This window comes from Tachyglossus aculeatus, unplaced genomic scaffold (assembly GCF_015852505.1).
Source record: "Tachyglossus aculeatus isolate mTacAcu1 unplaced genomic scaffold, mTacAcu1.pri scaffold_155_arrow_ctg1, whole genome shotgun sequence".
NCBI lineage: Eukaryota > Metazoa > Chordata > Mammalia > Monotremata > Tachyglossidae > Tachyglossus > Tachyglossus aculeatus.
The window spans coordinates 72,034-144,122 of NW_024044878.1; the positions used below are offsets into that span (position 1 = coordinate 72,034).

General features: G+C 46.4%; 1 pseudogene; it reads right to left on the reverse strand.

The window, feature by feature from the left end:
• Positions 1 to 19,629: 19,629 nt before the first annotated feature.
• On the reverse strand, positions 19,630 to 22,360 carry LOC119923203 (annotated as a pseudogene).
• Between the last annotated feature and the right edge of the window lie 49,729 nt (positions 22,361 to 72,089).

The following is a 72,089-nucleotide window of genomic DNA, read 5'->3' on the forward strand; positions in this document are numbered from 1 at the left end:
TTCTCTGAAAGCTCACGGTTCCTTTGGCAGCGAGGATCTCTCTGGATCCCACCTCTTTCTTTATTCCTCGCTCTTTTGACTGTCTGCTTCTTCTCGTCTGTCTGCTACTGTCTGGTTGAGGTAATCATATCCAGTTGCCCTGATCCTTGCAGCCTAGAGGGGCCTCTTGGAAACAGGGCAAGAAATGTGGGCCACTACCTGCCTTTACCTCCCTCCAGCCTCCCCTTTCTCTGACTCCTCCTTCTCACAAATCTACATCTCCAGCCAATCTCTCTCTCTCTCTCTCTCTCTCTCTCTCTCTCTCTCTCTCTCTCTCTCTCTCTCTCTCTCTCCAGTGTCGTATTCCCTCCTGTCTTAAAGACATCTCTTCTTGGATGTTCTACCATCACCTCAAACCCGACATGTATAAAACAGAACTCTTTTTCTTCCCACCCAAACTCTGTCCTTCGCCTGACTTTCACATCACTGTAGACGGCACCACCATCCTTCCTGTCTCATTAGCCTGTAACCTTTGCGTTAGCCTTGACTCCTCTCTTTCACTCAATCCACACATTCAATACATTACTAAATCCTTTCAGTTCGACCTTCACAACATCGATAAAATCCGCCCTTTCCTCTCCATCCAAACTGCTGCCATATTAGTCCAAGCACTTATTCTATCCCGTCTTGACTACTGTATCAGCCTCCTTGATGACCTCCCTGCTTCCTCTTCCCACTCCGGTCCACACTTCTCTCTGCCACCCGGATCATTTTTCTACACAAACGTCCAGTCGGTGTTTCCCCACTCCTAAAGAACCATCAGTGGTTGCCCATCCACCGCTACATCAAACAGAATCTCCTTACCATCAGCTTTAAAGCACTCACTCATCTTGCCCTCTCCTACCTCCCCTCATTACTTTCCTTCTACAACCAAGCCCGCACCCTTTGCTTCTCTAATGCTGTCCTTCTCACTGTACCTTCTCATCGTCAATCTCTCACCCACGCCCTGCCTCTGACCTAGAATGCCCTCCTTCTTCATACCTGACAGGCCATTATTCTCCCCACTTTTAAAGCCTTATTGAAGGTATATCTCCTCTAAGAGGCCCTCCTTTCCTCTTCTTCCACTCCCTTCTGCATTGCCCTGACTTACTCCCTTTATTCATTTTCCCTCCCAGTCCCGCAGCATTTATATACATATCTGTAATTTTATTCATTTATATTGTCTGTTTCCTCCTCTAGACTGTAAACTCGTTGTGGGCAGGAAATGTGTCTCATATTGTTATACTGTACTTTCCCAAATGCTTAGTACGGTGATCCACACACAGTAAGTGCTTAATAAATACGATCGACTGACTGTCTCTTCCTCTTCTCATTACGACTTTTCTCCTTTACCTCCTCTACCCCTTTCATTCTCCTTCTACAGCTCTTACTCTTCTTTCTTCTCCTTTTACTTCTCGTTCTTCTCTTCCCCTTCCCCTTCTTCCTCTTTCTCCCTTCTTTTGTATTCCTTATCCCCCTTCCCTCTTCTCCTTCCTCCTCCTACGCCTGGTTATACAACATCTTCTTCTTCACTTCTCTGGTGTCCTTTCCTATCGGGCGGTGGTTATATCCAATCCATGAATTATCTTGGGTAATGGATGAATCAATTACAGTATTAACAAAGCGCACCCTGTGTGCTAAGCACCAACTGAAGTGCTGAGTTCATCATCATCATCAATCGTATTTCTTGAGCGCTTACTGTGTGCAGAGCACTGTACTAAGCGCTTGGGAAGTACAAGTTGGCAACATATAGAGACAGTCCCTACCCAACAGTGGGCTCACAGTCTAAAAGGGGGAGACAGAGAACAAAACCAAACATACTAACAACAAAATAAAATAAATAGAATAGATATGTACAAGTAAAATAAATAAATAGATAAATAGAGTAATAAATATGTACAAGCATATATACATATATACAGGTGCTGTGGGGAAGGGAAGTAGGTAACGGGGGGATGGAGAGGGGGACGAGGGGGAGAGTTAGATTCAAGATGGTCACATCAGACCCAATTTCTATCCCTCAGGGGTATTTAAAGTCTATCTTATCCTCATTTATAGAGGAGGAAGCTGAGGCTCAGAGTGGTGAAGTGTTTGCCCAGGGTTAGCCAATAAACCAGAGGGAGAGTTGAGACTAGAAGCCAGGCGGGACTCCCAATCCCGTGCTCTTTTCATTAGGCTGTTCTGCCTCCTTCTGAAGAGTGAAGACAGTCCATCACAGACGAGAACTGAAGGCTGACCTGACTGGGCAACTCCGCTAACAGGGGGCCCGGTTCTCCAGGGTGGGGGTAAGGTCTACCCAGGAGCCACCCCTAACGCCCGTTCGGGGAGATGTCAGTGACTTACGTTCACCTGATTTACCCAGACCAGTGGCCTCCTTTGTTGGACTGAAAGACATAAAAGAGGCTGGGTAGTTTAGGGGTCAGAACACAGGACTGGCTTCTCATTCTAGATCCGTCCTTTGCCTGCTTTGTGACCTTGGAGAAATCCCTTCGCCTCTCTGGGCCTCTGTTTTCTCCTCTGTAAAGTGCGGATGAGATTTGAGTCCAGTGTGGGACAGGGAATGTATCTGCTATGAATGCCATTCATCTACCCAAGTGCTCAGTAAGTGCCATAACAACAACACCAACAACTACAACTAGCGCAACAACAATGATAATAATAAATAATATTGATAATTCATGTCCAGTGTCGCCCCTAATAAGAAGAAAAATGCCTGTGGGGGTTCCAGAGCCGAAGAAGTCACACGAGTCAGCTCAAACGAGCTCCACATATGCTTTGGAGATGAAGAGAATGAAATCAGGCAGAGCAGAGATGAGAGAAGGCACAGGCTTACTTTCCCGTGATCGGGTTCGTGATGACGACCCTCAGAAGGTGAACTCGGGAGGCCTCGCTCTGTCCCCCTTGAAACAGGCCTGCTGGTACTGCCCCAGAGGACGGGAGAGGAGGGACAAGGGAGCACTTTCCAACCTCGGCACATCCAGGCCTTCTCCCTCTGACCACCCGCTCCGTCCATGTGGCTCGTCATTAAGTAGACCCTCTCTTGAGGGGTCTGCCCAAGGCCAAAAGAAGGTCAGCTCCCCACCCTTTGTCCCCACGGCACTTCCGAGACCAGATCCGATTCAGAACCCAGAGTGACAGGGCTCATCTCAGGTGACCTTACCACGGTCCTGACCCTCGGGGAGTGGGAAAGACTCTTAGAGATCACAGAGAGGAGGCCCCTCCCTCCTCTAGCACCGGAGCAAGGAGGAGCAATAGCGCCTAGCACTGCACTAAACACTGGGAAAATAACCAAGGAAGAATTAAACCCGGTTCCTGGAAACTTTCCTATCTAATCATAATTAAGCAGAAGGATGGCGATGGAACCATAAAGGCAATCATAAATAAGACAAGAGCAACAGGGGACGGTGGCCAGAAGAGAAGTTTCAAAGCTACTCGTGGCCCGGATTCCAACAGCCACGGCAACAGACCCGGTTCTCCGTGCGGGGAGGCGGGTGACTCAGAAGGCTGTCATGGCAGGAGCCAGCCAGGTTTTTATCCACACTGTTTGTGATCAGCTCCCGGTACCGGGGCCCGGAGTTACAGCAGGGCCGTGGGGAGCAGCGCTCAGGAGCACTAATGAGTCTACACCGTTATCCTCGGTGGTGTCCAGCGGAGACTGGGGCCCGTGGAGAACGGGACCGGGGGGACCTCGGAGGGCAGGTTCGGGGGCTCAGCACTTAGAGATGAAACAGGGACTGCAGGGACCCAGTCTGGAGACCTTGGCTGAGTTCTTCTCCAGGAAGGGGCAGCGACTCCATCTTTAGCCTTGGGGAGGGGAGAGGTTCATCCACCAGCCTGGTGCTGCCCCACCCTACATCAGGACCTTCTGTCTGGGCCCCGCTCTCTGACTCCATCAACACTGGTCCACCCCAGCGACTGCCCTCGGGGATTCAGAGCGACCAGTTCTTTCCCAAGCCCTTCTAGGAGGAAAACACATAATCCCAATCCATCAACAGCACATACGGTGTCCAGACCTCTGTGCTAAACGCTGAGAAAATAAAAATAAAAAAATAGAGGCAGAATACATGGCCTCTCCTCAAGGAGTTTACAATCTAAGAGGGAGAGAGAAACAAAATGAATTACGAATAAAATAGGAAGATATATTTATGGGAAAGTAAGGGCTTAAATAGACGATCACATACTGCAGTAGTATTAGCCATGAGGGCCTCCTGGGAGCAGTGAGCTGTACTATTTCTTATACAACCAACCGGTCAGTGGTATTTACCTGGTGGTTATTGAAAGGTGCTAAATTCTTGAGAGAATACAATACAGTCAATATACATGTCCCCTGTCCTCAAGAATATTTCAATCTAACGAGGAAGGAAGGTATGAGAAGACGAATCATTGTCGGCTAGTGGAAAGAGCACAGGCCTGGAAGTTACAGGAACCAGGTTCTGATCCCTGCTCTGCTACTTGTCATCTGTGTAACCTTGGGCATGTCACTTAACGAATCTCTGCCTCACTTTCCTTAGCTATTCAATGGGGATTTGATACCTATTCTACCTCCAATTTAGACTGTGATCTTAGTGTGGAACAGAGACTGCGTCTGACCTGATGGTTTTGTACGTACTTCAGTACCTAGCACAGTGTCTGGCATCCAGTAAACGATTAGCAAATGCAACAACAATAATGATAATAACAAACGCAATAATAATTTACCACTAGAGTGGTCAGTTTAAATAATTGAATGGACATTTGAATAAAGATGAATATGCAAGTGCTGAAGATAGGTTTAAATAAAGTCATATATGCTAGAGATGGCTCATCTTAAAATACTGAGAGAGTACCTGAGGGAGACTAAATTGATCTGATCAGATGTGTTATGGATAATTGGATTGAATAAGGGCTGAGGTAGTAATTAGGAAGATGAGACCTGGGTAAAAGAAAAATAAGTGGGGAAGGACTCCTGGAGGAAGAGGGATTTTAGAAGGGCTGTAAAGTGAACAGTGGTCTGTCAGGTATGAAATGGGAGGTTGTTCAAGGTAGGAGGAAGGGCATGGAGCCGGGGTCAGCGATGGGAGAGTTCAGAATGAGGCACGGATATTAGGTTAATTTGGAAGGCGCGAAGAGTGAAAACGGGTGTGGTGGAAGAAGAGAATGCATAAGCATAAGAGCAGGAATACTGAGAGATAGCCTTGAAATTCATGGTCAGGAGTTTCTGCTTGATGTAGACAGGAATGGTCAACAGTCGGAAGGATTTGAGCAACGGAGAGACCTGGTACTCCCTCCTTTCCCATGTCAGACAAACCACAGCTCTTCCCACACTGACCACCCTCCTAAATTCTCATCTCCTCCAACATGCTTTCTCCAATTAATTTCTCACTCCCCAGAGCCATATCATTCCTTCAGCCAATTCCAGCACATATGGATTTATTTATTCCCTCCTGACTACTCATGTATATATGTTGGATTACATATATATGTTCGAATAACATCCTCCCTGTCTCACAAGCCCATAACTTTGGTATTATCCTCGACACATCTCCTTCATTCAGTACACGGTGCAATGTACTGTATTAACCACTTGGAAACTTCATTGGACGTGCTAGATCCAATTGATTTCTTCCCTGATTTCTCATTCCACCAACTGTCACTTTATTATACCCAAGTCACCTAAGAATCTGTTTAAACATACTCACATCTTTATTCTCTATTACCTCTTCCTACCTGTAATCAATTGTAGTGTCTGCCTTTCCTGCTAGGTTACAAACTTCTTGAGGGCAGGAATTGTGTCTACCAATTCTGCTGTCCTCTTCCAAGAGCTCAGTGCAGAGTTTAACATCCAGTTGGTGATCAACCAAACTATTGGTTGATTGATTGGTCGAGACATGTTTGTTGCCAACAAGGAGCTCCCACCTCACCGAGGAAGAGAGACTGGAAAGCTAATGGTGGAGATGCAGGCAGGTCAGACTGGTTGCTCAGGTAGAACTCTAGGAAATGGGTATTTTGTCCCCATTTTACAGATTACAAATGAGGATGGAGTTTGGAGCCTTGGTAGTCTAGTTTTTCTAGCCAGTGTTTGATCAAATTATTCAAACAGCAGGATTGAGGTGATTCCAATAAAAGCTTAAAATGTTTGATGTTTTATTACAGAACCTTCGGTGTGGCCTATCCTCTTGGATCTGCACCCTTTAAGCATGTAATCATCACACACCCTCAGCATCACTGCACAAAGGTACATATCAGTAATTTATTTCTTTATATTAATGTTATATTAGAGAAGCAGCGTGGCCTAGTAGAAAGAGCACGACCTTGGGCGTCAGAGGACGTGGGTTCTAATCCAGACTTTGCCACTTGTCGCTATGCGACCTTTGGCAAGCAGCTTAACTTCTCTGTGCCTCAGTTACCTAATCTGTAAAACAGATATTAAGACTGTGTGCCCCATGGGGGACAAACCTGTACATATCTATTCTATTTATTTTATTTTGTTAATATGTTTGGTTTTGTTCTCTGTCTCCCCCTTCTAGACTGTGAGCCCACTGTTGGGTAGGGACTGTCTCTATATGTTGCCAATTGTACTTCCCAAGCGCTTAGTACAGTGCTCTGCACACAGTAGGCGCTCAATAAATACGATTGATTGATTAATTGACTGATTGATTGATTATCTTGTTATCTATCCAGCGCTTAGAACACATCGCTTAGAATAGTGCTTGGAACATAGTAAGTGCTTATCAAATACAATTATTACTATTAATGTCTGTCTCCCCCGCTGGATTGTAAATTCCTTGTAGGCCGGGAACGTGTTTACCATCTCGTTGTATTGTACTCTCCCAAGCGCTTAACTCAGTAAGCACACAGTAAGTGCTCAATAAATGCCATCAGTTGATTGACTGGAATACTGTGGCCCCCGTGTTGCTTGACTTCTCCTTCTCACCCCGCCTCATCACACTTCCCAGAGGAAAACGCAATTCGGGGCACCTACTGCTTTGCAGGATGTAGATGAAGTGGTTGAATTGAACATCCCTGCCCCTTTGGTCAGGTCCACCCTTTCTTGGGTGGAAAGTCTTATGGACATAAATATGCAGCTGATGTATGTGATGGAGACCACTACAATTATGGGAGAAGATGGAAAAGGCCTTTCTTCACATCTGGGCAGAGGATGGATGGAGCAGGCTAACAGTAGGGGAGACCATTTAGACCCCTGCGACAGGAGATGGACTTCTCTACCTTCTGCAGGAGGAAGAGGGAGTTTTATTCTCCTTGGTTCCCAGTGGGCACATGGGGACCAATTGTGAAACTAATGAAAGTATCTCCAGGGATGAGGCGGGAGAAACTACTGAATGGTAGATGCTTTGGTGGCTCTAACTGAACGTTTAATACTCGGACTGGAGACATATCCGGAGGGATGGGGTGCAGCCACAGCCATTCTGAACGATTAATCCCTAGTCCAGGTAACTAAGAGGAGAGTAAGCAAGATGCAACAATGGGGATCTCCCTTCTCCCTTCTGCTAGGTCCAGAGGTGGCGAAATATTGGGCTAGGTTTCTCTGGGCTCAGTGTTCCCTGCACCTCTCCCTGAAACTCAGCTCCCTTGTAGAACCTCCACTCTCGTATCGAGATGCTCCCGTCCAGACCAAATAGGATGTCAGGTCTAGCAATTATTTACTCAACTGGCAAATAAACCATTCAATGGTATTTATTAAGCACCGACTGCTCAAAGATCTCATGGTATTTATTGAGAGCCTAGAGAATGCAGACCAATCCACCCATCAATCAGATGACATTTATTGAGCACATACTGAGTGCAAAGCAATCTTTCAATCAATTTGTTTGCATTTATTGAGGGCATACCGAGGGCTAAGAAATTCATCAATCAATCAAATGGAATCTAGTGACTGCCCACTGACTGAATTCTAGGCACTGTATTAAGTGATTGGGAGAGCACAACTAAAGAAAGACACCGAGTTCCTGCTATCCAGGCATTTCCAATCAAATAGGTGAGACAGAGAGAAATGATTTCCAAAGAGTGGGAGTCAAAGTAAGAATAATGATCAGGAAGGAAGCAGAACAAATAAGACAGATTGGAATGCTGTTTCTTATGGTTTTTTGGTAAGTGCTTACTATGTGCCAGACACTGTAGTAAGCGCTGGGGTACATACAAATTAATTATGTTGGACACAGTCCCTATTCCACATGGGGCTCAAAGTTTTAATCTCCATTTTACAGATGAGGTAACTGAGATACAGAGATGAGAAGTGACTTGCCCAAGGTCACACAGCATACAAGTGGCAGAGCCGGGATTAAACCCAGGTCCTTCTGATTCTGAGGCTTCTGCCCTATCGACTAGGCCACACTGGTTTTCTAATGACTGCTCAAATGCCTGACCAAATAAGCATATATCACTATAATTAAATCTAATGTTTACCCATGAATACGTGCTGAAATTAGAGGAAGTGGGAATGAGATGGGGAGAGCAAGAGGGTAGAAGTGTAAGAGCAATAGGATAGTAGCGAGAGGTGGTGAGCCTTTGGATTCCCCCCCGCCGATGACCAGTGACATCAAGTGACATCAAAGATCAAGGTGGAAGCATTCACTTAGCTAGGGCACGGAAGGAGACTTAGAAACACACACACACATACACACACGCACACGCACACACACTGCACCTGTGATACTCGAACAGCTTCGGCACCTCCCTGCAGAGCAAACCTCGGAACATCTCTATCATGTGGAGGGAAAAAGCAAAATTCCCTTCTAAATGGATGAGGACAGAAGGGCTGGGGTTCCAGAGGGAACCTGGCCAAGGGAAGGATTTACAGGAGGGCGGGTGTGGGGGCTCACAGAGGGCTAGAGAACGGCCGGGTCCTGTTTGTCGTGCAGCAGATGAGGCTAATGTACAGGCACCGAATCTCTGTGGTCGACCCTTTGCGATTCCCGCAGATTTTCCTGTGGTATTTTATCGCAGATGAGCCCTCACTCCCTGGAGGAAAACCCCACTGGGTGCACCAGGGCCCTGAAGACCTGCTTGACCTACTCGTTCCGCAGAGTGTAGATGAAGAGGTTCAGCATGGGGGCTACGGAAATTATGAGCACCGCCACCCCCTTGGTCAGTTCCACCCTGTCCTTGGCGGACAGTTTGATGTACATGAAGATGCCAAATGCCAACTGCCAAATGTCATGGAGACCACGACCATGTGTGAGGAGCAGGTGGAAAAGGCCTTTCTCCTCTGCTGAGCTGAGGGCAGTCTCAGGATGGCGCAGATCATGGCTATGTAGGACGTGGTCACCAGAGCCAGGGTGACCAGGAGCGTCCTCAAGGCCAGAAGCAAAGCCATTAGCTCCACGAACCGGGTATCCGAGCAGGAGAGCTGTAGCATGGGAGAAGAATCACAGATGAAGTGGTTGATGATATTGGAGGAGCAGAAATCATGATGGAGGAGAACTGGAGGAAAGACGACCAGGAACCCAGCCAGACAGTAGCAGAGGCCCAGCAGAGCTCAGAAAACCCGGCTGATGGCTGTCGTGTAGGGCAGGGGCTGGCAGAGGTCGACGTAGCTGTCGTTGGACATGCGGCCAGGAGGAAGAACTCCTTCATCCCCAGAACGTTGATGAAGAACAGCTGAGTGAAGCATTTGGAAAAGAAAATGGTTCTGTCTCCGGTGACGTTGGTGACCAGGAATCTGGGAATGCTGGCAGATGTGAAGGCGACCTCCAGCAAGGAGAAACTGCGCAGGAGGAAGTACATGGGGGTGCGGAGGCAGGAGTCCCGAAAGGTGAGGGTGACGATGGTCAGATTCCCGGTGACGCTTAATGCATAGGTGAGGAAGAGGATAGAGAAGAGAGTAGCCTGCAGGTGGGGGTCATCGGTGAGCCCCACGAGGATGAACTCTGTCACCCCGGTGCCGTTTTCCGGGGTTGCTTGTTCTCGTTGACTGGACCTGTTGATGCAGCAGAAGGGAGAGGGGAAGTGAGGGCTGGCACAGAAGCAGCCTGTGATCCAGGTGGAGAGACCAGGAGCAGTGAACCCCTGCTCTCTCCCTTCCTTCATTCAGTCGTTCATTCATTCAATCGTATTTGTGAGGGCTTATTGTGTGCAGAACACTGTACTAAGCTCTTGGGAGAGTACAATATAACAATAACTGACATACTCCCTGCCCTTCATCAGGTTACTGTCATTCACCAACACTAGCTGCAATGTACAAGTGCTGTGTCTCCCCCGTTCTAGACTGTGAGCTCGTTGTTGGGTAGGGATTGTCTCTATTTGTGGCCGAATTTCTCAGCGTTTAGTACAGTGTTCTGCACACGGTAAGCGCTCAATACATACGATTGAATGAGTGAAGTGTCCAAAGAAGAGTAGGCGGCAGTGTCTTTGAACTATCTACCCCATCAGCCTCTTTTCTTATCTTAATGTCCTTAATTTCAATCTCTCCTTTACCAACACTTTTCTCTGAATTAATCCCTCTCCCCTACAATCTCCCCCGCTAGACTGTTAACTCCGTGAGGACAGGGACTTTTTATGGTATTTCTTAAACACTTACCATGACTCAGGCACTGTGACAAGCGCTGGGTAGATACAAGGTAATCAGGTTGGATACAGTCCATGTCCCAGTGGAGCTCATAGTCTTAATCCCCATTCTACAGATGATGTACCTGAGTACAAGACTTGCCCAAGGTCACACAACAAAAAAGTGGCCGGGCCATGATTGGACCCAGATCCTTCTGACTCCGAGGTCCGGACTCTCCTAACTTTGCTTTACTCTCCCAAGAGCTCTGAATCGTGCTCTGCACCAATCAGGTAGGTGTTTAGTCAATTCTATGGCTTGATTGATTGACTACCTAAGAGTGGGTTCTAAATTAGTGCTATTGATTAATTAATTTACAGTTTGGCTGATGAGTGCACCGACAGAACATTCAGATCTATTACCTGCAGAACGGCAGATGGAGGAAAGGGAAAATCTTTCTTGTGTCAAGAAATGACCACACAATTTTCCCACTCTCTCCGACGGGTTTCTCGGGACTTTGACTCGGCATGCAGAGACAGAAGAGAATTTTGTGTTTCAGTCTAGTTCTACCTCTTGAACATACGGAAGCAGCCTCTACCTCACCCAACTAAAATCTCAGCGTGATGGTGATGGAGGGTCGTGGGGAATCCCAGAGGAACACCCCGCCGGTTTTCCCCAGAACTCATCCAGGACCCTGCCGGCTTTTGCCTTTGGGGCCATATCAACGCTGTCGGGATCATCAGGGTGGATCATGGTTTGTCCGGATGAAGGAGTCCTACTCACTGAGCAGGGAGGTGAGAGACTCTGAAGGCCGAGAGTCAGGCTGGCTTTATCCGCTCTGTTCGCGATGGGCTCTGGGGAAAAGGGGGCGAGGAGCCACAGCTGAGCTGCGCGAAGCCGCGGGGAGCACTAATGAATCTATGCCGTTAACCACGATGGCAGACAACAGAGACTGGTGCCCTTGGGAAACAGAACGGAGAGCAGAAACAGGTGCTCAGAGCATGGAGGCGAGGCGAGGGCTGCTGGAACTCAGCCTGGAGAACCCTGGCTAGTTTGTTCCCCTAGGAAGGGCGGAGACACTGGGTTTATCCTGGGGTACGGGGTGGGGAGGGGCGCGCTTCGGAGAGCCCAAATTAGCCCCAGAAAAGTTTCCAGAAAAAGATGCATGTTTTCCCTCCTTTCCCTCTCCTTCCATTTGCTCCAATGTTAAGAAGTGGTAGAAAGCTCCAGAGGGACGGTCTGATTTGGGTCAGAATTTTGGACTACAGTTAGCCCTTCCTTTCTACGACACAATCTAGAGGATCACGAGAACATCCTCATCTCGCTATCTAGAATAACATTGGATATTTCTGTCCCTCTGATTCCACAAAATCCAGTGCTGGATCTAGAAGCAGGGGACGTGGGAACTGTCCAAGGTGCTGCGATATATGGCTTGAGAGTCAGGTTACACAGATGTCCACCTCTATCGAACGATCGTTTTTATTGAGCACTTACTGCGAGCAGAACACTGTACTAAGGGCTTGGGAGAGTACAACACAACAATATAACAGAAACATTCCTTGCCCACAACGGGCTTACAGATGGACATTAATATAAATAAATTCCAGGTATATACGTATGTGCTGTGCTGTGGTGCTTAGTGGGGCGTGGTGTATAAAAAGAGCAAGTCGGGGTGACTCAGAAGGGACGGGGGAAAAGAGGAAATGAGAGTTTAGTCAGGGAAATCCCCTTGAAGCAGATGTGCCTTCAATAAGGCTTTGAAGGTGGGAAAAGTAATTTTCTTTCGATTATGAAAGCGGATGGCGTTCCAGGCCAGAGGCAGGACGTGGACGAGAGGTCAGCGGCTAGATAAGGCGAGTTCAAAGTACAATGAGTACGTTGGCATTAGAGGAACAAAGTGCGTGGGCTGGGCTGTAGTACGAGAGTAATGACATGAGACATACATTCTTTTCTTTCCCTTCCTCACTCCCTACTGATTTTTTCATGGCCTCTAGGTGACTGGAGAAAGAGATATTCATCGCTGCCCAGGATCATTCATTACATAGGATCATCTATGATCACTTCCAACAGCCCTCAAGTTTGAAGACAGGAAGGAGATATTAAATATATGTACAGAAATGACATTTCTTTTTTTCGAAGTTGAGTTCACTTTTCCTGTTAATGATATCACCATACTCTTCGCACAGCAGTTACTCTTTCCCGTTACAGAAACGAAGAAGGCAGCACTGTTCTGTTAACATCATGTGAGATTATCACTTGGCACTGATCAAGATTAACTTCTTCCCTCCAACGTAGACTGTAAGCCCCATGTGGGACAGGGACCTGATAAACTTGTATCTGCCCCAGGGCTTAGAACAGTGCTTTTTTATTTATTTATGACTCTCTCCCCCTTCAATCAATCAATCAATCAATCAATCGTATTTATTGAGCGCTTACTGTGTGCAGAGCACTGTACTAAGCGCTTGACTTAAGACTGTAAGCTCGTAAGCTTACTTCAGACTGTAAGCTCGTATTGGGCAGGGAATGTGTCTGTTTATTCTTGTATTGTACTCCCTCAAGCGCTTAGTACAGTGCTCTGCGTACAGTAAGTGTTCTATAACTATGATTAACTGACTGACTGACTACTTCACACATAGTAAGTCCTTATCAAATGCCAGAAGAAACGAGATAGATTACATTCCACGGGACCTAGAGGTTACTTAACCCCATTTTACCTTTTTGTGGGATCCATTATGGTGAAGGTGGGGATTGAAAAATGGCTTGGAGGAGAAGGAGTTATCTTGTCTGCCGTAGGTGGAAAAGACAGTCGATTATCTAGGTTTTTGTCCCAGCTCTGTCACTGGTCTTTTGATCACCTCGGGCAAGTCATTCAAATACGAGTCACAGTCACACTCACAAAACTTACAGGTACACGACTAAAAAAGAAATGCACAAGGTAGTGAAAGTGGCTAATGGGACATCCCAACCAGGAAAGGGAGCTATCAATCAAGGAAGGCTTCCTGAAGGAAGTAACATTTGGCTTTGAAGCAAGTTTCTGATGTGTTCTGGCTAAGGGAAGAGGGCAGAGTGCTTCCTGGAGCGCGAAGGGAGTAGGATATGGAATATTGCAGGATCGCCAGCGAGGTCCGTTTGGAAGGTTTGCTTGGGAGGAGGAAAGGCCTCCTTCTGGGTAGGAGGCTTGGGAGAAGAGATTAGATTGGTATCGGGAAGATTGCAGGATGACAGTCCAAAAGCCAACAGAGAGGATCTCTCATTTCATGTGAGTAGAAATTGGTTGGTAAAACACCTGTGACAAATTCTCAGCCCACGAGGAGGCTCCACTCTAATGGGCGATATAGAAATAGAATATATTTAAAAATGGAGTGATCAGAACAAGTTACTGAGTGCTTAGGGAGATTCCGCGCTCAACCACTTGCCTGCTGTGTGACCTTGGACAAGTCACGCCACTTCTCTGTGCCTCGGTTCCCTCATCTGTAAAATGAGGAGTAAGACTGTGAGCCCCATGTGGGACAGGGACTGTGTCCAACCTGACTATCTTGTATCTACCCCAGCGCTTAGAACTATGTCTGGCACATAGTAAGCGCTTAACAAATACAATAATAATTAATTAATATTCATTCATTTATTCATTCTATTACTTCTGTTATTACGTATACTGCTCCTATCACTACTATATCTACTATGACTACTTCTATTAGTGTTATTACTTCTGCTACCACTACTGCTGCTTTGCTATTATTACTTTTTTTGCAGCTACAATTATCAATCGATCAAACAGTCAATGACATTTACTGAACGCTTCCTTTTCATGCATTCATTCAATCGTACTTATTGAGCGCTTACTGTATGCAGAGCACTGTACTAAGCTCTTGGGAAGTACAAGTTGGCAACATATAGAGACGGTTCCTACCCAACAGCGGGCTCACAGTCTAGAAGGGGGAGACAGACAACAAAACAAAACATATTAACAAAATAAAACAAATAGAATAAATATGTACAAGTCAAATAAATAAATAAATAGAGTAATAAATATGTACAAACATATATATATATATATATATATATATACATATATATACAGGTGCTGTGCGGAGGGGAAGGAGGTAAGGCGGGGGAATGGGGAGGGGGAGGAGGGAGAGAGGAAGGAGGGGGCTCAGTTTGGGAAGGCCTCCTGGAGGAGGTGACCTCTCAGTAGGGCTTTGAAGGAAGGAAGAGGGCTAGCTTGGCGGATGTGTGGAGGGAGGGCATTCCGGGCCAGGGGGAGGACGTGGGCCGGGGGTCGATGGTGGGACAGGCGAGAACGAGGCACGGTGAGGAGATTAGCGGCAGAGGAGCGGAGGGTGCGGGGTGGACTGTAGAAGGAGAGAAGGGAGGTGAGGTAGGAGGGGGCGAGGTGATGGAGAGCCTTGAAGGCGAGAGTGAGGGGTTTTTGCCTGATACGTTGGTTGATTGGTAGCCACTGGAGATTTTTGAGGAGGGGAGTAACATGCCCAGAGCGTTTCTGCACAAAAACGATCCGGGCAGCGGCGTGAACTATGGATTGATGTGGGGAGAGACAGGAGGATGGGAGATTGGAGAGGAGGCTGATGTAGTAATCCAGTCGGGACAGGATGAGAGATTGAACGAGCAGGGTAGCGGTTTGGATGGAGAGGAAAGGGAGGATCCTGGCGATGTTGCGGAGGTGAGACTGGCAGGTTTTAGTGACGGATTGGATGTGAGGGGTGAACGAGAGAGCGGAGTCGAGGGTGACACCACGGTTGCGGGCTTGTGAGACGGGAAGGATGGTAGTGCCGTCAACAGTGATGGGAAAGTCAGGGAGAGGGCAGGGTTTGGGAGGGAAGATAAGGAATTCAGTCTTGTAAATGTTGAGCTTTAGATGGCGGAAAGATATCCAGATGGAGATGTCCTGTAGGCAGGAGGAGATACGAGCCTGGAGGGAGGGATAGAGAGCAGGGTCAGGGATGTAGATTTGGGTGTCATCAGAGTAGAGATGATAGTTGAAGCCGTGGGAGCGAATGAGGTCACCAAGGGATTGAGTGTAGATAGAGAACAGAAGGAGACCAAGAACTGACCCTTGAGGAACTCCTACAGTAAGGGAATGGGAAGGGGAGGAGTAGCCCGCAAAAGAGACTGAGAATGAACGGCCGGAAAGATAAGAGGAGAACCAGGAGAGGACAGAGTCTGTGAAGCCAAGGTTGGGTAGCGTGTTGAGGAGCAGGGGGTGGTCCACAGTGTCAAAGGCAGCTGAGAGGTTGAGAAGGATTAGAGGATACAGTAGGAGCCGTTGGATTGGGCAAGAAGTTGGTCATGCCTTTGAGAGGGTAGTTTCCGTGGAATGTAGGGGACGGAAGCCAGATTGGAGAGGGTCGTGGAGAGAGTTGGCATTGAGGAATTCGAGGCAGCGCGTTTAGACGACTCGTTCAAGGAGTTTGGAAAGGAATGATAGGAGGGAGATAGGGTGATAACTAGAAGGTGAGGTGGGGTCAAGAGAGCAAAGCACTGTACAATGCACTTGGGAGAGTACAACACAGTAGAGTAGGTTGTCATGAGTCTTGCCTACAAGTAGTTTACAGTTTAAAGAGGGAGAGAGACGTTAAGATCAATTACAGATGGTTATGTATCAAAGTGCTTATGATGTTAGGATCCAAGTCTGTAGGTGACACAGAAGTGAGGGCTAAGTCAGGGAAGGGTTTTTGGAGGAGATATGATTTAGTAGGGCTTTGAAGGCACAACTCCTCCAAGAGGCCTTCCCTGGCTAAGCCCTCCTTTCCTCTTCTCCCAGTCCTTTCCAATTCGCCCTGACTTGCTCCCTTTACCCACCCCTATCGAAGACCTACAGCATTCATGGAAAGATCAAATATTTATTTATTTATATCGAAGTTTGCCTCCCCCTCTAGACTGTAAACTCTTTGTGGGCAGGGAATGTGTCTGTTTGTTTTTGTATTGTACTCTCTCAAGACTTAATACAGTGCTCTGCACACAGTAAACTCTCATTAAATTCGATTGAATGAATGAATGAATGAATGAATGAATGAAGTGGGGGTTGTGGTGGCCTGTCAGATATGAAGGGGGAGGGAATTCCAAGCCAGAAGGAGGATGTAGGTAAGAGGTCTCTGGTGAGAAAGAAGGGATTGAGGTACAATGCGTAGGCTGGTATTAAAGAAGCTAAGTGTGTGGATTTGGTTGCAGTAGGAGATGAGTGAAGTAAGGTAGCAGGGGGAGAGATGATTAAGTGCCTTAAAGCCTATAGTTAGGTTTTTCTATTTGATTCACAGATAGATGGCCAACAGTTGGAGGTTTTTAAGGAGAGGGGAGATATGGACTGAGCCTTTTTTAAAATAAAAATGATCCGGGCAGCAGAGTGAAGTATGGACTGAAGATGGGAGAGACAGAGAATCACTATTACTACTGCTACTATTTATTTATTTATTTATTTATTTATTTATTTATTTATTTATTTATTTGTTCGTTTAATCGTATTTATTGAGCGCTTACTGAGCACAGAGAACTATACTAAGCGCTTGGGAAAGTACAATACAATAATAAAGAGTGACAATTCCTACCCAAAGTGAGCTCACAGTCTGAGGTGCGGGAATAATAATAATAATAATAATAATAATAATAATAATAATAATAATAATGGCATTTATTAAGCGCTTACTATCTGCAAAGCACTGTTCTAAGCGCTGGGGAGGTTACAAGGTGAAGGGGAAGACAAACAGCAATACAAATAACTGACATCAATACAAAAAATAAAATTACAGATATATATATATATACGTGCTGTGGGGCTGGGAGAGGGGGGAAGAGCCAAGGGAACAGGTCATGGCGACGTAGAAGGGAATGGAGGATGAGGAAAAGTGGGACTTAGTCTGGGAAGGCCTCTTGTAGAAGATGTGTCTTCAGTAAGATTTTGAAGAGGTTGGGGGAGAGTAACTTTCTGGCGGATTTGAGGAGGGAGGGCGTTCCAAGCCAGAGGCAGGATGTGGACTAGGGCTCGGCGGCTAGACAGGCGAGATCAAGGCACAGTGATTAGGTTAGCACTGGAGGAGCGAGGTGTGTGGGCTGGATTGTGGACAAAGAGAAGCGAGATGAGGTAGGAGGGGGCAAGGTGATGGAGTGCTTTAATGCCAATGGAGAGGAATTTTTGTTTGATACGGAGGTGGATTAGCAACCAGTGGAGGGTTTTTTTGAGGAGAAGGGTGACGTGTCCAGAACGTTTTGGTAGAAAAATGATCCGGGCAGCAGAGTAAAGTATGGACCAGAGTGGGGAGAGATAGGAGGCTGGAGGTCAGCATGGAGAGACTGATGCAGTAATCCAGACGGGATAGGATGAGTGATTGTATTAGCGTGGTAGCAGTATGGATGTTGAGGAAAGGGCGGGCTTTAGCGATGTTGTGAAGGTGGGACCTCAGGATTTCGCGACGGATTGAATTTGTGGGTTGACTGAGAGAGAGGAGTCAAGGATAACACCAAGGTAATGGGCTTGTGAGACAGGAAAGATGGTGGTGCTGTCTACAGTGATGGGAAAGTACTACTACTACTACTACTACTACTACTACTACTACTACTACTACTACTACTATTACTATCCTGAACCACATGAGCGACACTCACTCCCTTGGTGACCTCATTCACTCCCACGGCTTCAACTATCATCTCTACGCTGATGACACCCAGATCTGCATCTCTGCCCCTGCTCTCTCCCCCTCTCTCCAGGCTCGCATCTCCTCCTGCCTTCAGGACATCTCCATCTGGATGTCTGCCCGCCACCTAAAACTCAACATGTCCAAGACTGAACTCCTTGTCTTCCCTCCCAAACCTTGCCCTCTCCCTGACTTTCCCATCTCTGTTGACGGCACTACCATCCTTCCCGTCTCACAAGCCCGCAACCTTGGTGTCATCCTCGACTCCGCTCTCTCATTCACCCCTCACATCCAAGCCGTCACCAAAACCTGCCGGTCTCAGCTCCGCAACATTGCCAAGATCCGCCCTTTCCTCTCCATCCAAGCCGCTACCCTGCTCGTTCAAGCTCTCATCCTCTCCTGTCTGGACAACTGCATCAGCCTTCTCTCTGATCTCCCATCCTCGTGTCTCTCCCCACTTCAATCCATACTTCATGCTGCTGCCCAGATTGTCTTTGTCCAGAAACGCTCTGGGCATGTTACTCCCCTCCTCAAAAATCTCCAGTGACTACGAATCAATCGTGAGGCAGAAACTCCTCACCCTGGGCTTCAAGGCTCTCCGTCACCTCGCCCCCTCCTACCTCACCTCCCTTCTCTCCTTCTACAGTCCACCCCGCACCCTCCGCTCCTCTGCCGCTAATCTCCTCACCGTGCCTCGTTCTCGCCTGTCCCGCCCACGTCATCCCCCGGGCCTGGAATGCCCCCCCTCTGCCCATCCGCCAAGCTAGCTCTCTTCCTCCCTTCAAGGCCCTACTGAGAGTTCACCTCCTCCAGGAAGCCTTTCCAGACTGAGCCCCTTCCTTCCTCTCCCCCTCGTCCCCCTCTCCGTCCCCCATCTTACCTCCTTCCCTTCCCCAAAGCACCTGCATATATGTATATATGTTTGCACATATTTATTACTCTATTTATTTATTTATTTATTTGACTTGTACATATCTATTCTATTTATTTTATTTTGTTAGTATGTTTGGTTTTGTTCTCTGTCTCCCCCGTCTAGACTGTGAGCCCACTCTTGGGTAGGGACTGTCTCTATATGTTGCCAACTTGTACTTCCCAAGCGCTTAGTACAGTGCTCTGCACACAGTAAGCGCTCAATAAATGCGATTGATTGCTTGATTGATTGACAGACACTCTGTCCAACCCGATTTGCTTGTATCCACCCCAGCGCTTAGTATAGTACCTGACACATAGTAAGCACTTAACAAATACCACAATTATTATTCTACTACTCATACGATCACAACTAGTTCTAAAGTTGTTGCCGAAAGGGATGGGGCAGGTCTAGTGGACAAAGTGGTGAGCCGATCAAACTTGGGAGTGGAAACAGAAAAAGATGATGAGGAAAGAGCACCTGAGGGGGAGGTGTAAGTCCATCCTCACCAAGGAAAGCTTTGGCCATTTAATTTCGTTTTCTGTTACAGAATCACAAAGAAGTATCAAAGTCTCTTATTTTTTCTTAAAGAAAATCACCTTCTTGGGTACGTCCTTGGTGGCCTGCTTCACCTGCTGGTTTCGTAGGGTGTAGATAAAGGGTTCAGCATGGGGGCCACCGAGGTATTTAGCACCGCCACTCTCTTGTTGAAGTCTAAACCTTCCTTGGGGGATAGCTTGATGTACATGAATATACAGCTGCCATAAGCGAGGGAGATGACGATCATGTTAGAGGAGCACTGAAGTGGAGAGAGACACGAGGATGGGAGATCAGAGAGAAGGCTAGTGCAGTAGTCCAGACGGGATAGGATGAGAGCTTGAATTAGCAGGGTAGCGGTTTGGATGGAGAGGAAAGGGCGGATCTTGGCAATGTTGCGGAGCTGAGACCGGCAGGTTTTGGTGACGGCTTGGATGTGAGGGGTGAATGAGAGAGCGGAGTCGAGGATGACACCAAGGTTGCGGGCTTGGGAGACGGGAAGGATGGTAGTGCCGTCAACAGAGATGGGAAAGTCAGGGAGAGGACAAGGTTTGGAAGGGAAGACAAGGAGCTCAGTCTTCGACATGTTGAGCTTTAGGTGGCGGGCGGACATCCAGATGGAGATGTCCTGAAGGCAGGAGGAGATGCGAGCCTGGAGGGAGGGGGAGAGAGCAGGGGCAGAGATGTAGATCTGGGTGTCATCAGCGTAGAGATGATAGTTGAAGCCGTGGGAGCGAATGAGGTCACCAAGGGAGTGAGTGTAGATTGAGAACAGAAGGGGACCAAGCACTGAACCTTGGGGAACCCCCACAGTAAGAGGATGGGAGGGGGAGGAGGAGCCTGCAAAAGAGACTGAGAAAGAACGACCAGAGAGATAAGAGGAGAACCAGGAGAGGACGGAGTCTGTGAAGCCAAGGTCAGATAACGTGTTGAGGAGAAGGGGGTGGTCCACAGTGTCAAAGGCAGCTGAGAGGTCGAGGAGGATTAGGACAGAGTATGAGCCGTTGGATATGGCAAGCAGGAGGTCATTGGTGACCTTTGAGAGGGCAGTTTCCGTGGAATGAAGGGGACGGAAGCCAGACTGGAGGGGGTCGAGGAGAGAGTTGTTGTTGAGGAATTCTAGGCAGCGCATGTAGACAACTCGTTCAAGGAGTTTGGAAAGGAATGGTAGGAGGGATATGGGACGATAACTAGAAGGTGAGGTGGGGTCATGAGAGGGTTTTTTTAGGATGGGAGAGACATGGGCATGTTTGAAGGCAGAGTGGAAAAGGCTTTTTTTCTTTTCTGGGTGGAGGGCAGTCTCAGGATTGTGTAGATGATGGCCGTGTAGGACACTGCGACTTGTGCCAGAGTGACCAGGAGTGTCCCAGCTGCAAATATAAAATTCATCTTCTCTAATAATTGCGTGTCAGTGCACGAGATTTCCGGCACGGGGGCAGTGTCACAGGTGAAATGGTTGATGACGTTTGAGTCACAGTGTTCCAGCTGGAGACCCAGGATTAGGCCCGGAAAGATGAACAGGTAGCCGACCAGCCAGGAGCAGAGGACCAGCAGGGTGCAGACTCTCCAGTTCATGATGGTCAAGTAGAGCAGCGGCTGGCAAATGGCGACATAGCGGTCATAGGGCATGGCGGCCAGGAGGGAAAACTTCGTCGCCCCTAGGAAGATGAAGAAGAACAACTGAATGGCACAAACATTATAGGAAAGGATCCTGTCCCCGGTCGAAATACCCACCAGCAGTTTGGGAATGGAGACCGACGTAAATGAAATTTCTAGGAAGGAGAAATTCTGGAGGAAAAATTACATTGGCGTGCGGAGTCCAGTAGGGTGAGAGTGAGGATCAATCATTCAATCGTATTTATTGAGCGCTTACTGTGTGCAGAGCACTGTACTAAGCGCTTGGGAACTACAAGTTGGAAACATATAGAGACAGTCCCTACCCAACAGTGGGCTCACAGTCTAGAAGGGGGAGACAGAGAACAAAACCAAACATATTAACAAAATGAAATAAATAGAATAGATATGTTCAAGTAAAATAAATAAATAAATAAATAGAGTAATAAATATGTACAAACATATATACATATATACAGGTGCTGTGGGGAAGGGAAGGAGGTAAGATGGGGGAGATGGAGAGGGGGACGAGGAGCAGAGGAAGGAAGGGGCTCAGTCTGGGAAGGCCTCCTGGAGGAGGTGAACTCTCAGTAGGGCCTGGAAGGGAGGAAGAGAGCTAGCTTGGCGGATGGGCAGAGGGAGGACATTCCAGGCCCGGGGGATTACGTGGGCCGGGGGTCGACGGCAGGACAGGCGAGAACGAGGCACGGTGAGGAGATTAGTGGCAGAGGAGCGGAGGGTGCGGGGTGGGCTGTAGAAGGAGAGAAGGGAGGTGAGGTAGGAGGGGGCGAGGTGACGGAGAGCCTTGAAGCCCAGGGTGAGGAGTTTCTGCCTGATGCGCAGATTGATTGGTAGTCACTGGAGATTTTTGAGGAGGGGAGTAACATGCCCAGAGCGTTTCTGGACAAAGACAATCTGGGCAGCAGCATGAAGTATGGATTGAAGTGGGGGGAGACACGAGGATGGGAGATCAGAGAGAAGGCTGATGTAGTAGTCCAGACGGGATAGGATGAGAGCTTGAACGAGGATGGTCAGGTTCCCAGTGATGTTCAACAGGTAACTGAGTAGCAGGAATAAAAAGATGACCATCTTCTAGTCTGGAGTGTCTGTCAGCCCTAGAAGGATGAACTCGGTCACTGAGAACTGATTTCTCATCGCTGACTCTGGATTTCCTCCGGGGTCACAACTGAGGATGAGAGAGGAAGCAGACGTGAAGTTGGTCAGGGAAGTTTTCTGTTTATTGTTTTATTATTCTCTTCCAAGCGCTTAGTACAGCGCTCTGCAAAAGGAAAACACTCAATAAATACGATTAAATGAGGAGAGAGGCTAAAAAGGGAAACTCAAAGAAACCAGTTGGAATGCTTCTCCTTCTCTCATTGGACCGAATCATTACCATCACTCTGGCTGTCTTTATTAAACCAATCCTCATCAGCGTTTATTGGGCACCTCTTCTGTACACAACACTCTCATAGGCTCCTAGGAAGTAAAATCAATCAGTCGGTGGTATTTATTGAGTGTTTACTGCATACAGAGCACAACAATAGACTACAGACCCCGCCTGTGGGGAGTTTACAACTAATGGGAGAGATCAGCAATAAAAATTAGCTATCGAGGAATTCACCGGGATTTTTGAACCCAGGTTCAGGGAAGTCATCAGTCACGTCAGCCATCTCCAGGCAGAGCTGGGGCTAGAAGTCCAGGTATCCAAGAGCTGAGAACCATGAAATGGATCCCTAGCAGGGCTCCAGGCGAGGATATGCCCGGTGAAAAGGAAAAATTTGTCAGAGGCAACAGATCACCTGAGGCACGGGCCAATCCCAAATCCTCAGAGATCGATCCAGCCAGCAAAAATACTAATCCAGCTGATTCCTTTCCAACTGTCGCTATCTCCTTCCCTGACCAAATCAGAAATGTCAGATGTGGGACAGGAAAAAACAGCAGAGATCAGATTTCGGGAGGACCAAGGTACTTAAGGAGGAACGTGTACTTACTTTTCTGACACTCTCGATGGTTTTGGGCAGAGTTTTCCCACTGAATATCCGGTTTGTTCGTTTGAAAATCCGAATCGACCTTCTCCCTATTCTCAAGAAGAATTGCATACCATTTAGGCAGCCCAAATCTCTCCCTATTTTTGTGGTGCCCTGCCAGGCATGACCGAATTTCCCTTATCCTCGTCCTTCTGCTGCTACTACTTCCATCGGTTTGCAGAGGGGAGAGGAGTTGGGGTCCTGGGCGACACCCTTCCTGCCAGCCTACTAGCGGGGTTGGAGAAACGTATGTTCTAGAGGGAAGGAAAGACAGGATAGCTGAGACTGGAGAAAGCAAGCTGCTTCCTACAGTCACAGAAAGGAGATTTGACATTATTCATCTCTCCCCCAGCCCTTATTTTACAGGGACAAAATTCAGCCCCTTTATGAGTTCTTCTCAATGTAGATGGGAGGGCTCTTTAGATAACAAAGGAGACATTCCCTGGAGATGCTTATATCAAGGAGCTAATGAACTCGGTTCTCAATCCCCCCGAGCAAAGAATTTTAATTTGCTAGGATAAGCGTCGAAGGAGGAGTGATGGGGATCTTGAAGGGTTCTTTCCTGGAAATGGGGCAGGCTTCTCTCATCACCTAGTGGTCCCTGGTGCCTGGGCTACCCGCGGGGCAAAAGTGGCCGTTGTACCTCTAGCTGTACTGGGGCGCTCCTGTAGCAGCTGCTGCTGTTGCTCTTTTTTCTTCTCCTGCTGTTCTCAATAGAGTGGAAAATGTCCCTCCGGCCCTTAGTCCTACTTCATTCATTCAATCGTATTTCATTCGATCATATTTAATGAATACAGAGCACTGCACTAAGCGCTTGGAAGAGTACAATATACCAATAAACAGATATATTCCCTGCCCACAGCGAGCTTACAGTCTGGAGGGGGAGAAAGACATTAAAATAAATAAATGAAATTACAGATATGTACATATCTGCTGTGGGGCTGGGACGGAAGCAATGAATAAAGGAAGCAAGTCAGGGTGATGCAGAAGGAAGTGGGAGAAGAGGAAATGAGGGTTTAGTCAGGGAAGGCCAGCGTGTGACATACTCAGCGATGCCTGACCATATCTGGAAAGCACAGGGGTGTCTGCAGATGACGAGATCTTGGACAGCTGTAATTCATCTAACAACATATATGGAATTTGTTTATTTATTTATTTGTTTATTTATTTATTTATTTATTTATTTATTTATTTATTTATATTAATGTCTTTCACCCCTTCTAGACTGTAACCTCGTTGTGCTCAGGGAATGTGCCTGTTGTATTGTTATATTGTACTCTCCCAAACGCTTAGGACATGCTCTGCACACAGGAAGTGCTCAATAAATATGGTTGACTGGAGATGTTCTCTTCCGTGACTGCCAAGTGGCAAAATCCTCTCCCTGCCAGCTCTCTGACAATACGGGCTGCAGGACAATAGGGCCAGGGGCCGAGGAGGGGGGAGGGGGCGTGAGACTGTGAAGGTTCAGTGCATTGCAATCACCACTGTGGCACACAGTAGCTGCTCAATTGTCCGTGATCTATAGCAGGAACTGTATTCCCTACTAGATTGTTATTATTATTTTTTATTAATCAGAATAATAATTGTTATTGTATTTGTTGAGCGATTACTATGTGCCTGGCACTGTACTAAATTCTAGGGTGGATATAAGCAAATTGGGTTCAACAGTCCCTGCCCCAAGTGGGGCTCGCAGTCTCAATCTTCATTTTCCAGATGAGGGAACTGAGGCCCAGAGAAGTGAAGTGACTTGCCCAAGGTCACACAGCAAATAGATGGTGGAGCTGGGATTAAAACACATGACCCTCTGACTCCCAAGCCTGTGCCCTATTCCTTACATCATGCTGCTTCCAAGAAAATGAGATCGTTGAGGGCAGGGAACGTTTTCATACTCATCACCCCCACTTATATCAACACCTCTATACTCAGTGGATTCCCGCTACCTGACATTTATTAGATTGTAAGCTCTTTGAGAACATGGATCATCTTCCCTAGCATGGTGTAGTTTAGAAAGCACAGACCTGGGAGTCAGAAGGTCATGGGTTCTAATTACGACTCTGCCACTTGTCTGCTGTATGGCCTTGGATAAATTAATTCACTGCTCTGTGCCTCAGTCCCCTCATCTGTAAAATGGGGATTAAGGCTGTAAACCCTATGCAGGACAGAGACTGTGATCGACTTGATTTGCTTGTATCCACTCCAGCGTTTAGTACAGTGCCTAGCACATAGAGCTTAACAAATACCACAATCATCATCATCATTATTACTAACTCTACTATTCTATTCCAAGTGCTTAGTACTTAAACATAGGAAGTATTTAAGAAATACCATTGATTGCTTGACTACTAATTCTTGAATAGTCTCTCAACTGTTTAGGAGTGCTCAATAAATAATAATAATTGTAAGACTGTGAGCTCCTTAAGGGCAAGTATCATGTCTTCTAAATCTACTGTATTCTCCCCAAAACTAATTCAGAGCCCTGCATACAGTAAGTACACAGTCAATTCTATTGGCTGACATTACTTTATGGAACTGTTACTCTGATTCTGGGGATGTAGGAATGTTTTTGCCTCACTGTCACACTTGGGTGTGAGAGCAGGGCTGAGATCACTGCTCTCACCCTCAAAGTGTGGAAATTGAAGTACTGGAGGCAAACGTGCTACAAGCACTTGGTAGGTACTAGCACTTGGTAGGTGCTTAATCAATCAATACTATTGACTGGAAAATATGGACATTCATTCATTCATTCAATCGTATTTATTGAGCGCTTACTGTGTGCAGGGCATTGTACTACGCGCTTGTGGCAGCCAGGAGGAAGAACTCGGTCTTCTCCGGCAGGATAAAGAAGAACAGCTGTGTTACACAACTATTGTAAGAAATGGTCCTGTCCCCAGTGAAGTTTGTGGCTAGGAATCTAGGAATGCAGGAGGACATGAAGATCTCCAGGAAGGAGAAAATGTACAGGAAGAAGTATATGGGAGGGCAGAGACAGGAGTCAAGAAGAGAGAGGGTGACGATTGTCAGGTTTCTGGTGAAGTTCAAAACATAGGTAAAGAGGAGAAAGGGGGCCGATCAGAATACATTACTGAGGGTCATGATCTGCTCTAAAATAATTCATTCATTCATTTAATCAATTCAATCAATCAATTGAGCGTTTACTGTGTGCAGAGAACTGTACTAAGCGCCTTGGAAGTACAAGTTGGCAACATGTAGAGACGGTCCCCACCCAACAACGGGCTCACAGTCTAGAAGGGGGAGACAGACAACAAAACAAAACGTGTATACTGGTGTCAAAATCGTCAGAACGAATAGAATTAATGCTATATGCACATCATTAACAAAATAAATAGAATAGTAAATATGTACAAGTAAAATAAGTAGAGCAATATATATATATATATATATATATATATATATATATATATATATATATACAAGTGCTGTTGGGCGGGGAAGAAGGTAGGGCGGGGGGATGGGAAGGAGGAGAGGAAAAAGGGGGTTCAGTCTGGAAAGGCCTCCTGGAGGAGGTGAGCTCTCAGTAGGGCTTTGAAGGGAGGAGGAGAGCTAGCTCGGCGGATGTGTGGAGGGAGGCCATTCCAGGCCAGGGGAAGGACGTGGGCTGGGGGTCGATGGTGGGACAGATGAGAAGGAGGCACAGTGAGGAGGTTAGCGGCAAAGGAACGGAGGGTGTGGGCTGGGCTGTAGATGGAGAGAAGGGAGTTGAGGTAGGAGGGGGCGAGGTGCTGGAGAGCCTTGAAGCCGAGAGTGAGGAGGTTTTGCTTGATTCATAGGTAAAGGATGAACTATGGCTCCTCATGACTATTTCCCAACTTCTACTTGAGTTGCAAATCGAAATTCAAATAAATTCTGCCTCAACCAACAAAACGACCCAAGAACTTTGCAGAGACTGTGACCGACCCGATTTGCTTGTATCCACAAGAGGCAGAGATATCTATGAAGGTGATGAAAATGTTTCATAAGCCCTCTTTTCAGTACAAATGGCTACTGAAATATAACACCTCTCCCTGCTCCTCTGGAAGATGGACCAACCAACCAATCAATCAATCAATTTATTGAGCACTACATTGTGTAGAGCGCTGTGCTTGGAAGGAGTTAATAAAATGAGCAGATATGATCCCTGCCCTTATGGAGCTTAGTGTGGGAGAACAAACATTGTCATCAATTCGACAAGAGGAAGAAGAAAAGAGGATTTGTTCCTGAGTTACAATTAATAGAGTGTATGAGTTATCGATAGAGAAGCAGCCTAGCTCAATGGATAGAGCATGAGCCTGGGAGTCAGAAGGTCATAGGTTCTAGTCCCGGCTCTGCCACCTATCTTCTGTGTGACCTTGGGCAAGTCACTCAGCTTCTCTGTGCCTCAATTACCTTATCTGTAAAATGGGGAGTGAGGCTGTGAGCCCCATATGAACAGGGACTGTGTCCAACCCAATTTGCGTCTATCCACCACAGTGGTTAGTGCACTGCCTGGCACCTTGTAAGTGATTAACAAATACCGTAATTATTATCATTACTATTGCTATTATTATTATTACCGATAGTGAGTACCCAAATGCTTAAATGGGACGGAAGTGCTGAAGTGGCAGTCATGGGGGATATAAAGTGGGGATATCAGTGATCAATCAGGAAAGACTCCCTGGAGGAGATGTGATATCCACAGGGTTTGGATGATGGGGAGAGTAGTAGTGTGCCAGATGTCGAAAGGGAGAGTTCCAGGTAGAACGAAGGGTGTTGGCAGCGGGAGAGATGAGGACAAAGGTGAAAGCTGTAAAAATCACAATCTTTGTCCTACACGAACAGGGATATGCAGATGGTTAAACACAAGGTTCCCAACTGTGGTTTCTCAGTAGATCTGTGCTGTATTCTCTCAGGAGAGCCTTATCCCGACAAAGGAATCCCCCAGGGCCTGAAGCTCCCCACCCTGAGTTTACAACAGAAAATACGAATTAGGATTGGTGGAAACTCTTGGTCTCGGGGTAGCTGTGGGGCTCACTCAAGTATAGCTCTAGTCTCCAAGCTCCTAGGAACCTCGTCCCAACACCACCCCCACAGAGACTTATGTTCCAACAGAACTAATCATTCTCTTAGTGCCTCATTAGTCACTTCTCAAAGTTTATGTCTCAGGAGAGGACTCAATTTGCCTACCTCTGACAGAACAATGGAATGTTGAACTGTTCCCGAGTGGGTTTGATCACTCCAGAGGGATTGCTTTCGAGAAGCAGCAAGGCCCAGATCAGAGTGCGAGCTTCAGGGTCAGAGAACCTGGGTTTTATTCCTTTGTCGGCTGGCTGACCTTGGACAAGTCACTTAACTTCTTTGTGCCTTAGTTCTTCGTCTGCAAAATGGGTATTCTATACCTGTTCTTCCCCCTATTTAGACTGCGAGCCCCATACCCTGATTACCTTGTGTCTACCCCTGCACTTAGTACAGTATTTGGCACATAGTAACAGCTTAACAACAATAATAATGATGATGATGGTATTCGTTAAACACTTACTATGTGTCAGGCACTGTACTAAGCGGCGGAGTGGATACAAGCAAATCGAGTTGGACACCGTCCCTGTCCCACGTGGGGCTCACAGTCTCAACCCCCATTTTACAAATGAGGTAACTGAGGCCCAGAGAAGTGAAGTGACTTGCCCAAGGCCAAACAGCAAGCAGGTAGTGTATCGAGGATTCGAACCCATGTCCTTCTGACTCTTAGGCCCGTGCTGTATCCACTATGCCATGCTGCTTCTCAAGACCAACTACCTAATAATCAAATACCAAATAACAAATGCCACTATTGTTATTATTATTGTTGTTGTTGTTATTAATAATATTTCACTGTTAGAGAGTTGTAAATAATTTGATGCCCGGTCACTCAGAACTCTTTTACATCCATTCTTCCCTCAGGGTAGCAGCAATTAGCAACTAGCCAATCAATGGAAAGTACTGAACACTTACTGTGTGTGTACAAAGAGCTAGGAGAGTACAATAGAGGCAGAATACACTTGGAGGAGTACAATAGAGGTAGAAGACATGATTCCCACCCTCAAATGGATTACAGTCTATCAACGTATTGACTGAGTGTTTATTACGTTTGTACCACTCTACTGAATGCTTGGGAGCATAAAATTAAAAAAAAAACACCACAATCTGTGCCCACAAAGAGCTTACAGTCTAGCAGGGGAGAGAGGCACTAAAATAATTTATAAATGAAGAAAGTGCTCTTATAGTAGAGTAAATAATATGGTATGTACTAAAGTGTAACGAGAAGAGCTGAGTGCAAAAAGGCTGAAAAAGAGAGTAGGGATGATGTGACCTAGGAAAAAGAAAATTAATTGGGATAGGCATCCTGGAATTTAAATAATAATAATAGTAGTATTTGTTAAGCACTTACTATGCACCAGACACTGTACCAAACACAGGGGTGGATACAAGCAAATCAGGTTATACACAGTCCCTGTACCAGGTGGGGCTTACAGTCTTAATCCCCATTTTACAAAGGAGGTAACTGAGGCACAGAGAAGTGAAGTGACTAGCCCAAGATCCAAGAGCAGACAGGTGGCAGAGCTGGGATTAGAACCCAGCTCCTTCTGACTCTCATGCCCATGCTCTATCCACAAGGCAATACTGCTTCTCTCAAAAGGCTTGCAATATGGAGAGAGCTGTGGACCGGTGGATTTGAAGTGGGAGGGGGTTCCGGGCAGGAGGAAGGTTCATGGTACAGAGACTGGAGACAAGAGATTTGGGAACATATCACATGAGAAGGTGTGCTTGTGAGGGAAAGGAGAGTGACAGCTGAAGTGTAGTAGGAGAATGGAGTGGATATATAATAATAATGAAAATAATAGTATCTATGGCATTCATTAAGCACTTATATGTCAAGTACTATTTTAAGCACTAGGGTGCAGGAAAATGAATCAGATCGGACACGGTAGCTGTCCCACATAGGGTTCACAGCCTAAGTATTGAACTCCTATTTTTCAGACGAAGAAACTGAAACACAGAGAAGTTAAGTGGTTAGTCCAAGGTTTCACAGCAACAAGTGGCAGAGCTGGGTTTAGAACACAGGTTCTCTGACTCCCAGGCACATGTTCTTTCCACTATTCCAGGCTCTGACAAGGGTGTGTGTGTGTGTGTGTTTGTGTGTGTGTGTGTGTGTGTGTGTGTGTGTGTGTGTGTGTGTGCCTATGCATATGTATGTATGAAGAGCAAAGACCATGTTAATTTGGCAACAGAAGTAATAATAACACTAGTATGATGAAAATGGTATTGGTTGAGTGTTTTCTAAGTACCAGGCGTTGTACTAAGCACTGGGATAGGTACAGGATAATCAGGTTGGACATAGCACAGGTCCCACATGGAGCTCACAGTCTTACTTCCCATTTTACAGAAGAGGTAACTGAGGTCCAGAGAAGTGAAGTGACTTACCCAAGGTTTCACAGGAGACAAGTGGTGGAGCCGGGATTAGAACCCAGGTCTTTTTGAGTCCCAGGACTGTGCCCTATACACCGGACCATACTGTTTCAGTGCTACTGCTATTACTACTACTACTATTATTATTATTGATAATATGATAACAATAATAATAATAATAATATTTGTTAAGCACCTACTATGTGTGAAGCACTGTTCTAAGCACTGGGGGATGCAAGGTGATTAGGTTATCCCACGTGGGGCTCACAGTCTTAATCCCCATTTTCCAGGTGAGGTAACTGTGGCACAGAGAAGTTAAGTGACTTGCCCCAAGTCACACAGCAAGCAGGTGGCAGAGCTGGGATTAGAACCCATGACCTCAAACTCCCAAACCCGGGCTCTTTCCACTGAGCCACGCTGTACTACTACTACTACAGCTACTGCTGCTGCTACTACTACTAGATAGCTCTTATTATCATTACTGCTAATAGTATAGCTACTATTATTGCTAGTAATACTAGTAACTGTTCTATTAGTAGGTATTATAATAGTAGTCTAGTCGCCTGTTGGCAAGCCTGTGCTCCAAGCTACCATTGCCTGCAATGAATGCCAGTTGCCGGGGCAGCTCAGAGTCAATTACTGAGGCCTGGGAGAAAGAGCAAGGCCACCTGATAGAAGAAAGGGACAATGGACCCGGTGTTCCAGCAAGTATATGAGTTCCTGGGGTAGGGAGTGAAGGGGAAGCTAGCCAGAAAAATCGAAAGTAGCAGTAGAAATTAGTAGAGTTCAGACCTGAAAAAGCTATACAGAATATATCAGGTAGCCACCAAAACTTTAGGCAAACAGAAGGGCGTGGACTTCCTATATTAGCACTTCCAGGTATAAGAGCTAATGAAGACCCACATCATTATCGTTATTAGTAGTAATAATAATATTCTTCATTCAATCGTATTTATTGAGTGCTTACTGTGTGCAGAGCACTGTACTAGGCGCTTGGGAAGTACAAGTTGGCAACATATAGAGACGGTCCCTACCCAACAGTGGGCTCACAGTCTATAATAATAATAATGATAGCATTTGTTAAGTTTTTACTATGTTCCAGGCACTTTACTAAGCACTGCGGTGAGATGCAGAATGGCATAGTGGATACAGCACGGGTCTGGGAGTCAAAAGGTAATGGGTTCTAACTCCAGCTCTGTCATTTGTTTGCTGTGTGAAGTCACTTTACTTCTCTGGGCCTTCGTTACCTCATCAAACTGTGAGCCCGTTTTCTAGACCATGAGGCCGTTGTTGGGTGAGGACCGTCTCTATATGTTGCTGATTTGTACTTCCCAAGTGCTTAATACAGTGATCTGCACACAGTAATCGCTCAATAAATGCAATTGAATGAATTAACGAATCTGTAAAATGGGGATTGAGACTGTGAGCCCCATGTCAGGTGGGGACAGTGTCCAAACCAATATGCCTTTCTCCACTCCGGCACTTGGTAAAGTGCCTGGCACATAGTAAGTGCTTAACAAATATGCCCATTTCACAAATGAGATAATTGAGACCCAGAGAAGTGAAGTGACTTGCCCAAAATCATAAAGCGATGAGTGGCAGAGTCAGGATGAGAACCCAGCTCCTTCTGACTCCCAGGCCCATGCTTTATACACGAGGAAACGCTGTAGTTATCAAGATAATACTACTAGCAGTATTCAATATACTGCTATCATAATACTTGTCTAAGGACTTCTTCCTTATCCCTAAACCTGTCTCTAACCAGAAGACAACATTAATCAATCAATGATAATTATTCAGCATTTACCGTGCAGAACATTGTACTAAAGCAGTTGGGAGAGTACAATGCAAAATCGTTGGCAGAGAACTTCCTTGCTTACATTCAAACAATTGTCAATCAGTGGTATTTACTGTGTGCTTACTGTATGCAGAGCACTGAACTAAGTGTCTGGGAGAATACAATGGAGTTAGTAGACACGTTCCCTACCCACATATATCAGTCGATAGTATTTATTGAGTGTTTACTTTGTGCAGAGCACTGTACTCAGCGCTTGGGAGAGGACAATGCAACAGAATTGGTAGATGTTTTCCCTACCCACAGTGAGCTCTCAGTCTAGAGACCAGCTTAACTTATTTCTATCCCTCACCCAATGCTCAAACCTGTCCCTTTTTCTTACTTTACAATTTGCAAATCAGTAAGATACCTAAGATACCTAGAGTATTTTATAAACACTATGATAAGAATAGATATATTAATTTATTATATAGATCATCATCAATCGTATTTATTGAGCGCTTACTATGTGCAGAGCACTGTACTAAGCGCTTGGAAAGTACAAATTGGCAACATATAGAGACAGTCCCTACCCAACAGTGGGCTCACAGTCTAAAAGGGGGAGACAGAGAACAAAACCAAACATACTAACAAAGTAAAATAGAATAGATATGTACAAATAAATTAAATAAATAAATAGAGTAAAAAAATATGTACAAACATATATACAAATATACAGGTGCTGTGGGGAAGGGAGGGAGGTAAGATGGGGGGATGGAGAGGGGGACGAGGGGGAGAGGAAGGAAGGGGCTCAGTCTGGGAAGGCCTCCTGGAGGAGGTGAGCTCTCAGCAGGGCCTTGAAGGGAGGAAGAGAGCTAGCTTGGCGGATGGGCAGAGGGAGGGCATTCCAGGCCCGGGGGATGACGTGGGCCGGGGGTCGATGGCGGGACAGGCAAGAGCGAGGTACGGTGAGGGGATCAGCGGTGGAGGAGCGGAGGGTGTGGACTGGGCTGTAGAAGGAGAGAAGGGAGGTGAGGTAGGAGGGGGCGAGGTGATGGAGAGCCTTGAAGCCCAGGGTGAGGAGTTTCTGCCTGATGCGCAGATTGATTGGTAGCCACTGGAGATTTTTGAGGAGGGGAGTGATATGCCCAGAGCGTTTCTGGACAAAGATAATCCGGGCAGCAGCATGAAGTATGGATTGAAGTGGAGAGAGACACGAGGATGGGAGATCAGAGAGAAGGCTGATGCAGTAGTCCAGACGGGATAGGATGAGAGCTTGAATGAGCAGGGTAGCGGTATGGATGGAGAGGAAAGGGCGGATCTTGGCAATGTTGTGGAGCTGAGACCGGCAGGTTTTGGTGACGGCTTGGATGTGAGGGGTGAATGAGAGAGCGGAGTCGAGGATGACACCAAGGTTGCGGACTTGTGAGACGGGAAGGATGGTAGTGCCGTCAACAGAGATGGGAAAGTCAGGGAGAGGGCAAGGTTTGGGAGGGAAGACAAGGAGTTCAGTCTTCGACATGTTGAGCTTTAGGTGGCGGGCGGACATCCAAATGGAGATGTCCTGAAGGCAGGAGGAGATGCGAGCCTGGAGAGAGGGGGAGAGAGCAGGGGCAGAGATGTCGATCTGGGTGTCATCAGCCTAGAGATGATAGTTGAAGCCGTGGGAGCGAATGAGGTCACCAAGGGAGTGCGTATAGATCGAGAACAGAAGGGGACCAAGCACTGAACCTTGGGGAACCCCCACAGTGAGAGAATGGGAGGGGGAGGAGGAGCCTGCAAAAGAGACTGAGAAAGAACGACCGGAGAGGTAAGAGGAGAACCAGGAGAGGACAGAGTCTGTGAAGCCAAGGTCAGATAGCGTGTTGAGAAGAAGGGGGTGGTCCACAGTGTCGAAGGCAGCTGAGAGGTCGAGGAGGATTAGAACACAGTAGGAGCCGTTGGATTTGGCAAGCAGAAGGTCATTGGTGACCTTTGAGAGGGCAGTTTCCGTGGAATGTAGGGGACGGAAGCCAGACTGGAGGGGGTCGAAGAGAGAGTTGTTATTGAGGAATTCTAGGCAGCGAGTGTAGACAACTCGTTCAAGGAGTTTGGAAAGGAATGGCAGGAGGGATATGGGACGATAACTAGATAATATAATAACAGTAATTGTGGTATTTGTGGTATATTTGAATGAAAGCACATACTATATGTCAAGCCTTATAGTAAGTACTGGGGTACATACACGATAATCAGGTCCCTTTTAGGGCCAGCAGTCTCAGTAGGAGGGAGAACTGATATTGAATCCTCATTTCGCTCCTACTGTATGCCAAGCACTGGGATAGGTACATTGGACACAGTGTCTGGTCTGCCTGAGGCTTACAGTCTAAGAGAGAGGGAGAGTAAAAATGAAATCCTTGCCTTCGAGGAGTTTCCAATATAATGGATTGTTTGATCCCTGCCCACAGTGAATGAAAGAAACCAAGGTTCCAGGCAACTTATGAGTTAAAACACAGGGACTAATAACAATACTATTACTATGGACCAAGCACTGGTCTAAGCTCCGGGCTATATGCTAATTTATCGGGTTGGACACAGTTTCTGTGTCCACACTCACACACTCTTATTCCCCATTTTGCAAATAAGTTAACTGAGGTTCAGAGAAGTGAAGCGACGTTCCCAAGGTCACACAGCAGACACATGGCAGAGCCGAGATTAGAAGCTAGGTCCTTCTGACTTCCAGGCCCGTGCTCTATCCACTAGGTCATGGTGCTTTCTGAAAGCAATGATATTTGAATGAAAGCTACAGATTGATTGATCAATCAATGATATCTGTTGAGCACTTACCGGATACTAGGCACTGTACTAAGCACTTAGCAGATGAGGAAACTGGAGCACAGAAAGATTAAGTGGCTTTCCTGAGACCACACCGCAGGCCAGTGGCGGAGATGGAGGGGTTACTCTGTACTAATCACTTGGGAGAGTATAATATAATAAACATAGTTCCTCCCAAAGCGAAAGTACAGTCTAGACGGGGAGACAGACATTAATGTATCAATAAATATATTACAGATATGTGCATATGTGTTCTGGGACTGGGCAGGTGAAAAAGGTAGCAAATCAGGGTGACACAGAAAGGGGTGGGAAAAGAGGAGATGAGGGCCTAGCTGAGGAAGGCCTCTTGGAGGAGATGTGCCTTACATGTAGCAGTGCATTCTATGTGGAGTTTAAGATAAACAGTGAGGGTGAGAATTGACTACCTCAGTGATTAAGCAACTGGCTAGGTTGTCATGACTGAGAATGTGAGATAGGGAAGAATTCTATGGAACAGGAACATAATAATAATATGAAGAATAATAATGGTATTTGTTAAGCGCTTACTATGTGCCAAGCAATGTTCTAAGTGCTGGGGTAAATATAAGGGAATCAGTTGTTCCATGTAGGGCTCACAGTCTTCATCTCAATTTTACAGATGAGGTAACTAAGGCACAGAGAAGTGAAGTGGCTTGCCCAAGACCATACAGCAGACCAGTGAAGGAGGCGGGATTAGAACCCACATCCTTTGACTCCCAAGCCCTTTCTCTTGTCACTAAACCGTGGTCTCCCGACAGCTGATTGGATGTGCATGTCTGACTCCAGCCTTGATCATGAAAGTCAGGTACAAATAACCCAGAGAGAGAGCTGGAAGGCTGTACCTACCTGCACTTGGATGTTCTTAAACCCACCAAAATTCTCATGGCAACGAAGAAGTTAATGCTGTGTGACCATGAACTAGTCATTTCACTTCTCGGTGCCTAAATGAACTCATCTGTAAAATGGGGATTAAGAGTGTGAACGCTTAGTGAGATAAGGACTGTGTCTAACCAGATTCAGTTGTATCTATCCCAGCGCTTAGAACACTGTTTGGCACATAGTAAGAGCTTACCAAGGACCATAAAAATGATAATAATAGTAATAATAATAATAACAATAACAAATGTATGCAGGAGGGGCAGAGGGTCTGGGGCAAGACAGTGAATGGAGCTGTGGGTAGGACCTGCCGGTCTCAGCTCCACAACGTTGCCAAGAATCGTCCTTTCCTCTCCATCCAAACCACTACCCTGCTCGTTCAAGGTGTCGTCATATCCCGTCTGGACTACTGTATCAGCCTCCTCTCCGATCTCCCATCTTCCTGTCTCTCCCCACTTCAATCCACAATTCACGCCACTGCCCGGATTGTCTTTGTCCAGAAACACTCTGGGCATGTTATTCCCCTCCTCAAAAATCTCCAGTGGCTACCAATCAACCTACGCAACTCCTCACCCTCGGCTTCAAGGCTCTCCATCACCTCGCCCCCTCCTACCTCACCTCCCTTCTCTCCTTCTACAGCCCAGCCTGCACCCTCCACTCCTCTGCCGCTAATCTCCTCACCGTACCTCGTTCTCGCCTGTCCCGCCGTCGACCCCCGGCCCACATCGTCCCCCTGGCCTGGAATGTCCTCCCTCCCCACATCCACCAAGCTAGGTCTCTTCCTCCCTTCAAGGCCCTACTGAGAGCTCACCTCCTCCAGGAGGCCTTCCCAAACTGAGCCCCCTCCTTCCTCTCCCCTCTTCCCCCTCTTCATCCTCCCGCCTTACCTCCTTCCCTTCCCCACAGCACCTGTACATATGTTTGTACGTATTTATTACTCTATTTATTTATTTATTTTACGTGTACATATCTATTCTATTTATTTTATTTTGTTAATATGTTTTGTTTTGTTCTCTGTCTCCCCCTTCTAGACTGTGAGCCCTCTGTTGGGTAGGGACCTTCTCTATATGTTGCCAATTTGTACTTCCCAAGTGCTTAGTACAGTGCTCTGCACACAGTAAGTGCTCAATAAATACGATTGATTGATTGATTGATTGATTGATTGAGGGTGGGAAGAACTGAGGGGGGTGGTAGGGAGGGAGGACTGGTGTATCCGAACCATTTTAAAATGGCCACCCCACAGCCGTGAAGCCATTGAAGCCGGTGGGTCACTGACAAAAAAACAAGATGGACACCTCATTGTCATCTCCACAGTTACTCTGGAGGTTCTCCCCGTGCGACACACGTCCGTGGTACGGGCCAGTGGGGTCGTCACGTGGGGCAGGGCCACTACCCCACCCAAGGTCCCCAAGATACCCAGCGGTGCCGGACCTCCGGGGAGCCAGGCCCGAACAGGACATAATGAGGCCCCTCAGCCCAACGTGTGACCCGTCCCCCGGTGGGAGTCCCGCAGGAGTGGCAGGGAGCTTATCCGGAAAGGTCTGGCTTCACCAAGAGCCCGACACGCTCCAAGCAGGAAGCAAGAAGAGCCCGGACCCAGCACACCTCCCGGAGATCCTCCTGTGGCCGACGTCCGGGAGCTGAGGGGATGGTTGAAGGAAAACAGAGACCAGAGCCCACTCGCTTCAGTCTGACCAGTGAGTCTGGGCGGGATGGGGGAGAGAACACGGATGGGTTGGGATCTTACAGGGGAGACAGCTGTGACAGAGAACTAGAATCTCCTCCCGTCTCCATGTGTAAAACGGATCTCTCCCCACGGCGTCTCAATGGCTCTCGATCCGCTAGATATACTGGGTGGGTGAGGGGAATGGACGGGGATGTATCGGTGAATAACGTTCTGGTTGGCCAATAGATCATATTTCTTGAGCACTTACTTTGTGGAGAGTACCGTTTTAAGTGCTCAGGAGAGTAAATTATACGATTGACAGTCATATTCCCTGCTCGTAAGGAGCTTACAGTGTAGAAGGGGAGATAAACATGAATGGAAATACATAAATTGTGGATCTATACCATCCTTACTCTAGTAAGGATCGAGAGAGAGGTGAAGAAAGGGGGCAAATTCAAGTGAAGGGTGAAACGGAATGGAGTGGGAGAAGAGGAATTGAGACTAGTCGGGGAAGGCCTCTTGGAGGTGATTTGATTTTAATAACGCTTTGAAGGTGGGGAGAGTGAACGTCTGTCGGATATGAAGAGGGTGGACATTCCAGGCAGGAGACAGGTTGTGGACGAGAGTTGGCTGGCGGGAGAGATGAGATGGAGGTACGATGAATAGATTGGCATTAGAGGAGCGACGTGTGAGGGCAGGCTTGTAGTAGGAGAGTAGCGAGGTAAAATAGGAGGGAGCGAGGTGATTGTGAGCTTTAACGATGATGGTGAGGAGTTTCTGTATGACGCAGAGGTGGACGGACAACTACTGCAGGTTCCAGAGGAGTGGGGAACCATGGTCAGAGCTGGTAATGTCTGTGTCTCAGTGGTGTTTACTATCACCTACTATCTGAAGAACACCGTACTCAGTTCTGAGGAAGAGAACAATTAATTAGACACGGTCCTTTGAGAGGGCAGTCACTGACAACTATTTGAGGGTTAAGCTCATATGGGAGATAAAAGGCTCTCCTACCTCAGATTTGTCATGAAACAGGAGGCTAAATCTGCTGAGAGATTATTTATTTGGTTGCGGTCAGCACAGCGATCTGCAAGTGCTCAACATATTTGACCGACTGATTGATTTTGGTTTCCTTCTGCATGAAGGTTGAAGGTTAAAAGGGGCAGTTTCTCATGGTCACCCAGTACACACAGTTGGCTCGTCTAAAACCAACCTACTCACTGTATTTTGGTCTCATCTATCCTGCTACTGACCCCAGCCTATGCCTTTTCACTGGCCTGGAACTCCCTCCCTCTTCATTTAATAAAAATAATGATTGTATTTGATAGCACTGTTCTAAGCGCTGGCATAGATACTAGGTTATCAGGTTGGACACAGGCCTTGTTCCACATGGGACTCATGGGCTTAATCCCCATTTTACAGATAAGGGAACTGAGGCACAGAGAAGTGAAGCGATTTGCACAACGTCACGCAGCAGGTAATAGACAGAGCCAGGACTGGAACCCAGGTCCTTCTGACTCTCAGGCCCTTGCTCTTTCAACTAGACCTCGCTGTCTACTCTAACAGACCATCGCTCTCTCCACATTCAGAGACTTCTTAAAATCACATCTCCTCCAAGAGGCCTTCCCCGACTGAGCCCTAATTTTCCTTACTTCCTCGACCTTCTGCCTTGCCCTTGCGCTTGGATTTGCACCTTTTATTTTCCCCACTCTCATCCCGACAGCACCTATGTACAGATTTGAAATTTATTTCAATGTGTGTCTCCACCTCTAGCCTGTAAACACCTCTTCTAAAGCAAATATGTCTGTTAATTCTGCTATATTACACTCTCCCAATCGGTTGGTATAGTGCTGTGCACAAAGTAAGTGCTCAGTAAATACAATTGGTGGATCGATTTGACTGTCACTGTTGAGGCTCTGAAATAACTTCCTCCTTTTCTTTGTAGGTGGCCTCAGCAATCCTTGGGAAATGGCTAACCTCACGGCAGTGAGAGAATTCTTGCTGTTGGGATTGTCGGAGGTGCGGGAGCTGAAGCTGGTCCACGCTGCACTGTTCCTCCTTGGCTACATGGCCGCCATGACGGGGAATCTCCTCATCGTCGCCATCACCATCCTCGACCGGCGCCTCCACACCCCCATGTACTTCTTCCTCAGGAATCTGTCCGTCCACGACCTCTGCTACATGTCCGTCACCGTCCCCAAATCTTTCCTCAACTCCCTGACCAACCACAGAGAAATCCTCTTTCTGGGCTGTTTTTTCCAGGTCTTCTTCGTGGTTCTTTTTGACGGCATAGAGTTCTGCATGCTCACGGTGATATCCTAAGACCGATACATGGCCATCTGCAGTGCTCTGTACTACAAGGTCATCATGAACCACAGGACCTGTCTTGAGATGGCAGTCGGGTCCTGGCTTACCGGGACAATGTTCGTAGTCTTCATTTCAGCTGCGACATTCTCCTTGCCTTTCTGCAGGTCCCATGTGATCACACAGTTTTTCTGTAACATCCCGTCGCTAATAAATCTCTCCTGCTCTAAAACGTATGCTGCTTTCAAGGTGGCTGTAGCCACTGGTGCCTGTTTCAGTATCTTCTGCTTCGTGTCCATCGTGGTCTCGTATGTGCACATCTTCCGGGACGTGCTGAGGATGCCGGCCTCTGAGGGCCGGACCAAAGCCTTCTCCACCTGCCTGCCCCATATCGTCGTCGTCACCGTTTTTTACTCCACGGCCGCCTTCGCTCACTTAAAAACCGACTTCCAGCTCCTCCTTTCAGCTGAACCTGCTGGTGTCCGTGTTCTACACCGTGGTGCCCCCCACCTTGAACCCCCTCATCTACAGCCTGAGGAACAGGGATGTGAAGATGACAATGGGGAGAGTCCTGTTTGGGAGTCTTTTCACCGGAGATAGAAAATTCCATTTCACGCTCTGACCCTGTTATTTCTCTCCCCAAGGATGGACTCTAGACAGACTTGGGCAGCCTGCAAAGATCTGTGGCATTTGTCGTTAGAGCCTTTTCCTGGCTCCACGCTGCCTATTATCAATGGCTTTGACTAGTTTGGTAGAAGAGGTTTTACCAGTTGTTCTTCTCTGGCATTTAAATCTAGCTCCCATGCCTGGGGATAGATGTCTGCACTTGGATTCACCCCCTTTATTCACCACCAGCAAAGGGTAGAGCACGGGCCTGGGAGTCAGAAAGACCTGGGTTCTAATCCTGGCTCTGCCACCTGTCTGTTGGTTGGCCTTGGGCAACTCACTTCACTTCTCAGTTCCTTCATCTGTAGAATGGGGTGAATACTGTGGGTCCCATATGGGACATGGACTGTGTCCAACCTGATTACCTTATATCTACCCCAGTGGTTAATACAATGCCTGGTACGTAGTAAGTGCTTCACAAATACAATTAAATAAAATGGAAGAGGTAGCTACAAAAGGGTGTTTTAGGCTTAATTTTTATCCTCAAATCTGCCCCAGAAACCAGAAGCAGGGTTACAAGCTGAATTTTTCCAACCACTTAATGCTCTCAGTTGTCACTCAATAAACACCATTATGATTTCTCTTCCAACTTTTACTGCTGTTACTATTATTATTCATTGCATAATACGCTTCAATATTTAAGTATTAATTCAATCAATCAAATCAAATTGAAGCACAACAGAAGGCCAAGGTACATTCTTTGCAAGCAAGGAGCGTAAACCTTTCGAAAATGTTACAGGTGCCTGTGACACACAGTCATTCAGGGGCAGAACTAGAAAGAGATCTTGGGGTCCTTTTCTTTTTTTTTTCCAAGTCAATCTGAATATTGCATTCAACCATGTCTAACCAAATGGGCTAGGGTGCCTATACTCCCTACCACGAAATATCTCCAATCCCCAGAGTTGAACCATAAAGCTAGTATTAATCATTAGAAAAGAATGATGAGTCCGTTGAGGTTGTTCTACGAAGGAGTCCCAGAGTGGGAACCAACTGGGACTGGGCAGTCATTCATGTTGTGGGGGCCAGGACCACAGAGAGCCCACGATCCCGGCTTTCCGAGATTCCCAGGTGGTCAGCCGTCTCAGCGGAGCCCCGGGCCCATCCGCCCACGGGGAATCCCCCAGGAAATAACCCGGCCGTTTTCTGAGGGGGCGGCACAGGCATTTGGAGAGCTGAGAGGGGCAGGGAGGATCCTGACAGCTCCCACCCCCTACCCAGACATTCCTGTCAACTCCACCAGCGTCCAGGACCGATGAGATGAAATGAGCCTCTCTCTCAGCAGAGGTCGGTGCTCCCCAGCCCAGGACAGGCCATGTGACTCTGGAAAGGAACAGGGGAAAGGTGAGGGCCAGGGAAGGGAAATTTCACTGTAAGCCCAGAATAGGAGGATCAGAGTTAGAATTTCTCCTATTCTTTCACGTTACCTCCATGAGGAGAGATGAACCATTCCAGCTCGTACCTTCTCCAGGGCCAGATGAGGCGACGTGGATCTCTGTGAGTGAAGGGAACTCAGCTACCAATCGCTTGTCAGTGGAAAGAGCCAAGTTCTGGAATTCAGAAGATCCCCATATCCGCCACTGGCCTGCTGTGTGATCTCGGGAAAGCCGCTTAATCTCTCTGTGCTTCAGTTTCCTCATCTGCTATGTGCTTAGTACAGTGCCTAGTATCCGGTAAGTGCTCATCAAGTATCGTTGATTGATCAATCCATCTGTGGCTTTCATTCAAGCATCGTAGGTTTCAGCAAGCATCATGGCCCAGTGGATAGAGCACGGGCCTAGAAGTCAGTAGGACCTGGCTCCTAATCTCGACTCTGCCATGTGTCTGCTGTGTGACATTGGGAAAGTCACTTCACTTATCCGTGCCTCACTTACCTTATTTGCAAAATAGGGATTAAGAGTGTGAGCTTCATGTGGGACAGGGACTGTGTCCAAACTGATTAATGTGCATATACCCCAGAGCTTAGATCAGTGCTTGGTCCACAGTAATACTACCGTTACTCATTAGTTGCCTGGAACCTTGGTTTCTTTCATACACTGTGGGCAGAGATCCAACAATACATAATATTTTCAACTCCTCCAAGGCAAGGATTTCATTTTTGCTCTTCCTCTCTCTTAGACTGTAAGCCTCAGGCAGACCAGAGACTGTGTCCAACGTACTTATCCCAGTGCTTGTTATTCAGTAGGAGCAAAATGGGGATTCAACATCAGTTCTCCCTCATACTGAGAATGGGGCCCTAAAAGGGACGTAATTTTCTTCTATGTACCCCAGGACTTAGTATAATGCTTGACACATAGTATGCACTTAACAAATACCTTAATTATTGTTATTATATTATATATATATCATATATTAATATATCTATTCTTGTTAAACTCCTTATAAAAGACTCTAGGTATCTTACTGATTTGCAAAGTGTAAAGTAAGGAGCAGGTTTGAGCATAGGGTGAGGGATAAAAATAAGTTAAACTGGTCTCTAGACTGAGAGTTTACTGTGGGTAGGGAAAAAAAATCCACCAATTCTGTTGATTGTCCTCTCCCAATGGCTGAATACAGTGCTCTGCACACAGTAAGTGTTCAATAAATACTATCGACTGATTGAATGTGGGTAGGGAAAGTGTCTACCAACTCCATTGTATTGTATTCTCCCAGCCACCTAGTCCAGTGCTCTGCACACAGTAAGCACTCAGTAAATACCATTGATTAACTAACTGTTTGAATGTGGGAAGGGAGGTTCTCTGCCAAACATGTTGTATTGTACTCTCCCAAGTGCTTAGTACAGTGTTCTGCACTGTAAATGCTCAATAATTATCATTGATTGATTAATGTTGTCTTCTGGTTTCAGATGGGTTTAGGGATAAGGAAGAAGTCATAATTAAGTGTTGGTCTATCGGAAGCATAAGACCAGTAATGACACATTCCCTGCCAACAAAGAGCTTAGACTCTGATTAATCAATCAATCAATGGTATTTATTTAGCGCTGATTGGGTGTAGAGTACTGTTCTAAGCACTTGGGAGAATACAATAGAGCAGAGCAGCTAGGCATGTTCCCTGCTCACAAGCTTACAGTCAAAAGGGGGTGACAGACATTAATAAAAATAAAGGAAAGGGGAGATAGACATAGAAGTATTTTCAGAAGAGCAAACTAGAGAGGTGGCTGTGCAATGGAGTAAGCAATATACATGCCTAGGAGGAGTATCAGTCGGTCCATGATGGGTAGAGATGGTGGATGGGTTTGTCTGCCTGAGAGTTAACTGGGAAAAGCTCGTTGGAGGAGACAGGCTCTCGTGTGGGAATTGGAACGTGGAAGGATTGTGATCTGTCAGGAGGAGCAGCATGGTGGAGTGGGTAAACCACGAGTAGTGGCGTCAGAAGGTCATGGGTCCTAATCCCGGCTCTGCTACGTGTCTACTGTGTGACCTTGGGCAAGTCACTTCACTTCTCTGGACCTTCAGTTACCTCATCTGGAAAAGGTTGAGACTGTGAGCTCCACGTGGGACCTATCCGATTTGCCTGTATATGCCCCAGATCTTAATACAGTGACTCACACATAGTAAGCGCTTAACACATATCGTAATTATTATTTGAAGGAGTGGGAGTTCTAAGGTGGGGGAACAACCCGAGAGAAGGGAGAGACGTGGGAGTAATGAGAGTGAGGCAGAGCTAGAACATTGGCCAAGGATGAATTAAAAGATTATGCTGGGGAATAGAAGGTGAGGCGAATAGATATGAAAGGTAGAGGAGCTATTGAATAGGCATAAAAAGATAGGAAGAGATTTAACTAGTTCATAATAATAATAATTATTATAACAATGGTATTTGTTAAACATGTACTACGTGATAACACTGTAGTAAGTGCTGGGGTAGATACAAGTTAATCAGGTCCCTCATGGACCTAACAGTCTAAATAGGAAGGAGAACTGCTACTGAATCCCCATTTTGCAAATGTGGGAACTGAGGCCCAGAAAAGTGAAGTGACTTGCCCAAGGTCACACAGCAGGTAAATGGCAGAGCGGGGATGAAAAGCCAGGTCCTCTGATTCCCAGGTATGAGCTCTTTCCACTAGTCTGCACTGCTTTTCAAATGATGGGGAATTAAGTAACTAAAATCCTCGCAGATATTTGCAAATGGAATAGACATCTAGGAGTCAGGAACGGCTTCTGTACTGGCCTGAACAGAGGCAGGTAAACTGAGGGAGATGAACACCATGATTAGCTTGTAGCTATCCTAGAACTTAATTCAGTGCTTGATACGTAGTAAGAGTTTAACAAATACCATAAAAAAACCCAAAATATTACATTTCCCTCCAACCCCAAGATTTTCTCCTTTTTGCACTTTTCTCTGGATATTATTTTCGTCCCTATTTGAATCTACGTCCCTTTTCTAAATGTCCTTAGGCAGTCAATGTCAATTTCCAGAAAATGACCATTGTCACTGTGAAGACAGAATTCCTGCTGTTGGGATTCTCGGAAGTTCAGGAGCTGCAGCTGGTCCACGCTGCGCTCTTTCGCCTGTCGTCCCTGACAGAAAATCGCCTCATCGCCCCGTCACCGCCCTCGACCGGCCCCGCCCCCCCACACCCCCATGTTCTTCTTCCTCAGGAATCTGTCAGTTACCTCATCTGGCCTCGACCTCTGCCTCAAATCTGTCATCCTCCCCAAGTCCATCCGCAACTCCCTAAGCAATCTCCTTCCTAGGATGCATCGCTCTGTTACTTCTGTGGATCTTGTTTGTGGATTCTGAGTATTTCGTCCTCATGGGGATGTCCTACGACCGCTACGCCGCCATCTGCCTCTCCCTGCGCTGCGACGTCATCATGGACCGAGGGACCTGCGGGGAGTTAGCCGCCGACTCATGGCTCAGCGGAGGACTGATTGGGTTCTTGTTCTCAGCTTCGACCTTCTCCATGTCCTTCTGCAGGTCCAACGTTGTCCCCCAGTTCTTCTATGATGTCGCCGCTCTGCTGTTGATCTGCTCCGAGGACCACGTTGTCACAGACAACAGAGCATGATCACAGGGGTGGCGTTAGCCGTAGTCTGCTTCCTGCCCATCGTCATCTCATACATCTACATTTTCTGGGCCGTGCTGAGAATGACAGCCACTAAGGGGTGGGCCAAAGCCATCTCCACCTGCCTGCCTCACCTCACTGTCATCATTCCTTTTTTTCTCTACCGGGACTTTCGTTTACCTGAAACCGCCCTCAGACTCCCCTTCGACGCGGGACCTGCTGGCGTCCGCGTTGTACCTGAACCGTGGTGCCCCCCGCCCTCAACGCCCTCATCTACAGCCTGAAGAACAAAGATGTGAAATCTGCCCTCGGGAGGGTCCTAAATGGTACACTTCCCCAGCTCCCTCTCTGGCATAAAATGTTTGTTTCTCGGTGTCAATGATCTCAGCTGTTGTCAAAGGGATTGTCCAAGGATTTGTCCAAATTTACAGCCATTCTTCCCGAGTCCCGAGAGGGAAGGTTTTCCTATGTGTGCTGCTGTGGCTGAGAAGGTCCTTCTTCATGTTCAGGATTTAGAGATCTTTCCTTGATCCCGCATGGGAGAAATTCAAAGTACCCCTTTAGATTGTAAGCTCCATGTGGGCAGGGAACATGTTGACCACCTCTGTTGTATTGTACTCTCCCAGGCACATAGTAGCACGCTCCGCACATAATAAGCACTCAATAAATACCACTGCTTGATCGATTGCTTTAGACAGTGCTCCACAGACAAGTGCTCAATAAATACCAGTGACCGATTCTCTGATTGACTGATTAATATCTGTACCCTTCTCTAGACTTTGAAGTATACTACTCTAATAATATAGTAATAATTTTCGAATTTGGTAAGTTCACTAAGTGCACTGTTAAGTGCAAACCACTGCTCTAAGCGCTGGAGTGGATAGAAGGTGATCAGGTTGTCCCATGTGGGCCTCACAATCTTAATCCTTATTTTACAGATGAGGTAACCGAGGCACAGAGAAGTTAAGTGACGCTCAAAGTTACACAGCTGACAAGCGGCGGAGAGTGATTTGAATCCAGGATCTCTGACTCCTAAACCCGTGCTCTTTTCACTGAGCCACGCTGCTTCTCTAGACTTGTAAGCTCATTGTGGGCAGGGAATATGTCTACCAACTGAGTTATATTCTACTCTCCCAAGTGCTTACTACAGTGCTCTGCACATAGTAAGCACTCAATAAATACCATTGATTTATCGATTGCTTTGTACAGTGCTCCACAGAGTAAGCGCTCAATAAACACCACTGGTAAATTGCCTGATTGATCAATATCTGTATTCTCCTCTAGATTGTAAGCTCCTTGTGGGCAGGGAATGTGTCTGCCAACACATTATATAGTATGTATTATATACTATAGTACTATAGTATGTAGTATAGAGTATAGTACGGTTATACTATACTCTCCCAAGCACCTAGTACATTGCTCTGTACATGGAAAGTGCTCAATAAATGCCATCGATTGATTAATGCCTCTGTCTCCCTTTAGCCTGTATGCTCATTGTGGACAGAAAACCTGTCTACCAGCTCTGTATTACAATACAATCCCAGGCACTTAGTACAGTGCTCTGCACACAGTAATCGCTCAGTAAAGACCATGGATTGTTTGACTGATTATTTGATGAGGTGAGGTGAGCAGGGACAGAGACAGGGTGCATAGAAGAGTGTACCAAGACCCAAGAGACACTGTTGCCACTTCCCCAATTCCTGGAAATCTGCCCCCAGCAACTCACAACCGTTCAACTGTATCGGATCAATGGTTACCCTTCATCCCGATGTATGCTTTTACACTCCCAGTTTTTACCTATACATAGATTACCAATTATATATCCAGTTAGTAATGGATCTACGTCATTCTGGCATTGGTACCCTTCCCTGTATAATCCTTACGTTCTCTGATGAGAATCACTGGTGTCTACTCTCTTCACTAAACTGTGACCTCCCTGAGACCAGAATTTGCATGTCTTCCTTTTTTGGAATTTGTTAAGTGCTTAGTATGTGCCAAGTATCGTACCAAGTGCTAGAGTAGGTACAAGATAATCAGTCAATCAGTTGGTCAATTGTATTTATTGAGTGTTTATTGTGTGCAGGACACTGTACTAGGTGCTTAGGAGAGTACAATAATACAATATAAAAGATGCATTCCCTGTTCACAACGAGCTTACAGGCTAGAGGGGAATACAGACGGTAATGTAAATAAATACTGGATGTGGGTATAAGTGCTATGGGGCTGGATGAAAGAAGGGAGCAAATCAGGACGGCACAGAAGGGACTGAGAGAAAAGGAATTCAGGGCTTATTCAGGGAAGGCGTTTTGGAGGAGCTGTGCCTTAAATAAGGCTTTGAAGTTGGGGAGAGTGATCATCCACCAGATATGAATACGAAGGGCAGTTCAGCTCAGAGACAGGATGTGGATGATGGGTCGGCAGTGAGATAGACTAAATCGTGGTACAGTAAATAAGGTAGCACTAGAGGAGTGAGGTGTGCAGGCTGGGTTTCAGCAGTGAGGTGACATAGGAGGGGGCATGCTGATTGAGTGCTTTAAAACAAATGTGAAGGAGTTTCTGCTTGATGTGGAGATGGGTCGGAAATGACTGGAGGTTCCTGAGGAGTGGGGAAACATGACCTGAACGTTTTTGTAGTTAAATAATCCCGGCAGCAGAGTGAAGTATGGACTGGAATGGGGAGAGAAAGGAGACAGAGAGGTCAGCAAGGAGGCTGATGCAGTAATCAAGGTGGAACCGGATAAGTGATTGGATTAATGTCGTAGCAGTTTGGGTGAAGAGGAAAGGAAATTGTTTTATGTACTTCAATATTTAAGTACCATGTCAATCAAATTGAAGTACAACAGAAGGGCAAGATATATTCTTTGCAAATAAGGGGTTTACACTTTACCAATGTTTTACAGGTGCTTGGGAATGCCTACGTTCTAAAATGACAAATGGGAAAATGAAATTCCACTGGAAAATCCTCCTGGATTCATTCATTCATTCATTCCGTCGTATTTATTGAGCGCTTACTATGTGCACATCACTGTACTAAGCGCTTGGGAAGTACAAGCCGGTAGCACATAGAGACGGTCCCTACCCAACAACGGGCTCACAGTCTAGAAGGGGGAGACAGACAACAAAACAAATGAGTTGGGCTTCCAAGAGGGATTTGAAAATGGGGAGAAATGAGGCTTGGCAGGTTTGAAAGAGGGAGGGCGCACCAGGCAGGAGGAAGGGTACAATCCAAGGGTTGTAGGCAGGGAAGTTCAGAACGAGATACGGTAAGAAAGTCTGGGGGGATTGGAGAGTGTGACGTGGGGTGTAGTGGGAGAAGAGAATGGGTAGGTAAGAGAGACAGAGAGCTGATTTACGATGGTCCACGGTCTTGGCCTGATATATCTCCCATCTCCAGAGTTGAAACAGAGACCAATTATTAATCATGAAAACGGAATGATGATGAGTCCATTATTGTTGTTCTAGGAAGGGGTCTCAGAGTGGGAACCACGTGAGACTGGGCAATAATTTAGGTTGTAAGTGCTGGGACCACAGGGAGCCGACGAACCCGGCCTTCTTAGATTCCCGGACAGTGAACTGCCTCAGCCAAGCTCCGGGCCCGTCCTCCCATGGGGAATGTCCCGGAAAATAACTTGGCCATCGTCTGAGTGGACGGCGCAGCCATCCAGAAAGCCGAGAGTGGGAGGGAGGATCCTGCCAGCCTCCTCCCCTCACCCAGACCTTTCTGTCACCCCCACCAGCGTCCAGGATCGACAAGGTGGAGTGAGCCTCTATCTCAGCAGAGGTCGATGCTCCCCAGCCCGGGACAGACCCAGTGATTCCGCAGAGGAGCAGGGGAAGGTGAGGGGCAGGGCAGGGAAATTTCAATATAAGCCCAGGATATAACGGAAATTTTCCTGTCCTTTCTTAATAATAATAATTGTGGCATTTGTCAAGTGCTTACCATGTGCCAACACCATACTCAGTGCTAAAATAGATATGAAATAATCAGATTGGACACTGTCCCTGTCCTGCATGGAACTCACCGTCTAAACCCCATTTTACAGATGAGGACACCGAAGAACAGAAAAGTTAAGTTATTTGCCCGAGGTCGCCCAGCAGGTACGTGGCAGAGTCTGGATTAAAAGCAAGGTCGGCTAGACTCCCAGGATCATCATCTTTCCAATAGGCTGTGCTGCTACTCCAATTATGCAGAATTATGTGACCATAATCCTTGCAGATGTTTGCAAATGGAATAGACTTCTAGGAGTCAGTAACGGTTTCAGTGCTGTCCTGAACCAAGGCAGGTTGATTGGAGGAGATGAACAACCTGATTAGTGTTTACTACAGTGTCTGGAACATAGTGAGTGTGAAACATTGCCATACAACACCCAAGATTCCTTCCAACCCAAAGATTATCTCCTCTCCTGTGCACTTTTCTCTGGAATGTTATTCTAATCCCTATCTTTTCTAAATATCCTTAGGCAGTCAACGTCAATTCGTGGAAAATGACCGATGTCACCGTGAAGACAGAATTCCTCCTGCTGGGATTCTCGGAGATCCGGGAGCTACGGCTGGTTCGGCCGTGCCGTTCCTTCTGGTCTACCTGGTGGCCCTAACGGGGAATCTTCTCATCGTCGTCATCACCACCCACGACTGGCGCCTCCACACCCCTATATACTTCTTCCTCAAGAACCTGTTCGTCCTCGACCTCTGCTACATCTACATCACGGTCCCCAAATCCACCCACAAATCCCTGACCAACACGTCATTCAACTCCCTAGAGTGCTGTGCCGTCCAGGTCTTTTCTGTGGTCTGGTTTGCCGGCTCAGAGCTGTCCGTCTTCACGGTGATGTCCTACAACGGCTACACTGCAATCTGCCTTTCTCTGAGCTACGAGATCATCATGGCTCAAAAGGCCTGTGGGAAGATGGCCACCACCTCCTGGCGCAGCGGGGGCCTTTTTGCAGCAATGTGTTCAATAGGGAGGTTCTCCCTGTCCTTCTGCGAGTCCAACACCATCCCCCAGTTGTTCTGTGACGTCCCCCCTCTGCGGAAGATCACCTGTGCCGAGAAGCACTACGCCATCGCCGCGAATGTAATTTTGGGGCAACCATAGCTGTCGTCTGCTTCATTTCCATCGTTGTCTCTTACGTGCTCATCTTCTGAGCCGTGCTGAGGATGCCGGTCACCGAGAGCCGGGCCAAAGCCTTCTCCACCTGCCTGCCCGACCTCATCGTCATCACTGCTTTCCTCTATGAGGGTGCATTTGTCTACATCAAGCCGCCCTCAGATTCCACCTTGATTGTAGACAATCCAGTTTTGGGCAGGCATCATGGCCTAAAGGAAGGGGAGTCCCTGTAGACTGTAAGCTCATTGTGGGCAGGGAATGTATTTAACAACTCTGGTAAACTGAACTCTCCCAAGTGCTTAGAACAGTGCTTTGCACATAGTAAGCGCTTAATGCCATTATTATTATTATTATTATTATTATTATTATTATTATTATTAAGTGCTTAGTACAGTAAATCCAGCTTGGGGACGGTTCTAATCCCTAATCAGCCACTTGTCGTCTGTGTGACCTTGGGCGAACCACTTAACTTCTCTGTGCCTCAGTTACCTCATCTGTAAAATGGGGATTAAGACTGTGAGCATCACCTGGGACAACCTGATTACCTTGTCTACCCCACTGTGCTTAGAACAGTGCTTGGCACATAACAAATACCATAATTTTTTTAATTTTATCATGAACTAAAGGAATGGGAATCGCTCTAGACTGTAAGCTCATTGTGGGCAGGGGGGTTGTCTACCAACTCTGTTATATTTAACTTTTCCAAGTGCTTAGTACAGTTCTGGGCCAAGGGTAAGTGCTCAATAAATATGATTGATTGATTGATTGAGACTTGAGTTCTGATGCCAGCTCTGCTACTGGCCTGCTGTGTGTACTTGGGCAGTGACTTAGTATCCCTAGGATCTCACTTCCTCTTACATTTTGAGCCATTTTGAGACAGGAATTTTGTCTGTACTGATTCTTTTGTTTCTACTCCAGCAAGTGGAACAATTTAGGCACACAACCTCTTAATAAATACAGTAATGATATCATTATTGGCAATGACTATGAAAATATAATGATATGTATGCTCCCTAGCGTGACTCTGGGTTTGGGTATGGAAGTTAGAAAATGGGAAGAGGTATGGGAGAAGGGAAGAAAGTATGACTGCAGCTCCATCTGTCTTTTCAAATCCATCCTCTCTCATTAATCCATTTTTCCTTCTTTCCATCCTTCCATTCTTCCAACCATTCATCCATCCATCCATCCATCCATCCATCCATCCATCCATCCATCCATTCATCCAATCATCCATCCATCTATCTATCCATCCATCTATGTATCCATCCATCTATCTATCCATCCATCCATCCATCCAGAGCACGGGCTTGGGAGTCAGAGGTCATGGGTTCTAATCTCAGTTCTGCTACTTGTCTGCCCTGTGACCTGGGGCAAGTCACTGCATTTCTCTGTGCCTCAGTTCCCTCATCTGCAACATCGGGATTGACACAGTGAGGCCCGTGTGGGACAGAGACTTTGTCCAACCTGATAACCCTGTATCTACCCCAGTACTTAGTGCTTGGCACAGAGTTAAGCGCTTAACAAAGAACATCATTATTACTATTATTATTATCAATGGTATTTATTGACATTAGCCTGAATGCAAAACAATGTAGAAACCTCTCAGGAGAGGTGAAAAGAGTTAAAATTACATTGTTCCTGCTCTCCAGGAGATTATTATCTAATGGGGGAGATAGACGCAGAGTAAATTACACAAAGGAGGAAGGAGACAAGCGAAAGATAAGGAAGAAGATGAACGCTTGATTCAAGAGTTCAGTTTATATAGTCAGTAAAAACAGCGTTTAAACCGATTTGCAATCAAGAGAAATCAGAAGAATCAGTGTTGTCTAGTGGGTAGACGGCGGGCCTGGGATTCAAATGGACATAGGTTCTGATCCCGGTTCCACCAGATGTCTGTTATTTGACCTTGGGCAGGGTCGCTTGGATTCTCCGTGCCTCATTTCCCTTATCTGTAAAACGGGGTTTGAGATGAGAGCCCAACGGGGAACGTGGACTCTGTCCAATCTGATTAGCTTGTATCTACTCCAGCACTTAGTATAGTGCCTGATATTCATTAATTCAATCGTATTTGTTGAGCGCTTACTGTGTACAGAACACTGTACTAAGCGCTTGGGAAGTACAAGTTGGCAACACACAGAGACGATCCCTACCCAACAACAGGCTCACAGTCTAGAAGGGAGAGACAGACAGACTGATATATAGTAAGCACTTCGGAAATGCCATAAGAACAAATTACAATTGGCTAATTGACAGATGGAATGTCTCAGGTTCTGAATTAGACAAAGGTGATACAAATCACAGTGGCTAAAGACTGTCGTTGACAACAGGAATCGTTGGGACGCTGGCACGCGGATGCCGCTGTTTCCCCAGGAACCCCGAGGACCGGCACCATCGCTGATGCTGCAGAAACCGGACCCTTGTCTCCCAGTAGCCTCAGGAACCACGTGTCCAGAGGGTGTGTGACTTGTCCAGGCCACGAGGTCCCTCGGCAGGGCCACGAGACATCCTCCAGGGATCCCCCTCGGAGCAGCTCCTGCTTTATCTATAAGGATGGGGCCCTGTCTGGGGAGCTTTTCTGGGTCTGAAGGAGAGCAGAGAGGGATCGAGGGCTCCTCTCTGTTCCTACCTGGCTGACCGAACCCAGGAATCTGAGGGGAAAGAGGGGACCAGCCTAGCCCTGCAGAGGTCAGCGACCCCGAGCCCCATGCTGCTCCTGTGAGAGTGACAGGGGGTGAGTGTGATGGAGGGGAATGGGGGGACGTGGAAGAGGATGGAAGAGATGGAGCCAGTCTGGAGCCTAATTTGGGTTCCAAACAAGACCGCAGTCACTAGCAAGGGAGGTGGGCTTGTAGGAGGAGTAGTGTTTTCCAGTTCAGTAACCACCAACCATCACACACATCTCCTCCTTCGTCTTCAAACCTCGCTAACATGCCAAACACCCACCGGGCTACGGTGCTCCTGCACAGTATCACGGACAGTCACTTCGGCCTTCAGTGGGTCCCAGAATCCCTTGCAGAGGGTAAATGGCAAGTAGGGCTGAGAGAGTGTGACCACCTTTGGACCGCCACCAGCACTATCAGAAATTCCTCCTTGTAAGAGTTATTCCCAAATGTTGGAAGGAGTAAAATAGTGGGAAAAGTTGTAACGCCTGCCCGCAATATCTTTCCAGTCTACCGGACTAGGTTGACAAAATATAATTTACTAACAGTCAATCAATCTTGAATCATATTTATTTAGTGTTTACTGTGTGTACTAAGCCCTTGAGAGAGGAATAATAATAATAGCAGTATTTGTGTGCTCTTACTCTGTCCCAAACATTGTCCTAAGCGCTGGGGTAGATAAAAGTTAAGCACAGTCCTTGTTCTACATTGGGCTCACAGTCTTAATCCCCATTTTACAGATGAGGCAACTGAAGCTCAGAGAAGTTAAATGACTTGCCCATGGTTACACAGCAGACATGAGGCAGAGCTGGAATTACAACCCATGTCCTTCTGACTCCCAGGTCCGTGCTCTAGCCACTTTAGACCACCATAAAAGACACATTTCCTGCCCTTTCTAGAAGGAAAGAAAGAATGGAAAGCTGAATATGCAATTGTTGCATGCCATTTTACAGATGAGGAAACTGAGGCCCAGAGAAGTTAAGCGACTTGACCAAGGTCCCCCAGCAGCAAAGGGACAGAGGAAGAATTAACACCCGAGTCCTCTGACTCCCTCTAAGCTATTCCTGGAAGAGTACAACAGAACAGAACTGGGAGATGTGTACGCTGCCTTCAAGGAGTTCACACTCAAGAAGAGAAATCCTGGACCCATGCTTTATCCATTAAATGAGGATGGAAATGAGTTGATTCCCGCTAGAGTTAGGTGAAGTAGGTTTAGAGAGCTGGAAAATGAATCGGAGAAGCTGGTTGGAGGAGGGGGGATCTTAGCAGTGCTCAGAATTCGGAAAGAACTGTTCTCTCTCTGATTTTTAGTGGATAAGGGAGGGAGTTCCAGGTTAGGATGGAACGGGTGAGTTTATCCTGAGTAACAACTAGAAAGTTGCTTTGAGAGCTGAGAAGACGAGTTGAACGATGGAAGGGGGGTGAAGTGCAGTCATAGGGTGGAGAGCCTTCAAGCCAATTGTGAGTTTTTGTTGCTTGTGAAGAGACACAACTTGTCATGAGAGGACGTTGAGGAGAGGATTGATGTAGGCCGAGCGATGCTTTACGATAGGACTAGATGAATGATGAGATATGCTTGTTTTTGTGTGACTACAAATGTGAATGCAGATACGTGAGCAAATGGAATCAGTTTGGTGTATATGTGGGTTTCATTTTTGTTGTTCGTTTTATGGTATCTCTAAGGGCTTATTATATGCCAGGTAGTAAATTAAGCACTGGTGTGGATACAAGCTAATCAGGTTGGATATAGTCCATGCCCAATAGGGTGCTCACTGTTGTAATCCCCAATTTAAAGACGAGGTAACTGAGGCACAGAGAAGGTAAGTGACTGGCCCCAGGTCACACAGCAGACAAGAAGAGGAGACAGGATTAAAATCCAGGTTCTTCTGTCTACCAGGCTCATTCTCTCTGTACTAAATGGATGAATGTATGTATAAAGGCATTCCTTGTTTGACTCTAAAACCACCAAAAATATTTCACAATACTCATGTACATATGTTTATGGTCTCTGACCTCTCCTATCCACTATTCATTTTAGTTTCAGTCTCCTTAATAAAAGAATAATACTCTTGATACTTATTAAGTGCTTACTACGTTCCAAGCAAAGTATTAAGTGCTGGGGGAGATTCAGGACAATCTAGTAGAACACGGTATGTGTCGCACAAGGAATTCACAGACTAAGCAGGAGGGAAAACAGGAATCGAATACTCATTTTACTATTGAGAAAACTGAGGTGTAGAGAAATTAAGTGACTTTCTCATGGCTATGCAGCCGACAAGTGGTAAAGTTGGGATTAGAACCCAGGTCCTCTGACTCCGAGGCCTGGTTCTTCCCAATAGCAGCCTGTTTCTACACAGTTCAAAGCTTGGTTCTTCCAATAGAATGGAAGTTCTTTGGGGGCAGTGATCATATGTACTAATACCGTGAACTCTGTAGGTAATCAGTAAATAGAATTGATTGACTTAGTCTCATTCCTTCACCCCCAACATCAGTGTCTCTAAATTGAAGTCTTCCCTCTTTTTGTGTAGGGAGTGGACATCATTCCCTAGAAATGTTCGAGATCTCCACGGTGAACTTAAAGGTAATTTTGAATTCAATAACTATCTCCTCTCCATAGAGAATCACCAGCAAGTGTCCTATCAATTCCTTCACTCATGCCATCAAATGACTCTAACTTTGGCTATTCCATGATCCGTTGCAGAGAGTCAATGCTGCCTCCCCAGAATGCCCAACGTCTCCACGGTGAGGGAATTCCTCCTGCTGGGCTTCTCAGAGGTCTGGGAGCTGCAGCTGGTCTATGCTACGCTATTCCTCCTGGTCTACCTGGCTGTCCTGACGGGGAATCTCCTCATCGCCGCCGTCACTGCCCTCGACCGGCGCCTCCGCACCTCCATGTACTTATTCCTCAGGCACCGGTCTGTCATCGACCTCTGCTACATCTCTGTCACCGTCCCCAAGTCTGTCGTCATCTCCCTGACCGATCGTAGATCCATCTCCCTCCTGGGCTGTGCCGCCCAGGTCTTTTTGGTGATTCTATTTGCCGTTTCAGAGCTGGTTGTCCTTATGGCCATGACCTATGATCGCTAGGCCACCATCTGCCGTCCCCTGCGCTATGAGGTCATCATGAACAATGCGGCCTGTGGAAAGATGGTGGCCGCCTCCTGGTTCAACGGGGTGCTATATGGGGTCTGGTTTGCAGTTTCGTCTTTCTCCCTGAGCTTTTGTCGGTTCAACGTCGTCCAGCAGTTCTTCAGTCAATGATGTTTGTTGAACGAATCCTGGGTGTACAGTACTGTAGTGAATACTTCATAGAGATCAAAATAAATTAAACCCTATCCCTACCTTCCAGAAGCTTAACATTCAAAAGGGGAGATAGACACAGGATTAATTCATGAGAGGACAGAGAGGAGAATGGAAAGAATGGTAAAAAGATGACTATATGCTTAAAGAGTACATTTTATAAAAACCACTTTGTACAAAATTATAATGGTGGGCATGAGTGGAAAAATGAAGTAGTTTAAGATGCTGATTGGTAGTTGGGAGAAGATGACTTAGGGAGAAGAAAGGTGAATCGTGTGAGGCATCCTTGAAGTGATGGGAAGACAGAGGGGCTTTGAAGATGGGGAAAGCTGTGCGCTGATGGACTGGAAGGGGGGAGGAGGAAATGTGGGCTGACAGATTATTTCTCCATTTTCCATCACTGAGATATTTTGAAAGGGGACAGGGCCATTCAGAGGAGAGAATGCAATGTCCTCCTCATTTCTCGTTTGGTACAGTGTCTCAGCTCTGAGATACAAGAGGACGAACCCTAGGCTACAACCTGTTCCTTCTAAAACCAGAGATTTTTCCATCGTGTCCACCCAGTCAGTATCAGTGATTCTTTCTCATTCTCAGAACCCCTCAGCACTTCCCAAACTGATAATAGTAATAACAGTAGTAATAATAATAATAGCATTTGTTAAGCACTCACTGTATGTCAAGCATTGTTCATTCTCGCTTGTCCCGCCATCGACCCCCGGCCCACGTCCTCCACCTGGCCTGGAATGCCCTCTCTCCGCACACCCACCAAGCTAGCTCTCTTCCTCCCCTCCAAAGCCCTACTGAGAGCTCACCTCTTCCAGGAGGCCTTCCCATACTGAGCCCCCTTTTTTCTCTCCTCCTCCCCATCCCTCCCGCCCTAACTCCTTGTCCTTCCCACAGAACCTGTATATGTTTGTACAGATTTATTACTACATTTATTTTACTTGAACATATTTACTGTTCTATTTATTTTGTTAATGATGTACATCTGGCTTTACTTCTATTTATTCTGATGACTTGACACCTGTCTACACGTTCTGTTTTGTTGTCTGTCTCCCCCTTCTAGACTGTGAGCCCGTTGATGGGTAGGAACCGTCTCTATATGTTTCCACCTCGTACTTCCCAAGCGCTTAGTACAGTGCTCTGCACACAGTAAGCGCTCAATAAATACGACTGAATGAATGAATGAATGAATTGTTCTAAGAGCTCAGGAAGATGCAACATAATCAGGTTGCCACAACTAGGGTTCACAGTCTTATTGGTGGTGTCAAAGGAGAAATTTGCTTCAAGCAAAGAATCTCCACTTTGTTTTCCCTAGCTAAGGTGGTCTTCAGGGCCACAGAGGACAAGATTTGAGATGAAAAAGAAGAAATGTGCTCTAAGAGAAAATTCTCCTGCTGCAGTTTCTGTACCTAAAGTTTACAAGGCCTGAAAAGACAATATTTGCGGTTATAAAAGGAGAATTTTGCTTCAAGCAAAAACTCTCCTCCTTATTTTTCCACCCAAGGTCTTCAAGGCCTCAAAAGAGAGTACATGAGGTGTCAAAGAAGAAATCTGCTTCCCTGCACATACATTCTCTGGTCCTTTCTCCACCCCCTGCCCTTCAAGGTCTTTTAATTGAGAATGAATAAGAGAATATTTAAGGCGAAAAGGGAGAACCTTTCTGCATGTAAACGATCTCGGCTTCTCTTTTTCTGCCTGAGGATTTCGAGGCCTCCCAAAGAGGGTATTTGAGGTGAAAAAGGAGAAGATTTGTCTCATTCACACAATCTTCAATTTATGCTTTTCTAAGGTCTTCAAGGCCTCAAAAGAGAATCATTCCAGGGAAAAAGGAGAAATTTGCTTTACACAAATCATTTCCTGCTTTCATTTTTCTCACCGAGTTCTTGAAGGCCTAAAAAATGCAATATGGTATTTTAAAAAATAGGAGAATTTTACTTCATGCAAAACCTGTCCTGCTTATTTTTCCACCTTAGGTCTTCAAGGCCTTTGAAGGGCATGTGAGAGGTGAAAAATGATCCATTTGCTTCATGTAAACAATCTCGAGCTTTAATTCCTTTAAGGCCTTCAGGGCCTTACAAGAGAATGATTTAGGTGAAAAGCGAGAAATGTGCTTCATGTGGCTGATACATCTCTTGTTCATTACTCCACTTCAGGCCTTCCAGGCGTTTTCACTGAGAACAAATAGAGACTATTTCAGGTTCAAATGGAGAAATTTGTTTCATGCAAACCATATCCAGCTTTTATTTCTCCATCTGAGGTTTTCTAGGTCTCCAAAGAGAATAGTTAAGGTGAAACCGGAGAAATTGGCTTCACGCAAAACCATCTCCTGCTTTCATTTGTCTAATTAAGTCTTCAAGACCTGAAAAGAGGATATTTGAGATGAAAAAGAAGAAATGTGCTTCATGCAAAGACTTGCAGCTTAGATTTCTCTACCGAAGGTCTTCACGGCTAGCAGAGAGAATAAATGTGGAACTTAAGGAGAAATCTGCTTCATGCAAACCATCTCCAGCTCTTACCTCTCTACTGAAGGTCTTCAAGTCCCGAGAAGATAATATTTGAGTTGAGGAAGGGGAAATTTGCTTCCTGCAAATCATCCCCAACTTTTATTTCTATTCTTAAGGTCTTCAAGGCATTAAAAAAGAAAGTATTTGAGGTGAAAAAGGAGAAATTTGCTTCCTGCAAAGACCTCCAGCTTTGATTTCTCTACCCAAGGTCTTCAAGGCTCAAAAAGAGAGTATCTTAGGTGTAGAAGGGGAATTTGCTTCATGTAAACCCTCTCCAGCTTTTATTTCCCTACTTAATGTCTTCAAGGCCTTAAAAAAGAGAGTGCATGAGTTCAAAAGGGAGTAATCTGCTTCCTGCAAAGATCTCCAGCTTTGATTTCTCTACCCAAGGCCTTTTAGGCCAAAAGAGAGAGTATTTGAGGTGCATAAAGAGATATTTGCTTCATGCAGACCGACTCCAGCTTTTACTTCTTTGTCTAAAGTCTTCGAAGCTTCAAAACCAAGTATTTTAGATGAAAAAGGAGAGCATTTCCTGCTTGTAAACAATCTCCAGCTTTGCGTTCTCTATCGAGGGTCTTCAAGGCCAGAAAAGAGAATATTTGAGATGGATAAGGAGAAATATGCTACATGCAAAGAGTCTGCAGCTTTGATTTCTCTACCAAGGGTCTTCAAGGGCCCGAAAGAGGATATTTGAGGTGAAAAAGGAGAACCTTTCATGTAATCTCACAATTTGTATTTCTCCAACGTCTTCAAGCCCTCTAAAGAGAATATATCTAGTGCATAAGGGGACATTTGCTCTATGCAAACAATTTCCTGCACTGAATTTTCTGAATCTGATCTTCAAGGCCTGAAAAAAAAATACACAGGGTTAAAAAAGGACACTTTTGCTTCATGAGAATGCTGTCCCACCAATTCGTCCTCCTTAGGTCTTCAAAGTCTTTGAAAGAGAATATATGAGGTGAGAAATGATCAGTTTTCATCCTGCAAACAATCTCCAGGTGTTATTGCTGTAAGGTCTTGGGTCTTCAAGGCTTCAAAAGAGAATAGCTGAGGTGGGAAAGGAGAAATTTGTCTCATGCAAAGTCTAGCTTTTATTTCTCTAAGGTCTTCAAGGCCTGAAGAAATAGTATATGGCATTTAAAAAAGAGAATTGTGTTTCCTGCTCATTTGTTAACCTAAGGGCTTCAAGGCCATCAAAGAGAATTTATATGGTACAAAAGGTTAAATTTGGTTCATACGAACAATCCCCAGCTGTTATTTCTCTACCTAAGGTCTTCAAGGCCTCGAAAGTGACTATTTCAAGCGAAAAGGAGAAATTTGCTTTTTGCACACAGTTACCTGTGCTCATCTCTAAATCAGATCTTCAAGACATGAAAAAATGATATGTGGGGTTCTGAAAGGGGAATTTTGCCTCATGAAAAAGCTGCCCTGCTCATTTGTCCACCTTAGGTCTTCAAGGCCTTTCAAAGAGAATATAATAGGTGAAAAATGATTAGTTTACTTCAGGCAATCTCCAGGTGTTATTTCTGTAAGGCTCTGGTCGTCAAGGCCTCCAAAGAGAACATTTGAGATGAAAAAGGAGAAATTTGGTTCATGCAAGCCAACTCTAGTTTTGATTTCTCTAAAAGACTTCAAGACCTCCAAAGAGAATATTTAAGGTGGGAAAGGAGAAATTTGCTTCATGCAAACCAACTCTAGCTTTTATTTTTCTAAGGTCGTCAAGGTCTGAAGAGATAGTATATCTGGTGAAAAAGGATGAATTTGCTTCATGCAAACAGTCTCCAGCTTTTATTTCTCTATATAAAGTCTTCAAGGCAGAGCTTCAAGGCAAATACTCTTGCTATGCACTACTCCACCTTAGGCTTTCAAGGCCTTGTAATTGAGAGTATTTTGAGGTGCAAAAGGAGAAATTTGCTTCATGCGAACCATCTCCAGTTTTTACGTCTCTGTCTAAGGTCTTCAAGGCCTTAAAAGAGAATATTTGAGGAGGGAAAGGAAACTATTTGCTTCATGCAAACACCCTCCAGCTTTTATTTCTCAATCTAAGATCTTCAAGGCCAGAAAAGAGAATAGTAGAGGTGAAAATGGAGAAATTTGGGTCATGCAATCCAACTCTAGTTTAGATTAATGAAGACCTCAAGACCTCCAAAGAGAATATTTGAGGTGGGAAAGGAGAAATTTGCTTCATGAAAACAAACTCCAGATTTTATTTCTCCAAGGTCTTCATGGCATGAAGAGATAGTATATGACATTATAAAAGGAGAATTTTGCTTCATGAAAAAGATATCCTGCTTATTTGTCAACCTAAGGGCTTCAGGGCCATCAAGGTGAGTTTATGTGGTGAAAAAGGATGAATATTGTTCATGCAAGCAATCTCCGGCTGTTCTTTCTCTATACAAAGCAGACCTTCAAGGGCAGCTACCCTTCCTGTGCACTACTCCTCTTCAAAGCCTTGTACCTGAGAATGAATAGAGAATATTTGAGGTGCAAAAGCAGAAATTTACTCCATGCAAACCTTCTGCAGCATTTACTGGAAAAAGGAAAAAGTATCATGCAGACATTCTCCACTTTGTATGTTTCTAAGGCCTTCAGGGCCTCAGAGGAGAAGATTTCCAGTGAAAAGGGGGATCTTTGCTTTGGGCAAAACCACTTCCTGCTCTCATTTTTCTAAATGAGATCTTCAAGGAATAAGTGAACAATATATGAGGTTAAGGAAGGAGAATTTTGTTTCATGAAAAAAACTGCCTGCTCATTTGTCTTAGGTCTTCAAGGCCTTTCCAGGAGAATATATGAGGTGACAAATGCTTAGTTTACTTCATGTAAACAATCTCCAGGTGTTGTGTCTGTATGGTCTTAGGTCTTCAAGGCCTCCAAAGAGAATATTTGACGTGAAAAGGGCTAAATTTGCTTCATGCAGTCCAACTCTAGCTTTATTTCTCTAAGGTCTTCAAGGCCTGAAGATGTAATGTATGGCATTAAAAAAGACTTTTGCTTGAAGCAAAAAAGGTCCTGCTTACTGGACAACATAAGGCCTTCAAGGCCATTCAAGATATTCAAGTGAATATCTGTGGTGGAAAAGGGAGAATTTGCTTCGTGCAAATCATCCCCAGCTTTGATTTCTCTATACAAGGTCTTCAAGGCAGACCTTCTAGTGCAGATGTACTTCTTGTGCATTCCTCCACCTCAGGCCTTCAAGGCCTTTTATTTGAGAATGAATAGAGATTATGTGGAGGTGTAAAAAGGAGAATCTCCAGTATTTTCCTTCTCTAAGGTCTTCAAGACCTCAAAAGAGAATACTGGAGGGAAAACAGAAAATGGGTTTCATGCAAACCACCTCCAGCTTTTATTTATTTATCCTAAGGTCTTCAAGGCCAGAAAAGAGAAGAATCAAGATTCGAAAGGAAAATTTGCTTCATGCAAAAATAGTCTCCAGCTTTTACTTCTCTGTCATAGGTCTTCAAGGCGGCAAAAGAGAATATTTAAAGTGGGGAAGGAGGGAATTTGCTTCATATAAACAACCTCCGGCCCTTATTTCACTACCTAAGGTCTTCAAGGCCAGAAAAGGGAGTATTTGATGTGAAATTGGAAAAATATGCTTCATTTATACAATCTCCAGCTCTTCTATCTCTAACGGTCCTCAAGGCCTGAAAACAAGAATGTTTGAGTTGAAAATGGAAACTTTGCTTCATGCAAACCATATCCTACTTTGATTTCTCATAATGAATGTCCTCAAGACCTGGAGAGAGAATATGTATGTTGAGAAAGGACAAGTTTTCTTCATGCAAATAATCTCCTGCTTTTGTTTCTCTGCATAAGGGCTGGAGAAGGTAATATATGGAATTCAAAAAGGAGAAATTTCTTGATACAAAAACTCACCTCATAATATTCCACTTAAGGTCTTCAAGACCTGAAGGAAAAATGTACGAACTTGAAAAGGAGAAATTGGCTTCCTGCAGAAACACCTCCTGTGTTCACTTCAAGCCCTCAAGGCCTCTAAAATGAGAATGAAAAGAGTATATTGGTGGTAAAAGGGAGAAATTTGTTTCATACAAAAAAAAATCTGCTCTGATTTCTCTCCATAAGGTCTTCAGGGCCTGAAAAGAAAAGTATTTGACAGGGGAAAGGAGAAGCCTGCTTCTTGCAGATAAGCCTCCTGTTCATTACTCCACTTGAGGCCTTCAAAGCATTTTAATGGAGATTATTTGACTTGCTGGGTCACTCGGGCCCCGACCACCTCTGATGCTGACCCATTGGGTCACTGAGCCACTGACTGGCTGTCCGAGAGGTTTCGGTGAGGGGCAAGCAGAGCTCCCAGCTCTAGGTAAGAGCCCAGGACACAAGGAAGGAGAAGAGGAATGAGGCTTGGGCACGAAAAGGAATTGATGAAAAGGAATCCGTTCAAATAATATCTAAACGAAGGAATGGCTCCGGAGAAACCGAAAATACTATCCCAATCGTTGTACCCCCGCTCCTGGGGGAATTTGGCGGGATTTGCATGATCTAATGGAAAGAGCGTGGGCTTGGGAGTCAAAGGATGTGGGGTCTAATCCAGCCTCCGCCACTTGGCTGCTGTGTGACCTTGGGCAAGTCACTTAACTTCTGTGTGCCTGTTACCTCCTTTGGAAAATGGGGATTAAAAATATGAGCCCCACGTGGGACAACCTGATTACGTTGTATCTACCCCTGTGCTTAGAACAGTGCTTGGCACATAGTAAGCACTTAACCAATACCACGATTCTTATTATGATTAATATTATTCTTAATCCCCATTTTTGAAATGAGATACCTGAGGCCCAGATAAGTTAAGTGGTTTGCCCAAGGTCACATAGCAGAGAAGTCGCGGGGCTGAGATTAGAATCCACGTCCTCGGACTCACATGCCCGGGCTCTTGCCACTAATATAGGCTGTTGCTTATGCTTCTTCTCTGGGTTGAGCCACCAAGCCATCCCGGGGGAGGGTTTTAGAATGGATTTAGAGTCATTTCTCGTTTTCTCTAGATTTGCAATCAGAAGATGTCAGAAAATACAACTCATTAAATGACCGATTGATTGTTTAAGTTCATGACCAAGATGTAACTCAGAAAAGCAGCATGGCCTAGTCTATAGACCATCGACCTGGGAGTCAGAATGACCCGGCTTCTAATCTCGTCTCTGTTACCTTTATGCTACGTGACCGTGGACAAGACTCTTCACTTCTCTGGGCCTCAGTTCCCTCATCGGTGAAATAGGGGTTGAGACTGTGAGCCCATGTGGGACAGGGACTTGCCTGATCCAACTTCCTTCTATCCACATCAGCGCTTAGTACAGTGCCTCGCAAATAATAAACGCTTATAAAATACCACAATTATTATTATTGTTATTATTATTATAATTATGGTTAAGGATGGGGAGGGGGGCTTTTTACACAGGCCCAGACCGAGACAATTATGCACCCTGAGACAGGGAAGCCCAGGGAGGTAGCATAGCCCAATCGAAAGAGCATGGAATTGGGAGTCAGAGAACCTGTGTTCTAATTCCACCTCCACCACTTGTCTGCCAAGTGACCTTGGACAAGTCATTTCCATTCTTGCCTCAACTTCCTCATCTGTAAAATGGGGATTAAGACTGGAAGTCCTATGCGGGACAGGGACTGTGTCCAACCTGACTAGCTTGTATGTACTTCAGAGCTTAGAACGGTCCCTGGAAAATAGTAAACACTTGCCACGTACCATTATGAAAAAAATAATCAGGGATGGCCCCCTGGATTTAATAGTGTTTCAGGAAGGAGTTTTGAAGATGGGAAGCCCTGTGGTCAGGTGGATATGAAAGGAAAGGGAATTCCAAGCGTGGGAAAGGTGGTGAGGTAGGGATCTGAGTGGGAGGAATTGGGAACGAGGCACAGTGAAATGGTGAGATTGGGAAGAATGGAGAATGCAGGTAGGAATTCAGTAGGGGAAAACAATGCATATCAATCGATCGATCGTACTTCTTGAGCGCTTACCATGTTCAGACCTTGATCCTAAGCGCTCGGGGGAGTCCGATAAAACAATATAACAGGGTTGGTAGATACATTCCCTGCTCATGATGAGCTTATATTCTAGAGGGCAATGCGGATTGCTGCAGATTTCAAATGGTCCCAAGCCCTGGCATGGGATGAAGCTCCAAACCTCAGAGATTAACCAGAACACTATAACACTATTATTAATCAAAGAAAGGGAATGATGATTAGTCTGTTAATGTTGTCACAGGCAGGAATCCCAGAGTGGGAACCACGTGGGACTGGACAGTCATTTAAGTTGTGGGGGCCGGGACCACAAGGAGCCCACTATTCCGGCCTTCTGATATTCCCGGACAATCAGCTGTCTCAGAGGAGCCCCGGGCCCGTCCTCCCACGGGGAATTCCCCAGGAAATAACCGGGCCGTCATCTGAGGAGATGGCGCAGTCATCCGGAGAGCCAAGAGGGGGAGCAAGAATCCTGACAGCTCTCACCCCTTGCCCAGTCCTTCCTGTCACTGCCACCACCGTCCAGGACCGATAAGATGGAGTGAGCCTCTCTCTGAGCAAGAGGTACATACCCTCCAGCCCAGGACAGGCCAGGTGACTCTGGAGAGGAGCAGGAGAAAGGTGAGGGAAATTTCAATAGGGAACTGAATAACCAGGGTCAGAGTGACAATTTCTCTAAATCAAAAGCAGTGTCGTTTAGTGGACAGAGCATGGGCCCGGGAGTCTGCAGGGCCTGGGTTCAAATCCTAGGTCTGCCACTTATCTGATGTGTGACACTGGAGAAGTCACTTCAGGTCTTTGGGTCCCGGTCCGGACCTCCAGGGATTCCCCTCAGAGCGGTGGCTGCTTTATCTTTGGGGATGGGGTTCATCTGCAGAAGCATCTCAGTGCCCACGGGAGAGCAGAGAGCTGAGGGCTGAGGGCTCCTCGATGTCCCTCCTGGGCTGCCAGAACGCAGGAGTCCGAGGGGAGCCAGGGGACCAGCCCAAACTGACAGAGGACAGCGATCCCCAGCCCCACGATGTCCCGGTGAGTGAACCCTGTGGTGGGGATTGAGGGTTGGTGAGAGGCCAGCAGCCCATATTGAATCTGTGGAGAATCTCACACTCGGCCCCCAGGTTGAAGTTCGGACCAGGGCAGCATTGCAGGAGGGTTTGCAGGAGCAGAAACCAGGCTTCAGCAGGGACGAGACAGTGGCAGGTACCACAGCACAAGGCACTAGTAATAATAATAATAATAATAATAATGTTGGTATTTGTTAAGAGCTAACTATGTGCAGAGCACTGTTCTAAGCGCTTGGGGGAATACAAGGAGATGAGGTTGTCCCCCGTGGGGCTCACAGTCTTAATCTCCATTTTACAGATGAGGGAACTGAGGCACAGAGAAGTGAAGTGACTTTCCCAAGGTCACACAGCAGCCATGTGGGGGAGGCAGGATTCGAACCCATGACCTGTGACTCCCAGGCCCGCGCTCTTTCCACTGAGCCACACTGCTTCTCTATTAGAATCACTTCCTCTGTTCAGGTTCTCAGTCGCATGGTCTTTGTACCTGGACCAGCACTCATCTGCTATTTGTTTAGTACACCCCTTCCTGCGTCTCACTGACATCCCTTCATCAGCCCTTCATCGGCCCTCCATCATCCCTCCATCACCGCTCCATCGCCCCTCCATCCTCCCTCCAACGTCCCTTCATCAATGCCCCATCATCCTTCCATCCCGCTAGACTGTCAGCTCATTATGGGCAGGGAACCTGTCTACCAACTCTGTTGGATTGTCCTCTCCTTCTCCTTAACACTTTAGTCCAGTGCTCCGCACACAGTAAGCCCTGAAAAAATGCCATCGATTAGTCGTTTCTCCCAGCCCTCTTCCAAGCCCGAGGCGACGTATGTAATTGGGGTCCCACGCCAGACCCCTCTCTGTTTAGCCAGACTTCAGTCTGCAGTTCATTTTCCTCGTATAGAGACAGCTGCAATCGGATTCCCTGGACCTTTGTGGCTTTGTGTGAGCGCGTGTGTGCGCGTGCTCAGGGCAGGATAGGAGAATCAGGGAACAAATCCCAGGTTTGAAGGAAGGGGGACATCTGGATAGGGAACAGTGGGGAATGTTCTCCATCACTCCCTAGGGAACAGGTTTGGGGTTCAGGGAAGAGCAGAATGAGTTACTAGGTACATTTTTGGTTTTATGCGTCTACCTACTTTTTTGTATCGTACTCTCCCAAGTGATTAGCACAGTGCTCTGCACACAGTAAGCACTCGACAAATGCGATTGACTCTGCGACTGTCCTTCTGTGGGAGAACCCCGGTCTGTGAGTGAGTGGGGATACATGTGAGGGTATTATGTGTTTGGATGCATTTATGTGTAGCTGTTATTTTTGGTGTGAGTATGAATTTTTGTGCTTCAGGTTGCCCTGTAGGGTTAGTATATCCTTGCCTTTTGTGTCCACCCGGGGCTCGATAAATACCGTTGTTACTATTATTAGTCAGCCAATCAGCTTAGTACAGCGCTCTGCACACAGTAGGTGCTCAGTAAATACGATTGAATGAATGAATATTTATTGAGCTTAGAGCAGAGCTCTGTTTGTACAACACTATAGTAAGTGCTTGGGAGAGTACAATATAACCGAGACACTCCCTACCCACAACGAGTTAACAGTCTCTGTACATATCTGTAATTTATTTTATATTAACACCTTTATCCCCGTTTAGGCTATAAGGTTGTTGTGGGGAGGGAACATGTCTACCAACTCTGTTACATTGTATTAGTACAGTGCTGTGCACACGGTAAATGCTCAAAAATAAGATTTCTTAATTGATTGATTGATACTACAACTTCTACTTGGGCTTTTGCTGCTATTACTGCTACTATAACTCTGTCTGCTTTCCCCTCTTGTATCTTTGTCATCATTTTGTCCCCACTTGGAGAATTATGGTGTCGATCCTCCTTGGGAATTCCGTCTAGTTACGTGGAAGTCTTTTACCAAGTTTCTTATTATTATTACCAAGTTTTTTTATCAAGTTTTGTAATTGATAACTCTCTTCCAATATACCATAGGTTGCTCCTCCCATAGACTCACCGGCAAAACACCTGTTCATTTCTTCATCTCATCAAGATCTTTGTCCTGTGCAGTGAGTCATCATCACCTACCAATGGCTAACATCTCCACGGTGAGGGAATTCCTTCTGCTGGGATTCTCGGAGGTCTGGGAGCTGCAGCTGGTCCACGCTGCCCTGCTCCTCCTGGTTTACCTGGCGGCCCTGACGGGGAATCTCCTCATAGTCGACGTCACCGCCCTAGACCGACGCCTCCACACCCCCATGTACTTCTTCCTTAGGAACCTGTCCGTCCTCGACCTCTGCTACATCTCCGTCCCCGTCCCCAAATCCATCCACAACTCCCTGACCAACCGTAGATCCATATCCCTCCTGGGCTGTGCCGCTCAGGTCCTCTTCGTGGTCTGGTTTGCCTGCTCAGAGCTGTTGGTCCTCACGGCCATGTCCTATGACCGCTACATCGCCATCTGCCTCCCCCTGAGCTACGAGGTCGTCATGAACAGAGCAGCCTGTGGGAAGATGGCCGCCGCCTCGTGGGTCAGTGGGGGCTTGATTGGTGTCTTGTTTTCAGTTCCGGTCTTCTCCCTGTCCTTCTGTGGGTCCAACATCGTCCAGCAGTTTTTCTGTGACGTCCCCTCCCTGCTGAAGATCACCTGCTCCGAGGATCAAGTCGCTGTCGACGTGAGCGTCACCGCCGGGGTGGCGTTAGGCGTCTTCTGCTTCATTCTTGTAATCGTCTCATATGTGCGCATTTTCCGGGCTGTGCTGAGGACGCCGGCCACCGAGAGCCGGGTCAAAGCCTTCTCCACCTGCCTGCCCCACCTTGTCGTCGTCACTGTTTTCCTCTCTGCGGGTGCATTTGTCTACATCAAACCGCCCTCAGACTCCTCCTTGATCATGGACCGGCTGGTGTCCGTGTTCTACGCAGTGGTACCCCCTGCTCTGAACCCCTTTATCTACAGCCTGAGGAACCGGGACATGAAGGCCGCCATAAATAGGATCCTAAAAGGGTCACTCACCCGGCCCCCGCTCGGGGACAAAAAGTATCCTTCCTTGTGCAAATAATATCACACCACCACTTAACCAAGGAACTGCCCTTGGACCAAGCCAGAAACTTAGCTGTCCTACTGGGTTCACATAAAATGCTGGACTTTGATGAATTGTCCAAGTCTGGGAGAGAGGTGGCTGATTGAAATATGACCAACAATCCAGTTTTGAGAAGGCATCATGGCCTAAAATAAGGGAGTTCCTGTAGACTGTAAGCTCACTGCGGGCAGGGAAGGTGTTTAACAACTTTGGTAACCTGAACTCTCCCATGTGCTTAGTACAGTAAATCCAGTTTGGGGGCGGTTCTAATCCCTGCTCTGCCACTTCTCTTCTGTGTGACCTTGGGCCAGTCACTTAACTACTCCGTGCCTCAGTTACCTCATCTGTCAAATGGGGATTAAGACTGTGAACCCCACATGGGACAACCTGATTACCTTGTATCTATTCCAGTGCTTAGAACAGTCACATAGCAAATAATAATAATAATAATAATAATAATAATAATGATAATAATAATAATTTGGGTATTTGTTAGGTGCTTACTGTGTGCCAAGTACTGTTCTAAGCGCTGGGGGAGATACAAGATAATCAGGTTGTCCCACGTGGGGCTCACACTCTTAATCCCCATTTTACAGACGAGGTAACTGAGGCCCAGAGAAGTTAAGTGACTTGCCCAAAGTCACACAACTGATAAGTGGTGGAGCTGGGATTAGAACCCATGACCTCTGACTCCCACGCCCGTGCACCGTCCACTGAACCACGCTGCTTTTCTAAGTAAGTAAGTACTTAAGTACTTAAGTATTCAACAAATACCATAAGTTTTTTTTAAAAAATTATCATGGCCTAAAGGAATGGGAATCGCTCTAGACTGTAAGCTCGCTGTGGTCAGGGAACGTGTCTACCAACTCTGTTATAGTGAAATTTTCCAACTGCTGGGCCCAGAATAAGTTCTCAGTAAACATGATTGATTGATTGAGACTTGCGTTCTGATTCCAGCTCTGCTACTGGCCTGCTGTGTGACCTAGGGACAGTGACTTAACAATAATGAGATCTTTATTATTAATGATTATGAAAATGTAATGATATGCTCCTTAGCAAGACTCTGGAGGTGGGAATTAAAATTGTAAACTGGGAGGTGGTATTAGAGAAGGGAAGAAAGGGTGACTGCAGCTCCATCTGTCTTGTTAACTCCATCTTCTCTCATCAATCCATCTTTCCTTCCTTCCATCCATCCTTCTAACCATTCATCTATCCTTCCATCCATCCAGAGCACAGGCTTGGGACTCAGAGGGCGCAGGTTCTAATCCCAGTGCCGCTACTTGTCTGCCTTGTTACCTGCAGCAAATCAGTTCACTTCTGTGCCTCAGTTACCTCATTTGTAAAATGGGGATTGAGACTTTAGCTCCATGTGGGACAGGGACTGTGTCCAACATGAGTACCTTGTACAAATTCCAGTACTTACAACAGTGCTTGGCACATAGTAAGCGCTTAACAAAGACCATAAATATTACTATTATTATTATCAATGTATTTATTGACCACATCCTCCGTGCAAAACACTGTAGTAAGCCCTCAGGAGAGTTGGAAGGAGATAAAGTTGCATTGTTCCTGCTTTTAGGAGATTATGATCGAATGAGGGAGGTAGACACAGAGTAAATTACGTAGAGAAGGAAGGAGAGAAGGGAAAGATGAGAAAGTGGATGAACCCTTGATTCAAGTGTACAGTTCAAACAGTAGGTATGAACAGCGCTTCAACGGATTTGCATTCAGGGAAAATCAGAAGAAGCAGCGTTGCCTGGTGGGTCGAGCGCTGGCCTGGGATTCAAATGGACATGGGTTCTGATCCTGGTTCCACCACATGTCTGCTGTGTGACCTTGGGCAGGGTCGCTTAACTTCTCCGTGACTCAGTTCCCTCATCTGTGAAATGGGGAATGAGATGTGAGCCCCACGGGGGACATGGACTCTGCCTAATCCGATTAGATTTATATCTACTCCAGCCCTCAGTATACTGCCTGATATATAGTAAGCGCTTCGTGAAGACCATAAGAAAAAGTTAGAATTTTCTGATTGACTGACAGATCGAGTGTCTCAGGTTATGAATTAGACAAAGATGAAACCATTCACAGTGGTTAAAGACTGTCACTGAAAACAGGAACCGTTAGAACTCTGGGATACAGATGCTGCTGTTTCCACGGGAACCCCGAGGCCCGGACCCATCGCTGATGCTGCAGGGAGCGGACCCTTGTCTCCCAAGAGCCTCAGGAGCCACGTGCCAAGAGGGTACATGCCTTGTCCATGCCACGAGGTCCCTCGGCAGGGCACCGAGCCATCCTCCAGGGATCTCCCTCGGAGCAGCTCCTGCTTTATCTACAGGGACTGGAGCTGGTCTGAAGAGCTTCTCAGGGTCTGAGGGAAAGTGGAGAGGGATCGAGGGCTACTCTCCGTTCCTTCCTGGCTGACTGAACCCAGGAGTCTGATGGGATAGAGGGGACCAGCCCAGCTCAGCAGAGTTTAGCGACCACCAACCCCACGCTGCCCCGGTTAGAGTGATTGGTGGTGAGTGGGATGGAGGGGTGGGGGTGGACAAGGATGAGGATGGAAGATATGGAGCCAGATTGGGGGCCTAAATTGGGGTTCGGACCAGGGTCTCGGCCTCTAGCGGTTTAGG